This window comes from Drosophila innubila (genome assembly GCF_004354385.1).
Source record: "Drosophila innubila isolate TH190305 chromosome 2L unlocalized genomic scaffold, UK_Dinn_1.0 4_B_2L, whole genome shotgun sequence".
In the NCBI taxonomy this organism is placed as follows: Eukaryota; Metazoa; Arthropoda; class Insecta; order Diptera; family Drosophilidae; genus Drosophila; species Drosophila innubila.
The window spans coordinates 22,963,382-23,024,329 of record NW_022995372.1 but is presented as its reverse complement, the minus strand read 5'-3'; the positions used below and the strand labels follow the sequence as shown (position 1 = coordinate 23,024,329).

Sequence of the window (60,948 nt, the reverse complement as noted above, 5' to 3'; positions counted from 1 at the left end):
GGCACAAATGGATAACATTTAAAATTGCAACATAAACACATTGGCGCTGACTTAAACAACAACATAAGCAGTAAAAACGCTTGTTGTTGCTATTTAATTTGCATTGGATTTTGCTTTTATGACTGCATTGCGTGCACCGTTCACGCTTATTGACCATGAATAACCAACGGAAATGCAATACGAGCCGTGGTCGCGTTTCCTGTTCGCATCATCCCCAAACTCCGTTGATGAATCATGATATTTGATTGCGAGTAACAAATGTGTGTGTGTATGATCTGATGGCTTGCACTTTAATTGCGACGGCGTTTTAATTTATGACTAAACGTAAATTGAATGACGTGTCGTGTATTTGAGGAATACTTTTGAACACATCATTTTGATGTAAGGCTGTTCTATAAACTAAATGATCAATAATACAAGCATACAATTAATTTGAAAAAGAATTTTGGTTTTTAAAAATTTACTTTAGTCTATATTTTCATATACTCATCCTGACGCTTTTCGAAAACTTCAAATTGTCATAGCCTTATTAATTCTAAACCGATTTCCTTGCGGAATGGCAATTTCACCATGCATCAAAATTGAAAATAAAATTTTTTACTATTGCTGTTTCGTTTTGTATATAATAGGGAAAAACAGGCATCTTCGACCCTAAAAAGTGTATATACTCTTGATCAGCCGAGTCGATATAGCCATGTCCGTTTGTCCGGCCGTCCGTATGAACGAAAGGATCTCAGAGACTTTAAGAGATAGAGCAACCAAATTTGGCACTCAGATTTCTGTATACCCCAATCAGATCAAGTTTGTTCCAAATATTAGCCACGCCCCTCCACGTTTCTTGTGGTAACTAGCGTTATCTATTATTATTATCTTTTATCCCAATGAAGCGAAGGAAGATCGAACAAGTAGAACGGCAGCAATGGCGAATAAATGTTTCAAAGCAATACAAGTAATTTCTTTAAAATATTGTATAAATATTGAAATAAGTAACGGGTATCCCATAGTCGGGATCTCGAGCCTAGAGCCTCCCCGATTTTTTTGAGATTGATAAAGACGAAGCACACAGCCGTTGATTAGGACTATAATTGGTGTTAAGGTTGATTCGCATGCTACATAAATAGAAGTCGCATTCTCGGCATTCCCGAAGAGTTAAATCTCTGATTTCAGCGAAACCTAAAGAAATTTCGTAATCCGTCTAATTTTTAAATTTTTTTTAGCTTTGCATCTTTAAGCTGATTATAAGGCGTATCTTAGGGTGTCTAACATCAAAGTTTCCAATGCCTTTGTAATGCTCTTTCGTTCGTGTCATGTGTTCATCGCTAGCATCGGCCCCCATCACGGAGATTCCTCCTTCTAACTGTTAAATACATTTCAACGAACACAATATACTCTTCTACTCATTTTTAAGTAATGGGTATAAAAAGGGATTTAAGAATACTCGATTTTGGTAACTCGATCTATTATTTGCTAAGTGATCGAGAACTCGACAACTATTTTTTTTTGCCATTTCGATATTATGCTCGATTTACAGTTTAGATTAACATTACTATCTATATAGGAATCTGAACTGAGGGAGGAAATGGATTGCAGTCTGAAAATAGGTTGATTACAATAGAACAAAAATAATGCAAGACATTGATATGATTTAAAGGAGTTTCTGCTTTGTTTTGTTTTATTTGTTTTTCATTTTACAAACTAATCTTAAACATGTTAGGGCCGGTTATAAAGATCAATTATAACAAATAATATTTAAAGTTTAAACAGAGACCAATGAATATTTAGGGGAAAAGAATTTATTTAGCTTCTGGTTTCTGTAAAATTATTTTTTGTTTTGTTTCATTTGTTAATTTACAACACGCACAAGTTTAGCTTAGATTTAATGGAGAATATGTTGGGGAGTTGCTGCTGTTTACCCTTCTTTACGAGTACATCTTATTGACTATAAAAATGCCATCGCATTTTGTTTAAATTTGTTATATTTACAAGTAAATTTTTTCTTTTATTTGGCTACTTTCCATTCACATCATTCTGCCAGATAAGTAATCATTATCATTATCTAATATCAATACCAATGCCAAGCTGCATTTGTCCGTGAGGACTATTTGGACGGCTAATGCGCAAATACGAGGGTGATAAGCCCAAATACCAAACTGGCCAAAAGCTGAAGTCAAAGGGGGAAATTAAGTTTCGCGTGCTTTGCAGCTGTTCCACTTGGCCACAATCGAACGCCTTTGTATGCAAATGAGCTGAATGCCTCAGAAACAACAACAACAACAACTTCGAATATGTTGCATGCCACCTTCTCGTTGCATTGCATTTCTCGCATGCCACTCGAAGCTGTCAAGCTGCCTGCGGATCGAGCCTATGGCAGGCTAAGGCTTTGGCGTTATGAGTCATTTTGGCCCAGACCACTTTGGCCTTATTTGTTTGTCTTGGCTCGTATGTATTTTGCGGTTTGTTGCACAACCTCGTGCTGCCGCCTTTATTTTGCTTATACTTCTTTGTCAATTACCATTTTTGGTCTTTGTTTCGGTTCGGTTTTGGTTAAAGTTTCTGGTACAAATTGTTTCGCAGGCTCAAAGTGGGTGTGACTTGTTTTTTGCATTGCCAGCCTTTTGTGACTCAAGCTTATAAAATTAGCATAAGCAACTGATTATTATCTTGGCTTAGGGCTTTAACTGAGATCAGACAAATAATTTATAGCCTTTGCACATGACAAACTGAATGCGTCATAAAAGAAATTGCAACTTAGTAAATTGTACAGAAATTTAGAAAATGCATGTTAAAATATTTTAATTTGAGTTTGAGTGCTTTTGAGAATATAAAGAATAAAAAGTTGAGTTTCAATTAATAACTACTACAAATTTTAAGCACACTGTAACTTTTTTCAAATGGCAAAGCTCGAAGATGAACTGTAAACTTTTTTAAGGATACGAGGCTTAATCATTATTTTTATTTCAAAATTTACAAGTAAATGTGTTTTAAATAAATTATACTTTTTAATTATACAAATTTATAATGTAAAATTCAATCATAAATAATTAAAGTGTTGACTTTTAATGAAAATGTATTTATAATTTAGCTTAGAGAAAAATTTCCTGGCTTTTACTGTAATTAGTTTCTTATTAAGTATATTTTTTTTTTTCAAGGATTTCATAGAACAAAGCCAACACGTCTAAACAAACATGATGAGCAAGATTCAGTTGGGATTGACTTGTGCAGCTTGACATTGATTGAATAACACCCAAACACACATTTAAATACTCCATTTAACTTGTATTTCCATAGTAAATTGATATATTATAATAATGACAACTGTTTAAAGTTCGTTTGCAGCTTGATTCATTGGCTATTTACAGTTTTCTTTTGGAAAATTAATTTTTAGCTTTTCCTTTGCAAATTACAGAGATTGGCTAAAAGTTTGTTTTGCCTTGTCAATTGTTTTATGTGGAATTTGCTAAATGGGCTGGCCTTACATTTTTCTTATAGCTTAACTTACAACTTAATCATATGACTATTTTGGGTGCATACTAAATCCTACAAGGTTTTTATAATATTAAAAGTTATTTTGCAAATATGTAGATCAAAGGGTAAGTGCATTTTATACAATTGAAATGTTAAATTTTGTATGCTCCAAATGCGAATAAATGTCAAGTGATGAACTAGTAATACAATTTAGAATAAATTATACAATTACAGTTAACAAGACCAACATAGATTTGCCTAAACTTATAAGGAAATTATAACAATTAACGAGAAATCAACTTTTTATATGCTGAGTCGATTAACTTGATTAGAACATTAAAAAAATATATATTTTACAGATTATTTGCTTTTGTTTTTAACTAACCGGGTTTTTTTTTACACTAAATGAAAATTAAATTTTCATAATATTTTTTTAATTTCTTTGAAGTTTAACAAGTTTATCGTTTAATTTTATTTTGCGATCTTATTGTTAACACTTATTATTTACAAGATATCATTATTTACTTAAATGCTCAAATTGAGTAGTTTTGCTTCATGTCAATATTTAAATAGTTACATGTTAATAGTATTTATTTATTTTTTAGTAATTTTTTTTAATTTTGAAAGATTTTTGCATTTGCCTGCATATTATACTCATACACATCAATTGAATTTATAATATATTTAATTTTAGCGCAACGTACTCAGTAAGTGTATGTTGATTTTTCTATGAAATTTGGCATAGGATATGTTTGCTTTTACACTTTAATTTTTGAGATATGACAGAGTCCCTTTGTGCAACATTTTGATGCATTACATGGAAAGGTGTTTGATTTAAACTACAACTGAAGACAGTTAACTGCCAGCGCCTTCAGGAGGCCAACGTGAGGATCCAGCGGCGCCGCAAAGAAGGAGCAACAAAGCTGGCAGCAGCGAGATAAGATGCGAGGGTTTCCTGGAAGCAGCAGCACCTGTAAAAATTAAATAAGTTAGCCATGTTATTTTTGAAATGTCTGCCCCCCTTATCCCCTCCCCGATAGTTTTACCAATAGTGCTGGATTTGGCGGCCACCGTTTCACGCGACTCCAAGGCAGGTGCACGCTGCTGACGATCGCTCTCCACGCTCTCCTCGTTGCTCTGCCAGTAGAGAGAGCTAATCTTGGCCACGCACTATAAACAAAGATTATTGACAATTAGCTGACCTTGAAATCTGTTACTTCATACACTCACCTTGAGTTTCATGTCGCCATGCTTGAAGTGATAAGATCGCACACGGAACTCTAATCCCAGGCGTGACATCTCCAGACCATCTCGATTCACCACAACCTTGTCGTACTGCTTGAGATGCTGCTTCTGTGCCGGCTCCCCATTGATCAGCCAACTCAGGTGACAAGCGGGCTTGGACGGTGACGAGGTGCAGTTGACGCGCACAGTGTCTCCGATTTGATATCGCGGCTGTCCACCTGTTATCCTCGGTCCATGAGCGGGAGTAACTGTAAGCAGTAAATAGTTTATTTTATTTGGTTAAATAATTAGATAGTAAAGTAACTGTTTGAATTGGTATCTTAATTATAATTATCAAATAAGGTAATAATGTAAACTAGACCCCACTTAAATCCAAAGATCTGCCCAGCTCGAGCTTAGCACTTCGTCGACTGACAAACACAACTGAAGTCTCTCAGGGAGATGTTAAATTTATACTCTCTGCGCTGTGAATTCTGTACTGATCACAATACCTCGTTTATCCCGCAATGTGATCGTCACATGTGATGTATATTTAAAACAAAGAGCTCGTGTCAAAAATTAAATAATTAGCCAAATTATATATTTTCTTAAATATTACTGTCTACAATTTATTTTGCATTTCAAACAGTGTACTTTGGCGATTTTTCGATTTATGCGGCACTAACTCTATTTTTAAAGCTGGAGACTTGAAATTTTGGATTTACGTTAGTTAAATTAAGATAGAATTTCAATTTTTTTAGTTTGACCATGCCCTCACCTTTTTTGCCCATCATACTGGGAAAATAGTTTTTTTTGGACAATTGCACATTGGCAACATGTGTATTTTTTGGAAAAAGGGCAAAAACCGTCAAAAAATTGTGAATAACATATTCTAGATTTTAGCTCAACTTTTTCTATATCTTTTTTTGTAAAAAAAGTAATACACCACAGAACATGAACACAGCTATTATTATTGAACTAAAATACACATCGACAACATATTACACTATTTGTTAATTTTATTTAAAAATATACATAATAATACACCCTACAACATTAGCAGTTTTGGTAATCCGGAGTAATCTTGCTAATTTTGTAATCTTGTTTTATTTGAAACTTGTGCCCACAATCACACAAAATTCAACACGAAACAAAAGCGTATTAATTTAAAGCAATCTGAACTATATTATGCATACCTTGATCTATATTCTGCATATTAATTATTAGTCTAAAAGACAGTACTTTGAAAATGGCTAATATTTAAACATTCGCTAAGTTTTCAAGCAAAATTACGCCATACACAGTTAAAAACGAACAGCTGACTTAAAAAAGCTGTCCTTAACCAGGGGTTGGTGAACAAAATGTTTGAAAAATATTTTCATGTTAGGTAGACATTTATTTATAGGAAATTGTGAAGAACAAACTCGAGAGTAGCAATGAGAGAAAGTTAATTCTTATCAATTCTGTTTGAACTATTTGCATTCAGTTTATTTAATAAAATCTTATAATTAGTTTATTTTCTATTTTCTCGCATATTTACCCTATTGTGCAGCCAATAAATAAAACAGTACAATTACTTTTCTTTAGGACCTTTGCTTCCATATGTGTGTGTTTGTTCTAAGCGCAGTAATTTCATTTTAATGAGTCAAGGAAATTGAATATTTTGTTGGTTCTGCACTAGCTTTCATTGCCTTTTCATTTGCCTTGGCCAGATGGCAGCTTGGCTTAGTTCCGTTTGTTTTATTATTTTATATGCAGCTTGGCAAACGAGTATTTGGCTTACTTTTGTGCCCATTTCGTAGCCGTAATGAAAGCCATGTGAGGAATATCTGACGCTGCTTGGGGCTGGGGCTGGGACTGGGGCATACTTAAGATTTATGTTGAGATTTGTGCCAGTAAAATACAAAACACGGCACACAGACCTAAAGAGGGAAGCACATTTTATACGCATACGAAATGCTTATTCAAAGTTTATTTTAGCGTGTGTATCTCAGTCACTTCATGAGTGTATGTGTGTGTGTGTGTGTGTGTGTGTGTGTGTGTGTGTGTGTCTGTGGGTGTTAAGGCATCTGGATATGGCTAGGACTAACGCCCACGACCACTTGGCCACACGCTCGCTCATTGCTTAGCGCTTTTGGGCATATACAAAAAAAACAGAACCAAGAACAACAAAAATGAAAAGAAAGGAATCAAGTCAAGTGTGGCGCCCCCTGGCGTCCAGTTAATGCCCTCTGTGAGGCAGCCCCCGACGCAGTCGAGTGTTTGTGTGCATTATAAATATACCATGCCAAAACCAAAGACATACACACAACCACACACACAAACTCCGACTGCAATAAAAACTGGCGTAGGATTTCTTGTTTCATTTTAGCCAGGCTCACATTTTCATAACATTTGCAGCTGCCCCTTTCATATATGTATCTGTGTTTGTTTGTGTATGTGTATGTGCTGCTGTATGCTTTAGCTCTGCCATAAAATAAAATTAATTTTTAATGGTTTTCAAAAAAAATTAATTTTCTTTAGAAGTTGCCTGAGTTTTTGTTGTGGCTTCTCAACTGGCCGCATGACAGGCACAGAAGGAAAAGCAGACCCAGACCCAGACCCAGAGCCAAAGCCAAAGCAGAGATCCCCTTTCAGCTCCCCATATAGGATATATATGTATATATATATATATATATATATATATGTCTGTGACCAGCTCACAGCTCAGCTACAGTTGTGGGTCAAAGCGAGGTTCCAGGTTCGTTGCTTATTTGTAATTTATAAAGTGAAGTTTACTTTACTTTCGTTGCTCACTTTTTCATATCTTTCTAAATTCAGAATTTCAATTTAGTGCAGGCGCCTCTTGTGTGGGCGTGAACACAGCCATATGGATAATATGAAGATTTATAAAATATGACCAGAAGTATATGAAATTTGTATTCAGTGGAGGAGGGTGTAAAATGTTCACTGTACATGCGTGCATATTAAATGGATGGCAATTGCATCTGGCTTGTAAATTGCATTTCTGTTTGACTAAAGTTGAATTAAGGTTACGTTTGTAAAAATGTTGAAACTAAATTTACAGAAATTTGATTTCAATAGTTAAACTAAAAAGTTAAAATTACACGTACATTGTAAAGACATTCATAAATTTGGAAATAAAACAAAAATAAATATGAAAAACCAATTTCTCATCTGTAAAAAAATAACAAAAACAGCAGTTAATTAAGCAATTTATTGCTACAATTAAGATGTATAAAATTCGAGTTCTAATGAATAATAAAAGACCAATAGCTAAAGCTTTAACAATTAAACTAACTTTAACTGCTGAAATAAAATAACTTTACTTTTGACACAGCAATGATGCCGAAAAGAGAAGGCAGAAATTTTCCATTGATCTGCAAACTTTATATATTATTTTTTTTTGAAAATTTTATCACTACTATTTAATAAAAAATTAGACAGAATTTAGAAGGAATCAAATCTTAAGACTCTGGATTTTAGTAATAGAGTAATATTTAAATTGCGAAATTGTTCATTTGGGTAAAATATACCTCACAGAAAATAGCATGGTGAAAGAAAAGTAAAGTTTTATCATTTCATAAAATTTCTACAAATTGTTCTTTCAGACAACATCGGCTTAAATTTATCAGCCAATTGTTGGTAACTTAAATTTCTGGTAGTTAGGATCAAAGACCTTTTTCACACACCTCTAGGCAGCTTCTGATAATTGTTTTCATATTATATGGCTATTTTTTAAGCCAACGCCATACTGTCGCACTTTAGTTTTATTTGTGGCATAAATCTAAAGGCGCCCCGCAGCACACAATGTGTGTGTCACACATGCACAGACACGCACACACAGACACATATGTGAGTGTGTGTGCTGCGAGTGTGTTTACAATTTATTCTGGCAAAAAACTTTGCACGCAACGACAACACCAACAAAATTATTCGAACCTGCGGCTTCCGCTGGCTAAAGATGGACAAGGACTTGGGTGGGAGGCAAGAGAGGCCATGGAGCAGGTCTCCATTGTGACCAGAACAGGGCAGATGCAATAAGTCGAATGAAGCAAGTGCTGGCGAGCATGGAACATGAAACATGGCTCAAGCATTTTCCTATGACTAAGCAGTTTTGGGGATCGCCTTTTGGCTGCTCGTTTGCTACCTTTTGTGCAGCCAAAAGGAAAACGAAAACGAAAACGGAAAAAACAGCCAAATGGGAAAAGCAGTATGAAAATCATGGCGAAAAGGTGAAAAAGCAGCCCAGCTGCCTGCAGGCGGCCAAATGCCAGCGACAAGTACAACAACTGGGACCATTTTAAGTGGTAGAATGAGCTTGAATACCCTACAAAAGGAGAGAAGGAAAGATAGAATGGGGGCGCTGCTTTCAAGCTGCGCATCTAGTCAACACAGCTGGGGGTGCCTTTTAATATGCTGCGGTATGTTTCTTCATTCCCAGTCCCTACCTTATATTATTTCAATTTTTTTTCATTCTATCATTTTTTTCTTTTTTTTTTAACCGCACTTTGCATTTGCTGTAGAGCTGGCGATAAGCTGGGTCAGAAGAAGGTAGAAGGACGAATGGAGAATTGTCACTTGATCTATATGCAAAGCTTGTCTATGTGTGTGTGCGTGTGCTTTTGGATTATGCACATGTTGAGCCTTGAGTCGCATATTCCGACACTAGTTGTTAAGTGTTTCTCGAAAATTTTAATAAACATTTTCAGCCATGAATTATGTGCGAAAATCCGAGCTCTTTTTTATGGCTTTCACCTGAACGGCCATTGAAATAAATATGCTATTTAAAGATGGTAATAAATTAAGCTCAACTCAAACTAGAAAAACAGTTAGCAGTAGCTTTAAGTTTATGCTGCCATCATTAAATTTTATTTAAGAGGCCTTCAAACTATTGTGAAGCATAACTGACCTTTAAGCTGTTACATTTAAAGTTTACAGCTCATTAGCGAACCAGCTCTTCGAAAGGAGTAAAATTCGAGGTGCAATGGAAGAGAGACAACTATAAATATGAGACTGTAAGTGGTACTTGGCCACTCAGAGCTCATAAAAATCACATTTAATTTTTTTTTACATATTATTTCCTTTTTTTTGCCTATATAGAGGAGAGGTCCTGTTAGTCCTTATGCAGGCAATTGCTTTTTATATTGTAAAATCGATAAGCGATCACATTATGTGTGCACGTGGAGCGTGTGCGCGAAAGAAGAAACTCAGCAGGAAGCAGCCAAATGAGTTATATGTATGTTTGTCCTTTAAAGTGCACTTAACCATAAATTCGCCAACACACACACATACATAGCATATATGGTATGCATGTACTTGGGGGACAGAACATATGCAGCTGAATGCCTCCTTCCTCATTCTTTGGCAGCCTTGCGTGCTCATTAATTATAAAACAACGCGTGTTACTTTTATTTCTGGCGCGGCACAGCGCCAGATACAGATACGGCAAGGACACGACACGACTCCCGGGCTATGGAATAACAGTAACTGTAACAGTAACTGGTTACAGTAATGTTTTCTTAACTCAAACATGCCCTCAACGACGACGCAACGCAACGCAGCGCGACGCGACGCGACGCGTATCGCGCATTAAAAATCGTTGCCATATGTAAAAGCAAAGATAACAAACGAGACTGGGGAGGGGCACAAGGGGTAGGCAGGAAGCTTGAGTGGGCAGAATATGGATGGCGGAAATGTACTGAACTGAGCTGAGCAGCAACTGTCGCGATTTTCACTGTTGTCCTTACTTTAAACTGTCGCCAAGGCTCCCAGCCGGCCAACGTGGCGTATGAGTAATGGATGCCACAGCGAACCGAGAGAGAACAGAGAGCAAAAACTGAGGCGCAGTGCGACATATTTTGACCGCAACAGAGAAAACGGCTGCATCAGCGACCAGCATAATGTAAATTCCAATTGGCTGGAAGCCTCAAAAGGAATCTCTACAGGACCTGGTTAACCAAGGGGAGATGCCAAAGAGCTGCCAGCATATTCAGTAAGAAAATTCCAATTAGAGGTAAAAATCGAAGGATTTTTTAAATACATTTTTTTTATCTTAAAGAATTAATTTAAAAAACACAGCATCATTATCGACATGAAAAATCCAATTAGCGAGTGTAAGTGAAAGTGAAAGTGGGGAGGCATAAACAGTACAGATATTTTTAATGAACAAAAAGCATTGAAGATAAGTTTGAGAACGTTTTATTTGAAGCAAAATAAGAAATGAATCACTGATAGAAGTACTCGTATGATTCCAGCTTATTTGGTAAGATAGTTTCACCAAAGAGAAGACGTAAGAGTTTAAATAAATGGAAGGAATTGTGAACCATATTTGAACGTATTTTTAATACATTTCAAGAGCTCAAGGAACTAAACTTAAAATATTCAACTATTGAACTCTTTAAATTGATTATAAATAATCTTTAAAAATTAAAGACTTAATAAGCCGCAGCTAAAAAAATAAATTCTGGTCTTATTCATTCAATTGTGAGCGTGTTGTTAGGTTCTAAGCCCACTGTGCTGCTTTTGGCAATGACTATGGCGCCAGGGCCGTGGGACATTAAAAGTAAACGCACTAAAGCATATTTTATGGCTCACTTGCAGCTGAGCTGAGCATAAGCAAAAAAAAGGGGGAAAAGCGGAAAAGCTGATAATAGGGAAACAGGGGAAACGGGCTTTAAATGACGACAAGAATGATGATGATGCTGCCGAAGCTTATTGATGTTGAGTCTGTTGCCCCTTTTTATACCCCTTACTTAAAAAATAAGTAAAAGGGTATATTGTGTTCGTTGGAGTGTATGGAACAGGGAGAAGGAGGCATATCCGAACCCATATAGTACATATATTCTTGATCAGCATCAACAGCCGAGTCGCAAATCACGAAAAACCGTCTGTTCGTCTGTATAAACAAAACGCTCTCAGAGACTAAAAGAGATAGAGTAACCAAGCACATAGATTTCTATAACACGCAGAACAGGTTTGTCTTAAATGCCACGCCCCCACCGCCCTTGCAAATCGCGAAAAACCACAACACCAACAGTGTTCAAGGTAATACAGTTTTTATGGTAAATAACGTTATCTATTACTATTATCTATAATCTCGCTTAACCGCAGCAAGATCGGACAAGTAGAACGAGAGTAATAGCTAAACAAAGTTATTAATAAAGTTATTGTTTCAATACAATCACCTAAAAGTATGCAGTAGTTTATATTAGGTACTTATTTTTATATATATTTATATATTTTGAATTAAGTAACGGGTATCCTATGGTCGGGATCTCGACTATAACCTTTCCCACTTGTTTTGGTTCGATTTGTAACGCCCACAGCTCTTCGGGGACTGTGGGAATAGAAGCATCCTTTTTTTCTTCGTCTTTATCCTTCGAGCATGTCGCCCAATTGGCAGCCGGGCACATTGTTTAATATGCAAAACCATTTCCGCAGCATACCAATGCGTCTCGGTCGGAGAGGATGTCTGACTCGGAGATGTAGTTGAAGTCGCAACTCTTATGGAACTGTGTCAGAAGTGGCATGAGGAATCGCCAAAGGCTGCCAAATCAGCTTGAAGTGTGCTTAGTGTGGGCGTTGTGTGGCCATTTATCGAGGGCCCAAAGCCAGTTCAACCTAATCATAATAATGATGATAACATTGATGATGATGATGATAATGATGATGATGCTGCTTATGATGAGCTGTTGCCTGGGGAACTGCGGCTTCCAATGGTTGTGGTTGCTGCACATATTGATAACTGTTTGATTTTTTATGAGTTTATAAATTTGTGATTAACTCACAACGGGTGGTGACTTTGGTGGTTCCTGATTGGGTTGCGCTGCGCTGTGGTTTGCGGGAGGAACGAGAGAAATTCAAATAAAATTCTAAGCTCACACTTTACATGTTAAGTTGTTCAAGTGCTGCAAGTGCTCTTCCCACTAGGGGTACAGTGGAAAGACAAACTAGGGATTTTTTGCCACAACTGGCAGTTGGCGTCGCCTGATGACGCTTTTGTCTTAGCCCATTTTTATACTCAACTAAATCGCCCGACATGTAAACATAATTTTACTTCAAATTGCTATGACAGTTGCAGCAGCCACGCCCACACTCACAGCAAACAGCATGAGGCATGCAGCGCTTTTATCTACACACACACACACACACACGCACACATATGTGCAGACAAAGAGTCGCTTCATATGTGAGTGCTCTGTTGCCTTTTGTTATAAGAACGACGTCGACGTCGACTGCAACTGCAGCTGCGACAGCAACAATTCCATTTCAATTGTTTTCTTAGATTATGCAGTTGTATTAAGCAAAAAAGCAACACAGCTAGTACAATAAAAAAGTGTACACGGCTTTGAAGCCAGAGGCTGAGGCCAAGGATTCCGTGAGAGGTAGAGAGAGAGTTGCAAATAAATTTATGCGATAAGTTGCAAGCTTCCTGCCCCATTTGTAGTTTAAAATAAAAAGAGTCGAGTCCCTGACTTTGAGACATCTGTTAAATAATTAAAAATTAACATGATTTTTTTGTATATAGTTTTAATTTTTAACTGCGCCTATATTTAACTGAACGGAATTGGATTCATTTGAATGATTGAAAATATAAAAAGAAAATTATATTTTAAAAACTGTGGACCAGGTAGACGTCTTTTTTGAGTTTCGGTCACGCTCACGTTATTCCGTGAATAAATAAAGTGAACAAATTTGACAAATTTTCTTTCTACAGACAGCATAGTTGCTGACAAACGGACATGGCTATATCTGTTTATGCGAATAACGGGTATAATAATGAAAACATTTGCCTGGAGCTCTATGTTCTCACCTGCTCTTCACTCATTCTCTTGTCAGTTAAAGTTTATCTCTGACACAATCTGTAAAAACGTGTATATGCTTTATGTAATATCGCTTAAATCTTTTGCCATCTTTCGGTTTACTCCTGTCATTTGCCATTTCAACTTATGTCAGCTTTTTGCCGCCTTTTATCAACTTTCTTTTCGTTTTCCTTCTTTTTTACTGCATCCGCCTGGAAAATTATGTTGCACATCTTTTGCATTGCTGGCCGTCACGCCCACAATGGTAACGCCCACATCAGGAGTCCACTTGGCACTGTCATTCAACAACATTGTTGACTGCTCCAAACTATTAGCATTTTAATTAAATTTTTGTTGTTTCTCATGTCGTACACACATTTTTTACCATATCCCTCACTTTTTCTCTTATTTCTGCCCTTACTCTTTGAAGTTTTTGTGAGAGAAAATTCAATAAACAGAAGAGCCTTCGACTTACCCACAACGGTCATTGTCTCTGACTCGGAGACGGTGTTGAAGGCGGGCGCCTCTCCCGACACCTCACAGCGATAGAGTCCAGAGCTTTGGAGTGTTACGCGTTTCAGCATTACCTGCGTATCCGAGGAGTTGCGTAGCTGAAATGAAAATGGAAATGGAAATGGAAATAGAAATGAAAATTGTTTTCTAAATATTTGCAAGTCGGAATTCAAATAAATTACAAAGCCATGACTCGACACTGGCAATTTTCGTTCTCTCCTCATGCCACAATGAGGGCAATTAGACTTACAGATTTTCACATTTTGATTTTCAGATTTGCGGCTTTTTTTTGTGTGAAAAATTAAGATTGATGATGATTTTCATTTTGGCGGGGAGATGGGGGTGAAGACGCCAGCACAGTTCAGTTTATTTATTATTAGTTAAAGCTACATGAGCATGGCCAAAATGTAATTTGGTCAAGAGCAAAACAACAAGTCATAAGGCGTAGAGTGTGTGAGAGATGGAATTGCTAAGAAATACAATATATGTACAGAGACAATCGCAAAACTTTCCAACACATCAAGTGGCGAAATTCGTACGCAACTCTGTAACCGTTGAAAGAACGCAGGAGAATTTCTGCAGTCAAAGAAGGGGAAAATGGAGGAGTGGCTGTTGTAAAAGTCACTCAACATCTTTGCCAGAAACAATTGCAGTCAAGTTCTTTAAGTTGCAGTTTTATTATCACTCACACACACGCACATTCGCATACACGCACACACACATGTACATACACACAGTTGTAAGTGCTGGCAAAAGTTTTCATTTCTTTTCATTTTACTTGACGGGGCTACCCGAAAAACTTGTCGAGCAAATTTTTATGAAAATTCTTTTGCTCCTCCTTCAGTTTTATTTGCTGTCCCTCCTTTACTATCTTTCTCTTTCTCTCTTTCTCTGTTGCTCTGCACAAACAATCACAAAAGTCACGTTCAACATTATTTTTGGTTTGTTGCTTGTTGCCCGCATCCCCCACTGCTTACCCTTCTCTTCCTCCCTCAATGGTTACTGCCATTACCCCGTTACAAAGACTGCGAACTGGCTTTTGTTTGTGACTTTCTAGTGCTTAAGCCGATTCCTTCTACTCGTACAAGAAAAGGGAGAGCAACGCGATGATGTGGGGGGAAGCAAGAGTTAGTAGGGGGTGTTTTACTCTCTATGCCAATTTCTAAGAAAGACGGGAGACGGAAGAGTCGTTCCACCACAATTCAAATTGCAGTCGACTTTTAGAGAACGGTAAGGAGGAGGAGGAGGAGGAGGAGTGTGAAAGGGGGGAGACTTGCTTCGCCTTTGGTCGCTTTTACTACATTCCCTTGTTACGTGCGAGCGCCATTTTGTTTATGATGGCTGCAACAAAATGCAATTCACTCAATTTATTGTGATTCCCAATGCGTTCTGTCAGTTAACGGCTGTCAGCTTAGAAAAGTCATTGAATAGCCAAGAAAGTTGTTTAGTTTTCATTGGAGAAATCAACAAATTTCTATATTTTACCTGTAAACTTAAAGGTGACAATAAAGACTGGTACTATAAGAGGTGCAAGTGCAAAATAATAATTAAATATCAACTATTATATACAATTTTCTTTTGGATTGTGTGTTAATTTTAAATAAGAGTTATTCATAAGAGTAATTTCGTAAACACAAATAACTTCTAGAGTTTTCTTATGTTGCTCAGAAATTAAAATAAAGTTGTATTTTCGAATTTCTCGAAAAGTTTGTTATTTTCAAATTTGGTTGTATAGGGTTGTCTTGTATCACTGAGTAAGAATATAAAAAAATAATGAAAGAAGAATACTGGTATAATTCACTCTCTTTTAACGTTGCTATAAGTGAATGATAAATGCATTAAAATTAAAAATAAACAAATATCTTATATATAGTCCCTGCTAATACATTACCACTTCATCTTCTCAGTATGCTTTATCCATATGAGTAGTTCAAATATTCGCTTGAATCACAACATAAATTAGGTCAAAACAACTGAAATGCATATTCAAATCAAATGTGAAACTTCATTTATAATGTAAGATGTTATCCACAATCAGTTAACTGTCGGAGAAAATAGATTTTCTATGAACAATGCAGATAAACTCCAATACTACTTCTCATCACATTAACATTAGTCTAATAACATCATCTATGTCATGCTACGAAAACAAATCAAATAAGTTGGCATTGATATGCATAATGTATAAGCTTAAATACCCATAAAGAGCTAGCAATTATCTCAAATACAATTGTGCCGAGCAACAGACAATCCAAAATCCATGCCAGTTTAGTGCGTTTCTCGCAGTTTGGATTTGTTTCGATCACGCATATGGCCATAATTATCTTATTTTTCTTAAGAGAGAAAGGGATAGAAAGTAAAAGGCAACTCTTTCATGTCTTAATGCAGACATTTACGCCCACACATTACGCATAGAGAGCAAAACGAAAAAAAGTGAGAGAAGGATACGGAGAACATGAACATAGCACGCACAGGTCATAAAAGTCGCGTTCACATCGCTCATACGCCGTGTTAGTCCTACGTCAATTGCTGGCTTTGCTTTATTTGCTTTCGTCTAGGCAAGAGAGGAGTGGAAAGAGAGGAGAGGCAAGATGCAAGAGGCAAGAGGACAGAGTATTGGCGACGCGCCTGTCAACAAAATGCCCCACAAAGTAGACGCACTTAAGTGCTTTAGCAAATTATTATTATTAGAGTTCGGTTCTAAGCAGCAAAAATCCCAACATTGAGCTGCAGTTATTGAAGGTCCTTTGAGTCGAGGATTGGCAGCTTTAAGTGATTTTGGTTGTGGCAACCTTTCAAACGCAATTGAAATTGAGTGACGTGTACAATGGAAGGCGGAAAGGGAAACAGGACAGACCGCAACGTGACCTAAGCTAACCCTAGTTAGCACACACACACACACGCGAATACACACAGATACAAACATTTTTATGGCTAACAAAAAATTACATCAACATTAAATTAAAGTTAAATGGCAAAACTACGTGGCAGCAATTTCATTTTGCGACGACGTAATCAGCACATGAAAGCTACAACAACAACAAAAGCTACATTGCAACGCCATGTTGTTTAGCTGTTGTTGCTGCTGTGGCAATTACATGCTTTAAAAATAATCATTATGATAAGGTCATAACACTAAATTTAAGCCCAACAACCGCTGACCTCCCTCTCCCGCCTCCGTCCACCTTTTACACTTCCCCATTCCTTTGTAAAGTGCAATAAAATTTTAAATTAAATTTTTCAGACTGTTTAGAGCACCTGTTGCCAATTGTGTGTTGATTCTACCAGGTATCGCCAAGAAAAGTTCTAAGTAAAAAAAAAAACAAAAATATACAAAATAATCTTGATGAACGCAAAAGTTATAGTTTAGGGTTGGACTTGAATATCATAAAAATTAATTGTAAGTCTTGATTTTCATCTAGATAAGTAAAAATACTAAGATACATATTCAATTATTAAATATATTAATAAATTTTTATATTATTTTTTTAATTATTTGCTTACGTCAAAATTGATTTTTAATTACAAATTAAGTTGAATTATAATTTTTGAATTTTTCCTTCTTAGATCCAAAAACAGGGCCATTTTCTTTTTTCGATAAATACCAACAACTATTTAGTATTTCATATTCAATATTTGAATGAAATAATAATCGTTACGATCCCTGGTTTCTACTCACATCGATGTTGACGCCGGGCAGTGGAAATGCCTGTCCAGGTGGCTTATCCCGCGGCACATAGCGATAGATTTCGTGTCCATCCTTATACCATTTCACCGAATACAGCGACTCTCCGTCCAGAGCATAACGACAGCCCAACAGTGCACTCTTCAGTCGCATTATGTGATTGGGTATCTTCACCTCGGTCATTGTCAGTGAGCTGGTAATGTCTGCAATTTGTGAATAGAAACAGAGAAACGTTAACATTATTTTACAGATATGAGCTATTTTTAATGCAGACACATTTAGTTTTAGCTTTTCGGGCAATTTGCATTGTCTAAGCCATTCTCTCTCACTCTCTACCTCTGCGTCATTCTTTTCTTCCACTCACAACTCAGGTAGCTAGCTTATTTAGCTTTTATTTTCTGTTTTTTGTGACTAGCGTTAACTTTAAGTGCTAGTTTGCTTCTTATATTGGATACGTCAGAAAGTGGGCCACATTTCGTATTAGAGAAATTGGATGGGGAAAGTAAAAGAGGGTTGAGTACTCAGAGATATCCTCCGCGATAATCATATGGTTTTAAAAACTTTTGTGGGAGCTTTTTGATGGAATATGAATATGATACTACAACAGCTAGCAAAATTTTACCAAAATATAATGTTCAATATAAAATTGTCAAATCATACAAAAATGCTCTAGAGTGCTATCAAATTGTCATGATGAAAATAATATAGTATGTGTAACGATGCACATTTTTATAAGCTAACTACTCATTCGGTATAGAATAGACTGTCCTGTCATTAAAGGGGCATCGTTGCCCAACCACCCTTATAGCAGGAATAAAACAAAATTGAAGCAAAACAAATTTATCTACATTTCTTCTTTTCTTCTTTTTATTTAGAATTTATGCCTAGCAGTGTGACCAGTTGACCATATTTTGCATGTAAAATAGAAAGTGCAGTCGAGCGGCATCACAAAAAGAGAAACAGAAAAAGGCCGGCTTTACCACCGGCTGTCACATGAATTATGCTTGCAGCGCTGCATGTGCATATTGTACAGTTGTGGAAGCCTGCGGTAGTTCCTGGCCAGTTTGAAGCTCCATTATCACAAATCGGTGGAACCACCAAAAAATGGCCTAGAGGCGAAAAACGGTTGACAGTCCGATAGGGCTACAGGCGACAGTCAATGCGACTGCAGTCTACAATTCAAAACGTCAAAAGACTAGCCAGATATAATCCCTTACCCCTTACAAAAAGAAAGGGAGGAAAAATCCAAAGCAAAGCGCTTAAATCAGAGAAATTCTCATATTTGCTTTGACGACATTTTATGATTGCACGACTGTAGACTAGTTTTGGCCAAAAGCATAGCTTTTAGCCTGTAGCATGTATTGCCTGTGGCTAACAGCAGTTGGCAATTGGCAGTTGGCAGTTGGTAGTTGGCATTGCCATGACATGGACACACCTACTTATTTAATATACTGTTACACTTTTCATTTTTCCAACTCAAAGGTGAAAAAGCGAATGTGAAAACTGAAAAGGCGAACAAAACAAACACACACACACGCAAATGCAGATATACACATACATACATACATACATACGTATGTAGACTGTCGCAGTGGAGCAGCGCACACATTTGTTTCGACTCTTATGGCTGAACGGGGTAACGTTACGTATACGCCGCGTGCGCCACGGCCACCCGTTGAATTTATCACATTCACATGCAAATTGCGCCAAACGACCTTATTATGCAAATTGCCAACTGCAAATGGAGAACGAAATTGATTTTCCTGCATTTCTACTACAATAACAACACGAACAACAATGACGACAACGAGGACGACAACGAAGAAGACGACGACAATAACAACAACAACAACAACAACAATAACAAAGCGAAGGAGTTGCGACTTGAACGCGCCCACATGTGAATGCTGTTGGCCTTCCTTGTCACTCCCCTCTCTCCTCGCTCCGACGATGCTTCACATGCTTCATGCCCCATACCTCATACCTCATGCCTCATGCTGTGTGTTGTCTCTGGCAGCGTTCAACAGTTTTGCAACCGCAAAGCGAACGTACACCTTGCTCCTGTGGGCGCGAACGAAGGCGACAAATGGCGAATATATTGAGCTGTCACACGCCCAACTTCAGGCCCCAAACCAGGGCTTACACACACACCCACACACACACACAAATATACATGCCTTTAATATTGAACAATGTGCATACAAATCGACTGAACAGAGGCCAAAACTCATCAGATAGGAAAAGAGCGAGTGAGAGAAGCAGGAAGAGACAAAGAAAGAGAGAACGACTCTCGGAATCTGAATCAGAATCGCAGTTGCTACCTGTATATATAAACAGAGAGACAGAGAGGGAGACAGAGAGAGAGACAGAGATAGAGAATGCTTTCAACACAACAGCACAAACCAGACAATTGCCACACACAAAAAAGGTGGCAACCACAAAATGAGTTAGTTGTTTGCCAGTTCAGTTGCAAATGTGTGCGCGTCTTTTTCCAGCCACTGTAAGCATTCGTAAGCGAGTCTGTCGTGCATTTGCTTTTGGCCAAAATTTATGGCAGACATCAGTAGAACCAAAAAAAAGCAGTAGGATAAACACAAAAGACATCGTACATTATAAATTCATTTCCGCTTATGTATTTTGCGAGTTTTTCGTTAGCTTTGCTTCGTTTGATTTCATGATCTGCCTTTTGTACAGCTGACAGAAGTTGCACAACAACAACGACAACAACGATGAAAGCGATGAAAACGGGTTAAAATAGGCAATAAAATGTGCTAATAAGCACGAGATTTGTGTCACTTCGAAAGTAGGCTCAACAAAACCAACAATTGCCAAAGCTTATTTGCATTTTTAATATATCACATTTTAGAATAAATTCCGTATGTTGATTTATTTATTTAAGATTTTTATTAACATGTCCTGTTCTTATTCACACTTATTTTTTTATTGTTCATTTAATATTTACACATATTTTTAAAGAACTTAAATTTAAAGTCAATATATAATGTTGATTGATAATGTTGATTCGTCTCCCTACAAAATTCAATTTTATATTTCGTACTTTACTTTATTTAAAAAATATATTTTTTAAGTTACATAAAAGTATTAATAGATTTAATATGAATTTACTGAGCTTGTTATTTCTTGTGAAATACTTTTATTGTTACTGTTTAGTGTTTAATGTAATAGGTTTGAAAATAATTTGTATTTTAAAATGGTTAAATTTTAGATCATATAGACTTTGTTGATATCTTTATTGTCCTCAACATAATAATTTAGACTTAATGTTTGAATGATTCATTTATGGTTTTGAATTTATATATTTTCATAAAATAAAGAACAACATTTGCTAGCATTCAAAGATAAAAGCTTTGCTTTATCTTCCTTTCCAGGTATCAATATCTTTCTTTAAGCCATTTTCTTTGGGTCCTATCCAGCTGCTACTCAAGTCAACAGTCGAATGGTCACAACGCCCACTGCCTCCTTTAAACTTCCTATTACCCTCTCGTTTAGCTAAATGCGCCTTAATTGCAGTTACTGACATTTGACTTTATAAATTGGCTGGGCTGTCAACCGCTTCTTTGCCTTTTTTCCTTGACTTCTTTTGCTTTCTTTCTCTTTGAGTGCAATGCGGGCTGCGTAAATGGCGTGTGTCCTTCTGCTGTTGCCGCTGTCTCTGCCACCTCCTGCTGGCTCAAGAGCGGCTAAAAAAACGCGTCAAGTCAACGTCAGGAACAACAACAACTGACTGCACATTAAAAATTAAAAAAGCCAACGACAACGTTGGCTCCACTCGCAGGCAAAACGAAAAAGCAAAGGCAAAAGCCAAAGGCAGGGAAAGGGAGTGGGAGAGGGAAGGGAAGGGAAGGAGGCAAAGCCAAAGCTAACGAAAAAGTTGAAGCATCAGAAGTTTGCGAGCAACAACAACTACAACAAAAGCAACAAAAAGAAGCAAAGTAATTTCATGCATCGTTTAATTTTCATTCGGGTTTAATTTGTGCAACTCCCCCGCCTCCCGCCTCCCGCCTCCCGACGCCTATTTGACAACCGAGCAACACCAGCTTTCCATATCATATAATGCCTGTTCTTATTGTTGTTACAATGTTGTAATACCCCATTTAGACCTAATACACAACAGCCACTTCCAGCGGCAACTCACAATTGAAACGGCAAATAAAATAAATGCCAACAGACGCCGTCTAAACAAAACTCACAGCACAAATTGACATCAACAATTTTGAGAAAAATAAAATTTAATGAAGCACAGCCGAAAAATGCTCATCCCTTTGACTTTTGTGTCAAGTAACCCTCTCGGCACGTTTCCATTTGCCAGCGTCAGCATCAGCATCAGCTAAATTTGAAGAGAAATTTAAGAAGCATACATAAAAGCTAAGCTATAGTGAATTAAATTGGAAATTTCTTTATATGATTGTACAGATACCTTAAAATTTTAATTTGTACTAAAACGGCTTTCTTACTATTTTAAAAGTCGAATAAGGGGCTGTGTCAATTTCTTATATATTTTTTTTTTTTAGATTAAATTAAGTGACATAACAATGATTTCTTCTAAAAAAATAATTTACAGAGCTAAAAAATTAACTGTGTTTTTCCATAGTTAAAATAATTCTGTCATTAATTGCACTAACTCTTTGCATTTCTGAAACTGTTGAAATCTATACTAATATTATTGTCAATTTAACTATAATATATTGCTTATCAGTTTACATTTATGTGCATTTCACTTAAGGACTCTACTACCAAAGAGTGGAAACACTGCATTATCGTTTTCACTTTGACTGGCATTTTATACTTGCTGTTCTCACACGTCTTCAGCTGCTTTTCCTTTAATTCTTTTGAAATTTAATGAAGTCAATTTATGTGCACCTTTCCCCCTTTTACCTTTCCACACTTTGCCATGTAATTGAAATTTTTATAGTTGTCGCCGTCTCGGGGCGAAACTTTTATCAGCGCTTGGCGCACTCTTAAAAACAATTTTTAACGTCTCCTTCTTATAGAGGGTGTCTAGCTAGCGGGCACACCCCGTTGAATGCCTTCACTCGGGCAACAAATTAATCCCTTTATTTGCATAATTGAAAAACATCAAGTGACGCTGGCAGACAAATATCAAAATGGCAACTTCTAGCCAGGTAAAATGGCCGCTGGCAATCCCCGTCACCTCCTCACTCTTAACAATAAAGTGGAGAGGATAGGGGAAGGGGGTGGCGCCAACTGTCGCCACATTTTAATGTCGCGCTGCCTCCAGGGAGCTATTTAACATTTTTCCAACACTTTGATAATCGCACTTTGCGGCCAGATTAATTATTTACGAGTCTGCGCTACCTGTGCGACGTCACGACGTTTAACCCGCAGACGCCACTCACAAACAGACAGAGAGAGACTCACACTCACAGAGGGAGAAAGAGAGAGAGAGAGGGAGAGAGAGAAAAGCCTGAAAGTTGTTGTTAAATCTTAGTAATGCCCAAAGCCGAGTCGGGCCACGGCGCTCAAGTATATTTGTCGCCGGTCTTAAGAGATTGCGGCGCACAATTTCCGAGTCTTCTTCTCCTTCTCCACCCATAGCCACAGCCCTCCCCCACGACATTTACCACTCCCAAACCCAGTCCCGTTTTCAGTCCCAGGTTCAACCTTCAACCTCAAACCCAATTCCAGCCCAATTCCGACAGGGAAGCGACGACATCAAAGCGCGCAGAGTCAGAAGCCAAAAGGCAAAGTAACAAATGCCATTGCGACACGGCTCGCTGACTGTTGAGCTTGATGGGGAGGTGGGGTATTGCCAGGGCCAGAACACAGAGCACAAAGAGCACAGGCCCAGGAGTTAACTTGGCTACCTTGTCGTTTAAATGGGTGACAGTTATCAAACGTAATATTTCAATTGTGGCACTTCAAGTGCCGCTAAATTGAAAAAAAAAACAAACGGTCTTATCAACTATGAAGCTACGTACAATCTTTAAGCCGTGGGAAAAACTGAAAAATGCAGTTGAAGACTAAGAGTCTAGAAAAGCCACGTTGCAATTAAAGGCAACCAAAGGATTTTTTCACTCGCCGTCGACACATGCAGGTAACTTATAAAGCAAATCCAGTTAGTGGGCGAAATTAATACGCTTAATGCACTTTATGGCTCAAAAAGACGGCTCAAAGGGAGTCCACTGTGGCTGTGAAACGCTTTTGACTTGGTCGCAATCCTTTCTTTTCTTTTCCTTTATCTTTTTCTTTTCTTTTTAATTTTTACCAAGCCGTTAACAATTTTAGCAAAGAGTGCGCGGATTTTACTTGAAAGAGGAAAATTAAGACTAAGATGGACTTAGACGTATTTCTCATTTGACAGTGAAGCGTCATGTTAAAATTCAGTTGAGTAAGTTGAAGGCAGTAAAAGAGATGCTTATATATTAAACATATTAAATTATGTTCAGTTTGAAATGGGAAATGTGGATATTAGCCATGGCTGATGCTAGCCAAAGAGATTGATTAAAGTTATGCGGATGACTTTGTTAATGTTTTAAAAGGATTTTTATTTGATTTCTAAATTAAAAATTTGAATAATTAATTTGTGAAAATACAAAAATTTGATAAGCTAAAAAAATTAGTTTTGAATAACCTAATTTTTCATTTTTTATTCTTAAGCTGACTGAAATACTCAGAATTTAATAATCAGAGTTGAAAGTATGAAATATTGGAAACATTTTTAGTCCTAAAATGTTAAATTAATATAAATTGGAATATACAAATGTTAAATAAATATAAATAAATAATAAATAAATAAATAATAAATAAATAATAAATAAATAAAAATAAATAAATGAATAAATAATAAATAATAAATGAATAAATGAATATATGAATAAATGAATAAATGAATAAATGAATAAATGAATAAATGAATAAATGAATAAATGAATAAATGAATAAATGAATAAATGAATAAATAAATAAATAAATAAATAAATAAATAAAATAAATAAATAAATAAATAAAATAAATAAATAAATAAATAAATAAATTAATTAATTAATAAATAAATAAATGAATAAATAAATAAATAAATAAATAATTAAATAAATAAATAAATAAATAAAAAAATAAAAATATCTTTTTATATATTATGTTTATATTTATTAATAAATTATTTTACAACATGCACCTGATTCTTACTCTGTCTGCTTTCCTCTCTAAAAATAAATCTAGAGTCCGGTTTTCGAATGTCTTCGTAAATTTGATCGAAGAGATATTTTTGAACTTGACATAAATGTCTATACAAATAATATATAATTATCTGATATATGTTAATTATCAAACCCTTAACCAGCCGTTGTAAAACCGGCCCTAAATCTTTTTAAAATTTCAATAAAGACCATGTTGCAACGCTGGACTCTCGAACTTTCAATTAAAAATTCATGTATTGAAATTAAGCATCTTGTTATAGATATTCTTAGCCTGACAGCACTTTATGTGCTGGTTGCATTCACAAAAGCAAATCCTTGTAGGAGTATTTCTATTTTGAAAGAACTCTCACAGCCCATAGCCAAGCTACCTAATTGAGGTGTAGCCTATTTAAAATATAAATAGATATGTGTTAGTGTGGTTAAGCATATTTGTGTGCCAAAATTTACCAGTTAAAATAAAGGCCAAAGTGAGCCGCCTGACATCCTCTTTTTTGGCTGCTGCTGCTAACGAAAAGTGCTACCGGCATAATTTGCAGCTCTTCCTTCTATTCAAGTTTTTGAAGCCCCCGGGGCAAAAGGAGGGAGGAAATGGGCCGAAAAAAAGGGGCGGTCTATACACATTACCATGCTCATGCCCATGTCCATGGTCGGGCTATGTTCATGTCCATGTCCGAGAATACACAGCGAGTATGTATATTACGTATACGTATTCGTATAACGTATACGTATTATACTTGAACATTTCTTTAGCCTAGTGTGCTGTATAAATAATTCAGTGGGCCAAGTCTGCCCGGGGCGCTTTAATGAGGCCAAAACGAATGAAGATTGGCAGTCCGGCCATCCAAAGTTTAAACAATTTATGTAACTTTCATAAGTTGAAAAATTTGAAATTTATGAAAATTTAACAGACAAAGACACAGACAAATGGAAAGCGAGAAGAAAAGAACAGAAGAAGGATGGACATAGTCACTGATTCTGAGCTTTTGCCTTTCGTCTTTCGCGTGTAGTTAAGTTGGAAGTCGTTAGCGCTGCCTCTGAGGTTGAAAAGGTAAATACACACAGGCATGCAAATTTTGGGGGCTCAAAAGGGCTGGGCCAAGACAAGAGGCGGGGGTGTAATTCTGTCTGGCGGATGGAACGGAAGAGAACGAGAAGCCCGCAATGCTGCAGAAAATCAATTTCATATAAAAATTTAAGCAAATTGTATGCGAACCTTTTGCTGGAGTAAAAGTTATTGCCAATATGTCTGGGACTCAGTGTGAATGATTTTGTAAGGTTGTGTGTGTGTGTGTGTGTGTATGTGTGACGGGGTGTGTAAGGCTAAAAATGTATGCAAACTAGATGTGTGTATAACATTTACTCCTTGAATATGTATGTCGGTGTATTTGTGTGGACTTAATGATTATGCAAATTGTTACATAAATCGATTGGCAATCGCCAGCAACGGCGCAAATTGTTGTTAGTTCAACACCGGCGACAGTTTCGACCAGGAGCTGAATAACTGAAGCTGCGACAACTCTGCCATTATAACTCATGCCTCCAAGTCATGCCCCTAATGGCTGGCAAGCTCGTCAACGCACTATGAAAATGTCATTATCATTGAAAAAGTTTTGCTTATATCAAGCATCAAGTGTAAAAAAAATTTGCATATTTCACAAGACACAAGCGACAGGAGGCAGACGGACAGAAAGACTCAGAGCTCAAAACTCAAAACTAAGGACTATCGACAAAGGAACAAGATATAACGCCGTCTGCTGGCGCTGAAGTTGAAGTTGAAAAATGAAAGGGACACAAGCAAACACAAATTGAATTGCCAACTGAACGCTGAGTGCGTCCACTCATAACAGTCCCGCTTATCATTAAATTCAAATATCAATCAATTTATCATAAACCGAAGCCAAGCCAAAGGGACAACAACAAAAAGAAAAGCCAAAAGAGGATAACTAGTCGGGAGAAGTCACTATCTAAGTGTCTGTATGTGTGTGACAAGCTGATTCGGTCAACAGTTGCAGTTGCAGCTAATGATAATGCTAATAGTAATGCTAATGCAATTGACAGTTGAGCTGGCTAACGAGCTGATTAGCCTAATGCCAAATACCAGACAGACAGAACACAAAAGGTGAAAAAGATAGAGCTGAGCTAAGATAAAGAGAGAGAAATTAAATATAAATGCACTTTAAACATCAACTATGCATCTTGTCTAATAAATACAAAAGAATTATTTGAGTTTTTCCAAGGATAATAATGACACTGGGCTTATTAGACAAAAAGATGAAATAGACACTGACAAAAATAGAGGACTTTAATGTGGGGAATATTTTTAGCGGTTTTACTGGAAGCAAACCCTGAATATGTCCCTCAAAATATTCAAGTAGACTTTTTAACGTTTTCAATATAAAATAATGAATTTTAATAAATATTTATTTTTGTGTTATCTTTGACTTTTTTTTTAAATGTTGCAAGAAATCCTAAAATTAAAGAAGGTGGTAAGATACTCAAATATTATTAATAACATACGGAAATCAACACTCACTACACTACACTACATCTTAATGTTAAGGCACAGATTGAAATAAGAACATTACACAAACTACAAGATAATTCGTGTTATTTTTAAGAATTTCTTCTTAAAGATGCAATTCAAATGAAATTTTAATGTTGGTAAATGTATATCAATATATATTGAAAAGTTAACGCTGAAGTTTCATTTAAATTCAACCATAGATATAAGCATTTAAATAGCAAGACATAAGCATTTATTTATGTTTATCATCCATTTGGCGCATAATTAAAATATAAAGAAGCATAAAATCAACAAATATGCGAAAAGCATAAAAACAATAACAAAAGTAATCAAAAAACTGGCTCACTTTACGCTTGCTATTGTCTTTCCCCCTTACCCCCCTTTTGCGGACATTGTAGGAGCTTTGGTAGCTTGGGGAGACTTTTGGGGGAAAGGAACAGTTCAGCAGCTGTTTTTATAGCTCATAAATTCTTAAGATGCTGTTTGCGAATTGGCAAAAGGCACTGGCACTGGCCAGAGTCAAGACATCAGAATTCATTGCCTTTTGCCAACTTCTATATATATGTATGTATGTATAGATATATATGTATATTTATCCTTTCGCTGCTTTTAGATGGGTTGGGGTTTTGGCATGAAGTCAGCATCGAATCAATACAAAATTGATGAATACAAATGATCATAAAAAACAATAAAAAGCAATGCCAAAAAGCATCTGGAGCTTGGCAAAGAGAAAACAATGCGCCAAAAATGGGGCCGCAGCCACTTGGTTAGAATGGAGCCCGAGTCCTGATTTGGTTATAAAAATCCCAACCACGTATTTTGTGTTGTTTTCTCTCACACTCTTTCTTCCTATGTGTGTGTGTGTGTTTTGTCTGTTAGAAATGCGATTTAGAATTGAGAATCTTAAAGCCTAGACAAAACCAGTTTAGAGTTGAATATTTTTCCAGGCAAATGCATTTTATTTATTATTCATAAGGTTCTATACATATATGTGCGTATGTACATTATATACAAACACTCGAATATGGGCGATGGCATCAGTCACTCATTTGAAATTAATTTCGCGGAATAAAGCAGCGGTAAACAAGACTTGAGCTACATCTCCAACCATCACTAAATTGAAGCTTGTCGCATGTCTGCTCTTGACATCTATAGCAGGTTTTCTTTGATAAGTCTCAGAAAGAGAGAAAAAGAGTGAGAGACAGAGAGAGAGAGAGAGAGAGAGAGAGAGAGAGGGAAACAGAGCAAGACAAGACTTTGCTTGATTTGAAGCGTATCGTCGTTTATCGGCACAATCTAAACACACATATACACAAGCACATAAATGAAATGAAGTTTAAGTAAATATGCATAGACAAATAGACACACATATATACTCACATACACAGATTCAACCACACATCGAATGCCTTTGACGGGAAATTGATTTCAATCAATCAAATGTTGTGATTACTTTAGTGGAGTGCCACATCTTGGCACCGTTCCGACTGTTGCTCTACGGGTGCAAGTATCTTCGACACTCTGAGATCTTCATGTGGTTGTGCTTTTCTTGTGGCTGTTTGCAAACCATTAGCCATAATTTACTTAAAGGCTTAAGTGAAATTTAAGACCCAATGGCACTTAACAGCCCGATTTGCCAAGTTTTCTGTTTGAAATACGATTACTAACTAAGCATTGACCTTTCTAAGTTAACCAATGTCAACTTTCGAGCACTAATGAAAGCATATTATGAAATTTTGTGAATGTTTTTGCACTGTTTTCAAGTAGATGATAAAAGCTTGATGGCATTTGATTAACATTGAGTGTATTTTAACTTGTGGCTAGTTGAGAAACTTCAAGCTCTTTATATGTTACCTTTTCATTGGTTTAATAAACTTTTTTTATTAGTGATAATAAGTCAAGCTTTTATCTCCATCTGAGATTTCTTTAAATGCAGCTGTAACTTTCATATCCTATCATCCTTTACCTATAACAATTTTCGCACAAGATTGTAGACACTGTAGACACACTTTGGGAAAGACTTAATTTATTGGGGTTGAAGCTTTATATGCTTTTTGCCAATCGTCTCATCGCTCTCAATTATCGTTTTGGTTGATGGTTAAAATGATTAAGTTTTCATCCTTTTTAGTAAAAAAAATAAGTACATTCTCATTTGGTAGATTCGCACTTAAATGATAATTTCTTTTTTTAATTAAATAATCAGTGTAAACATTTTGATTTTCACTTCCGACATTACGCTTCTGTCGTCTGAGTGGAAAAAGGAAAAGTCAAAGGAAATTCGCAGTTAATAAAATTTACTTAACTTATTAACTGATGCGTGCAAATATCATTCATAATTAATTTTTTGCACGCAGAGGCACGGAAAAGTCAATTTGTACGATTCGCTGGGGCATCAGTGTGAAAGTCAGGATGGAATCAACAGACAGTCACATTTTCAATCGTATGAAATATTAAATATTTAATTAAGCTGCGCGCGCATATTAAAATTGCATTAAAAATGCCACGTAAATTTTGTTTTTCCTTGCAATTCAGTCATGTTCTCCCTTGTCGAATTAATCCATAAAATTAAAATAAATACGAAAATATATAAAATATTTCAGCTGTGTGCAATGGCAAGCGTTGCCACAAAAAATTTAATATGAATACTGCCATAAGAGGGTGAATATATGTATATCTGAATAGCTTGCAATGGGGTCGCATATACAAGTATTCTCGTAATGGCGTAGCAAAGCCGAAAAGTAGTTGTCATTGGATGAGCTGAGCTGGGCAGCTCTTTTGACAGGCGGCCAACGTGGCGTATGAGTGCTGCATTGGCCTCGTAAAGCGATGCTCTTCCTCCGCCAAGGGGTTTGCATATTACAAGCGGAACTGTCAAAGCGATTGACAACTACCGAGTTTCTCTCTGCATCATTTGCTCCCCTCCCTCTTCCTCTCAAATTCCATCTCTCTCAGTCTGTCTCTTTCTGACAAATACGCATAATAAAATGCAAAAATTCAATTAAAATTTTACAAAGCGCCTGTCTCTGGGTACATGAGGTCAAGGGGGGAGCAGGACTTACAAACAAAACCAGAAATCATGCCACCCCATACACCCACACACACAGACACACACACACAGTTACAGGCACATAAAAATGGCAAAGGCAGCGCATAAAACTCGCGACAAATGCGCATAGTCCAAATGCTCGGCCTGAAATTGTCGACTGTCATAATGAAAGCAGCTGCATAGTCAACGAACACACACACATACATATATATTACATGCACACACACTTACAAAGTCACAGTTTACTCATACATATGAAGCTGCAATTGGCAGTATTGTGGTGCCACCAACTGCAGACAAGTGCTGCGCATTTGGCAGTGCCATAAGGCATACCCTGTAATTAAATGGGGTATGCTATAATTTGAGATACATTTTATAAGCAGCTGTAAAATATTTATTTTATTTGCTAAGTATGTTACACAATTCTGATGATTTGCATAATAAAATTATATTTTAATTAAAATATTAATATTACATTTTTCAATCGAAATTGATAATTATAAGATATTAATAAATTAATAATATAATCAACAATTTAAAAACCTAGGCATGTCATTATTGTTGATCAATATATGTTGTATTAAATGACTTATATATTAATCAGATATCTATTTCTAAAATATCTTCAATAAATTTTTAAAATTAAAATATTTTTCTGCATTTTATCTAATGATAAAAATTTGTACACTTATCTTTCTCATCTACTCTAAATTTAGCCATAGTTGTTTATTTTTTGTTAGAGTATCTATTGGTCAACTTCATTCATTAATATAAGTAATGGAATTTGGTTGCCATTTTATTATAATAATTTCAGTGTTTTTTGCTTTTTGCATAATTTGCGCCGCAATTTTAGTGCTGAGCTTTGCTTTTTGTCAGATCACAACCAATAAAAAAGGAAAGAAAATGTGTAAGAGATGGGGAAACTGGGCGAAAAAGGGAATATAACACTTTAAATGATGGCCATAATTTAGCTAAAAATTTGTTTTGTTATTGTAGCCAATGCTGTTGGGCAGCTGCTAATGCTGCTTTATTGTTATGGATACTTCTGGTTGTCCGCATTCTGCGCCACATTATTCGCACATATGATGCAAACACTCGAATGAGTGTGAGTATGAGTATTACTGTGAGTGTGAGTACCCGTACGAGTGCTAGTCATATGCATATGCAAATGCTGATGTTAACAGCATGTTTGGAATGCTAATGCTCAGCATGTTGTCATAAATCCTAGCCACAAATCGCCCATCTGCAGTGACCTTTCAACTGGCGGCAATAAAACTGCCTCTCTGGCTACTTTACAACTTTAAGAGGCAGCCGCAGCGAGAGTTGGCGCGATAAGCAGTCTCTTCCTCCCTTTCCCCCACTTCCCCCTTCTCATCTCTATTCGAGAGCAGTTGGCTTAACCCATCCGCCTTGTCGTATATCACCATCAACGCCGGCACCGGACAGCGGCCCATTGATTACCACTTACCAAATAAATTACTCGACAGGCGGACAACGGAGAGTAGCCAACGTGGACGAGTAGGAGGAGAGTGGGGAGAGTGAGGAGAGTGAGGAGAGTGAGGAGAAGGGACAGCAACTGTCCGTTGCAACAAACTTTCTCTACCAACTTTCACTGGCCCAGTCGCAGTTACAGCTCTGCTTTCAGTTCAAGACATCAGCGACAGCCGGAGGCGCAATTTTTCTGCTCTATTTGCGCTCGTCTATTGCCAAATTCACTGCAAGCACCTAAAACTAACGTCGAGATGCCATTTGCCAGCACTTTCCAGTAGCGTTTGAGTGCGTCTCGAGAACGACAGTGTTCGGCACGGCATTCCTTTTTCCTCCTGCCTTCAGCCTTCTCTCACAATTTGCCCACAACCGCCATTCATGCCATTATCACCCCACGCTGGTCACGTGACAAACCCAAATCGTGCCTGAACAGTTCCCGACAACTCACTGATTTCGTCTAACAAAATTGAGAACATGGTGATCAATTGTCAAAATGAACACAGATTCTATTGCCGGGAATTTTACTTAATTTCCACATAAAATATTTTTCGAGCTCCTTATTCGCATTCTGATCTATAATAATTTTAAACTTATCTTATAAATAAGTTATAAACTACTTTGTGGCAATAGAACGCATTACAAATTATTATATTATTTTATTTTCTTCATCTGATAAGTTGTTAGCTGTAAATTTCTACCTATATTAATAATTATTAATTAATTATAAAAACATATTTTAAAATATTTTCAAATTACTTTCGTGTATTAAACAATCTGTTGAATTGTTCAATTGTTTCAAGTTATTTTCCTAGATAAACTAGAAACTTATCTTTAAAATTCTACCAGAATAGCAAAACTTAACAAGTATAGCAATACATGGCTTGAAATGCAGCCGTTAAAATCTCTATAAATTTGTGTAATATGTATTAAAGTCTTTCTTGAATTTTTCTTCGCTCTATCACGCTGCCATCTCACATAGAACAGTTCTCAGTTGCCGTTAGCCCGAAAAGTATGCTTCATTTTCATTGACTTGTGTGTTAACATATTTTCGAGCGGCTGTCGCTTTTTTCTTGAATTTAAGGAATGTGTTCGAGGAAATGACAAAAGTGAAAAAATTTCAAGCAGTTTGCGCATCTCTTTGTATTTTCCCACCCACTCAAACACACACACTTTGGTAAATCGATTGAATTGTCTTTTACGCTTTTGTGAGCTGCTTACATGGGCTTAAACTAAGCGTTTACTTTGCTTCCCTCATTTTTCCCTATTTTGGCCAGCAAAACTATTTGTTTAGTTGCGATTGGTTATGTCGAAACGATTGCTTAACAGAATATTAAAAATATTCAAGTGTTTGGTTGTAGCTTGGCACAAGTGTAAATTTCAGAATCATTTTAACGCATTTCTCGTTTACATATTTGGAAAAGGAAAAAAGGAAATCAAATCAATTTGCAGCCAGCTGATGGCATGACCTGAAAAGCCTTTTAACCATAACATTTGGCCTTTCTGGACCATTTCTGGTGGCGACTGGCTGATTATTTTATGCCTGCCACTTGCTGCTGCCACCGCCTGGTGTCATGTTGTTGTCGTTGTTTTTCTTGTTGTTGGCGGGTCCCTTGTATTTTTGATAAATTTACCATATCGTTAGCGACCTTTGGACTGATTCTCAGTGCGCTTTAAGGTCTGCTTGCTGTTCATTTTCAGCTCCTTTTATACATGTTTGTTTTTTTTTTTTTTTTTGGGCTTACAAATTGTTGTAATACAATATTTTTGCCATTAGGCAGCCAAATGGGCAAATGCAGCCAGTTACTTTGTTTGTGTTGTGTTGCCAATGGGGTGAAGTTTAGGTTAAGGTGTTGTTCTCTTTCTTTTTTCTTTTTTGTGTTGTTTACACTTTGAACCTTTTTATACAAGGGCAAGGGCTGTCAAAAAGGGTCGACTAAGCTCTCACTCTAGTTGGAAATGTGTTCGCTATAAGCTACAGGGTATAGGCTAGTCGTGCAACTCATTAATCACACGTTTGTTATGGAGTATTTGCACATGCTAGTTGCATATCCCTTGAGTAAAGGGGATAAAGGAAGCCCTCTCCTTATCTCCCTCACTCTCTCTCTCTCTCTCTCTCTCTCTCTCTTCTCACATCATTTCGCAATGATATCCCAAAAAGTCGAAATGGCTTCACTTTTTGACTGCTTTTCGGCCTGTTGAAATATTCGTGCTTAATGGTATGGAAAGTCTGCATGATTAATAGGCGTCAGTCACTCGTTTGTTTGCTCGTCAGACATTAATGCTTTCCCCTTTCTCTCTTCCCCTTTGTGCATTCGACAACGTCTCCGACTTTATTGCTTTCCCTTTCGCTTTCCTGTTTTTTGGCTGCGCTCTAATGATTTCAATACAAATCGAAAAAGTCTACACACACACACACACCTACACACATCCACACACACTCGCCCACACCTACGCGTACACCTACAGTTTGTTTCAGTTTGTTTCAATTTGCTTAGCATGCTTATGGGCGTTGTCCGGTCGGACAGACTGACTGACAGTCTTACACCGATCTCCTCTCCTGACCCTCATTAACTGTTTGACTTGGCGCGTTTCGTTTTCATTTATATAAATATGTTTATATTTTTTATAGCTTTTAGCTACAGCTATCATTTTTAATTGAAATGTTACAATTTTGGGAACGACGCATATCAATTTACCCGAAGGAAATTAAATGTCTGCCAGCGGAAAATATCATTTCTATTTTCTTTCCTTTTTGAAAATCTGAATCACAAAGCACACAAACTGATATGCTGCCTAATGGCACAAATTGCGGTCAATATAGCTCTAATGATAGAGTAAATGTGTCTCTCGAGTATTCCAGCGGTTTCCCCCAAAGTTTTCAATAATAATTGTATGTTTGATGAAAGGGAAAACTCTTATAAATTATAGCTCACGCTTGTTCTAAATCCTTATTCATAAATTATGTAGATTGTTTTAGTTAAAATTTGATTTTGTCTTGTTTTAACAAAACTTAAAGAGAATATTAATATGAATAGTTTATCATATATATTTTTGACAGACATAGTTATAGGCCTTGTTCATTTTTCTATATCCTTATAAGAAAATTGGCCTGGTAGCTTAATAGCTTGATAAAATACACAAGAAGCTGATTCGGAGGACAGACAAGTACCTTTTATAAAAAAAATCTTTTACTTTAAGTAATCTCAGAATGACTTTGCTAGATATTAAAATAGTAATTTTATTTTGCTTGACTTTATTTTGCTATCAAGTTTAATTAATTTGAATTGAAAATTGGACAAAAATGTTGACTTTTAATGGTTAAAGGTTAGGCCAACATCAAACTTTCATAAATTTGTCAAAACTTGACCGATTCACAAGTGGAATGTCATTTTGATCACGGTTTGACCTCTAAATGTTGAGCTCAAATATATGCAAAGGGTCGCCTTGAAAATTCAAATTTTCAAATGTCAAGTTTTAGCTTTTGGTGGTCACATAGCCTCATTTAAAACATTTAGCTTGACAAAGTAACTAGATTCGTTTCCCATGTCAAGAAAAGTAATGAAAACAAATGTGTTTACAGCCACAGATAACAGTTTTAAAATATTACAAAATTCTTATGTCATATTTAGTTTAAAATATGATTTAAACATCTAAAATTATTAAATAAAGTTTTGTTGATTCCGTACTTACCAGAACTAATATTATTATATTAGAGTTAACCTCCTTCAATACATTTATTGGCATACAATAAAAAGTATCCCATTTATTCTCATATTTGACAGATCTCTTTTACAACTCTGAAATCAAATGCTATCACTTAAAGCCAAATTAGATATAGATTGATAGATTCGATTAAGTGAGCATTTGGGCAAGTAAATTTATGAGTATTTAAGCTACCTGCTGCCAACATCAATGTCAATTGCAAAGCAACAACAATAATAACAACAAGAACAATAAGATGAAAAACATATGCAATAAAAAACGGGAACAATGACAAAAGCCAAGTTAACATCATTTGGTAAATGCAAAAGATAAACTTCAACAATAGCTTAGTTGGCTCAAATGTTTTTTATGTGTCACACAGATCCGGGAGTGTGTGTGTGTGTGTGTGTGTGTGTGTGTGTGTGTGTGTATGTGAGCACATATCTCGCAATCAGACAGCTATCATCATCTATTGTAGCACTGTGTGTGTGTCTGTGTGAGTGTGTGGATGGATAATCAAAACAAAAACACTTGCGTTGTGCTATTGAAGCGACACAGTTTTATTTAAACAAAAGCCCACTTGAGCTTTTGCTCAGTTCGCAACAAAATTTAATGCGATAGTGAGTGTGCCGTATACCCTGTACTATTCATTAGTATTAAATTGGATAGGATAAACAATCGACAGCTGCTGTGGAAGTGAATATTTAAATGATATTAAATCTTTTTCTACATTTTAGTAAGTTGACATACCCGTTTGCATAATTTTGCTGGGTATGTAATACACATGTATAGTCATTCGAAGAGCTTAACATAATCTTCTACATTTTTAGTCGTATTACATGCATTTACGACAGACCTTATACTGAATTCATTAGCATTGTTAGAAACAGCTTATTGTTAGTTACAGGGTATTCTAATTATTTAGTCTTATGTTGAATTGTATGCTCATAGTATAACTTACGATTTACTAGAACCGTTCTTAGCAGGGTGTAGCCACGTCGTGCTGTTCGACTCATCTAAGCATTTATTGTGCATATTAAAGACTTGAGCTGCCTGCTGTGCAGTTTTTGGCCTGAAATTAGTTAAATGTGCCTGCCACATAGATGAGCAGCTGTTGGCCAAGTTAAGAGAGTAAGTCAAGGGCAAGGGTCTGATTAATGGCGCTGTCTAATGAGAATGGGCCACAATTTTATGAGTTGGCTTTTTGCATTTAGCTGAATTTCATATTTAAGACAGTCAATCTGCGAGTGTGGGCAAGTAGCAAGAGAGGGTAGCTCGGAGGAAGGGCGGGGGAGGGCATGTCAGAAGCAATCAGGCTGCAGGCGAAATGCGTGGCAATATCAAAGAGCGTATTTACATGCAAAGCAGGAATCATGCCCCATCCTTTGCTGCTGCTGCTTGCCACTAACTTGACTTGCCACAGACGGGCGCCACATTCAACAAACAGCAACAACAACAACAAGAAAAAAGAGAGCAAAAAATTGAAAACCATTAGGATTAATGTTTAGTTGAAAGATTTGCGCGTTAAGCCATTTTAACATGGCCGCAATGCCGTCGAGACTGCCGCTGTTTTTGGTCCACAGTCGAGCTGTCGTAGCTCGTCCTTCGTCCTTTGTCCTTTGTCCTGGCAGCAATTGCTAATGTAGTTTATGTGTAACGGGCTGTGGGAAAAGAGGCAGTGAGGGGGCTTCTTAACGTTAACTGACGGCCTGCCTTGGCTTAAGGGCGAGAGACGCACAAACGGCATGTAAAATGTGACATTTTAATGTATGCAAATGAGACGTTGAATTAAGCTCACATACCCACGTATACAGCCTCTAAACCAACACACACATAGTCACACACACACATTTATATATATATATATTTAAACATCGGTTGGTTTCATATCCGTTTCCGTTCGCGTTCCGCAACTTGTGATATGATTTAAAAATAATGAAAGCCAACGCTCTTCAATGGCTTTAATGTTTTTTTCCTTATCCCCTCCCTTCCTCTTCTCATCCTTTACACCATCCCGCAAACGTGACTGTCGTTTTTTCTTCTCTTTCCTTTTCTGTGTGGGTGTGTGTGTGTGCGGAAATGTCAACTTAACTTTTTTTAGCTTGCGACACATCAACAACAGCAAAGTTAAGCTGGAAAATGTCTGTTTTGTCGAACCCCTCGAGAAACTCCCTCTAGTCCCTTTCTCTTCCCTGTCTTACCTCTCTCCATCTCTCTCTCTCTCTTCCTTGGACTGTATCTCTGTCTCTGTCCGGCAGCAGGCAATTTATTAATTTCTATGCAGCGTGCGTATCGTAATTTGTTGCGCTGTTTGCTTTTTTTTAGCCAGAAAATTACTTAAGTATCAGTTGCCGGTTCGATTGTTTGAACTTTGCTTTCAATTTGTTGATTGTTTTTTATCGCTTCTCTGGCAGCTAGGGCAGCTCGACAGAAAGGAGAGGCATAAGAGGGAATTGTAGCAGCACTTTTTAGTTGTTTTTTTTTTCGTTTTTTGTAGAGCGCGTGTTTCGAGTGGAGAAACTGAAGGATGCTCTTGTCTGAACTCTGTTCTGACAGTTGAAACTAACTAAAATCAAAATAATTTCCGCTTCTAGCTGAAATGATTTATTTTGTACATTTAAAAACGTATTTCCTAAGAACTAAGCCAATTGTATTTTTTATGTATTTTATTTATAAATAATTCAATAGAATTATGTTATAAGTAGCAAGGCTTTCATTTGAAAAAAAAAAATAATGATTACAAATTTCACGAAATCTACTTCTACGCCAAAAATGAGATATAAAAAAAGATGGCCTAAATTACCTAAAGTACTTTGAAGTATCGTTAAGCTTTCATTAAGCGTATTTGTTTAAGAGTCAATTCAGCATTTGCAAGGTATCTCCTTTTCCAAATTTATAAATATTTTTATTATTATTTTGGATAAATCTTTCCCTAAGCGCCATTTCAACCTTTTTTATTTATTTATAAATTATATTTTGTAAAGATACTGCTAAGAAATTGAGCAATTTGAATAAGAGAGTTGATTCTATATAATTTTATTATTTGATTGACATTATTTATTTATATAATAAATAAGCTTGAAATTCTTTTAAGCGTTAACAATAAAATTGTATAAGCCGATGATTTGATTATCTTAATTCATTTCGCAGCTTTCAATTTATCTTCACAGCCTTTAAGAGTGCTTATATAACATTAATATAGTTTATTATCAAATGCGAAAATTAAGTGTTTACACAAAGCAAATTAAATTATTTATAAGCCTTTTGAAAACCCCACTAGCTGTTTGTTGCAATAAATTCTCAATTAAGTGGTTGCAAGTTTAAAGAACATTGAAGAATCACAAATACAGAAAACGTTCACAAAGCATTTACAAATTTCTAAATATAGGGCTGTTGTTAACAATGCTTAATTTTAAAGCAAGAGGACAACAAATAATTTGTATGCTGTGATTTAGTCTCTCATTCTATATTTCTTAGAAAACCAATTAAAGTTTCTTAGGATATTCGGATATTATTATTTTTCTACTTGAAATACAAGATGTAATTTCGTAACTTAAGGCATAGTTTTCAATGTGTCTGAGTCAGACTTTTCTATCAGATCATCTTTATCTGCAGCCCGCTGGGAATTGGAATTATTTATGTATTTATAGTTGTAGAGCAGCATTTACACATACTGAAATTACCACAAATACGCCCACACACACACATTTTACATAAATGAGCAAGCATTTCCATCTTAATTTTCACAAATATTTGCAAACTTTTTGGGGCACTTAATCGTCATTTTCGGGGCACATTTGAGGGTGGTAAGCAGCGGGTTAAAGTGCTTGGGATATGAAGAATTAATTGAGAGACATTTAAAATAATTATAAAAGGAAAGTTTGGACCACTCACCGATTAGCACTAATATCACATGTAGAATATACCAAAACTGCAGATGTGTATTTGTTGTTGCTGTTGCTGTAGATGTAGTTGTTGTCCTTTTGGCCGGGCTAACAGTTTGGGCTGCCTGTTGCTGCCTCTGACGATGGTGGCAGTGGTGTTGCTGCTGTTGTTGCTGTTCCTGTTGCTGTTGCTGGTGGTGTCGGTGGTGCGTCGCCAGATGCTGCTGACTGTGGCTCTGATTGTGATTGTGAGTGCCTCTGTCTTCCTTTGTATGTTTATGAGTGTGAGTGTGTGTGTGTGTGTGTGTGTGTGAGTGGGACTGTGTGTGTATGGCTCCAGCGCACACATTCTGGCAGTTAAACACTTTCACTTTTGCCAAGACCAACTTCAGTATTTGTATCAGTATTTAATATGCGCCCACTGTCCACGAGACTCTCACACACACGGCTGCTGTCTTAATTAATTTCTGTATGTGTATGTGTGCGAAAGAGAAATTTACTTATTTAATTTAGACATTAAGTTGCTGTTGCCCCTTTTTGCTTTTGTTGTTGTTGCTGCTTTCACTGAGCTGACAATTAATCACTTTTAATCGCACCGCGCGAAATGCAACAAAAATGAGAAAAAGAAAAGAGTGTAAAAGAGGTGGAGGAAAAAGGAAAACTATTAAACGGTCCCAAAACGCCGACACGAGCCAAGTTAAAGACATAAATTTTGCAGCATTTTGGGCAAAGATTAATTACACAGCAGCCCTGGTTCTGCGACTATTGAGGCGCATGCAACATAAATTCAAAATGCCGCCCATCTTCCCCTTCTTCCCCTTTTTCTTCCACTTCCTCAGCAGTTCTTCGTTGCTGTTGTGCCTAGCATTTGATTTACGGCTAACTGGAAACGCTTACAACAAGGCAATTGAGGCTGTTGCCAGTGTCGTTGTCGTTGTCGTTGTTGTTGCTGTCGTTGTCATTGTCGCAGTCAATGGCTCCGTTAGAATAATAATGCCACACGCTCCGCTGACCCACATGTGCCACAATGCAGCAATATCATCATAGCCCAAGTGCCCATCAAACTTGATTAGCGGCAAATGTCCGACTGTCAGTCTCTTTCTCACTCTCTGTCTGTATCTGTCCTCTCTCTCTCTCTCTCTCTCTCTCTCTCTCTCTCTCTGCATGACACACGCTATTCGAGCCAGCGGCAACTGCTGAACTTGGGCCAAAATCAACAGCCAATTCCAATTAATAAAAGCTAGCAAATATGCATAAATCGCAGCGGAATAGTTTTAGCTGAATTAAATTTAGACAATTTTGCGTATAAAAAAATTTAATTAATAAGATTTACATTCAAACTAAATTTTAAATAATTCCTCTAGAAACTATTTTATTTAAAAAAACACAGCAGCAGCCAGTTTAAATTTAACTAAAATGAGCAAGTAGTATTCAATACAATATCAAAAATACGTTATTGTAAAATGTATTTCTCTAAAAAATCAAATGCACAATAAATTAATACCAAGGATAAGTTCAAGTTGTCAACTGAAAAGTTTCAAGATAGTCAGGTGTGTTCCAGAAATCTCTAGAGATTTTGAATAAAAAGTTTTTTGAAAACAACCGTTCGAAATGTTGGTGTTCCTTAAATGTCAGAGATTTAATAATTTTAAACAATTTTTGTTGTTTCTTAAATCAATTTTAAAGATATTTTAGTTCAATTAAATAAATATTTAATTTTGTCAAATCTCTCAAAATTCTTGTAGACATTTGAAAGCACTGTTTTCTTTTTTTCGGGAACACCAACAATTAATTTTGGGTTGCTTTAGCGCTGTTAAAAATTTGTAAACACACCTGGTATATTCCATTTACCATAAAGACAAACCCATTTTCATTATTTATGCAATTATGTGGAGAGTTTTAACATTTTATTTTTTGAAATAGCATTTTTTAATTTATATAATAATTTTTTAAAATAATCATCTGCGAAAATGTAGGCCTATTCATTTTATATAAGCAAACTGTTAAAACTGTAGACATAAAATAATGGCTTCTTCTTAAATTTAAATAGTTACCCAAACGTTTTTATTAGGATAGGTCAGTGCTCCTACCATCTAGTTAGCATTAAATATTTATGTTAGTCAATTGCCATTGTTGAATGTTTACAACAAACAACAATTGAACTACATAAACATAAATAAATGTAAATCTTGACAAATTTTTTACGCGTATTTTGCACACAAAAAAGCAATTTAAGCGATTTTTTTGTTGTCAATTTGTTTGCACAACAATGGCAAAGGGAACAACAACAATGACAAAACGACAGCTAACAAGTCGAGCAGAGATAATAAAGCAAAATCAAGAACAACAAGAGTAGTGGACAGAAATAATAACAAACAATAACAACAACAAAGGGCTGCAGACAAGTGATGTTATTACAAAAACACTAACAACAATAACAGCGACAAAAAACGCGGCCTCATTGTTTCGAGTGCTCGCCTAAAATTATGCAGCACAATATTTATTTACAGGCATCGGAGACTGAAACCACAACTGTAATAATGGGAAAGGGAACGGGATTGGTGAGTGGGAATCAAAGGAGGCAGGCGGCAACTTAATTAGGTTAAATTAGACAGAAAAAAAGAGAACAAAACGAAATTAAGAAGACAAAACAAATATGAAAAAAAATTCGCGGCAATTATGAGACGGAGACATAACAATAATTAAAATTATAATAAGCCCAAATGAACTAAATAAAAACAATAATATACAAGAATGTAAAATGTGAATATAAAATGAAATTAAGCCCCTCGCATTGTTTTTTGCTTTCACTTTCTTTCAGGTTCTATTTTAATTAACCGCAACCGCAGCGACAGTTTCTAACTCAACAGCAAGAGCAGCAACAACAGTTGGAACAACAACAGCAATAATACAAAATGCTTGACAAATGTTTGAAGCACGCAAAGCGCTTAAATTTTTATGCTAAAACAAATATTTTATTTTTACATTGTGTTTTTTTTTAACAATTTATTCAAGCACAAACAACTTGCACGAGGATTTTGTTGTTTTTTTTTTCCTTTTATTTTTGCTCTCTTTTTTCTTTTCTTTCTTTTGTTATGGTACGTACAAAACTAACACGAAATAACTTTTAGTGCCCGCACACAACACTTGTTCAGCCATAAGTATGTGTGGGTGTGTGTATGTGTGTGTATGGGACTGACAGTCGTTGGTTTTTTGGTTTCGGTTTCGATTCTGGTTCAAATATCAACCGTTTTAAAATAGAACCGTGCGCGACACAAAAACGACGTGCGTTCGTTTCAAAGTGCAAATCATAACTAAAAAAAATTTAGCCTTCTTGTACGAGCTGTTGCGCGCCCTCTAGTGGCTATAACTGGAACCAAGCTTGCAATAGCTGCCAAAGCGCAGGCTTGAGAATGCGCTGCAGCGAAGAGTGTGAAACGTTTCGGCTGCTGAGAATAAGTTTTCACACGGACGCTCGTTCTTTTGCTCTCATGCTCCCAATTTGCCACCCACTTGCATGCATTTCGTGTTCCGCGTTCCGTTCTGTTAGTTAACAGAGCTCAGCAAAGCTCCTTGCTGATGTTAAAATAGCGGGATTTTATATGGCGGTCAATTTGCTTGGCGTTTGTTCAACCTTAAATTGTATTTGCTCAAACCAAATTGCAGTAAGCCGTCTAGTTAGTGTTAATTATATTTATTAAATATATAAATTTTATTTTATTTAATTTGACATGCTTAATGTTAGTATAGTAAAACTAAAAAATTTTGCATTAGTCACAGAAATAATTAATTTATTAGAAAAATAACTAGATTCGAACCCTGCTATGTTAAAAAATCTGTAACTTACCTGTTATGTTTATTCTTGAAATGACACTGAAAATGCATTAATTAGCATGTAGCGTGCTCATAATAATAATAACAAACGTTTAAAAAAAAATATATATATATATATATATATATTAGAGTGGTCAATTTATTTACGATGAATTCTAAGGAGAATTGCCCAAGAAACCATAAGTCTAAAATCAATATCGAGCTTTTTACAGAGAAGTTATTCATGTTTTTTATGTGGGTAAAAAATAGATCCCAGATAGAGGTCGAATTATAATGAAATTAGAGATACGAATTTGTTGGCGGTCTCAACTAGTTTTTTCTAATTGAATTTTAAGCATTAGCACTTTTGTCAAGTTTTTTAGAAGATTCAATTAAAAAGTTCATTTTGCATTAATTTTAAAATTCAATTGAAAAGAGACCGCCAGTTTATTCTCATCTTAAAATTCATCATAAATCGCCCTCTATTTAGGTTTTTAATTCTTTTTTGTTTTTGGTGAGTCAGAGGTAAATAAGTTGATTTTAGACCCATGGATTCTTGGGCAATTCATTTTAGAGTTAATCGTAGATTACGATTTTAATAAATAACCCACTCTATTATATATATTTGTTTAACAGTTCTTAAGAAGTTTTTTAATTTAATTTTTAACATGAGAGTTCCAAATTTCTTGTCACTTTAAATGTTAATTAGCTAAGTACTTGTGTACATTTAAGTGTATGTGGTATATATATTTTAAAAGTAGAACGTGTAGATATAGTCAACTGTAAAATTTCTAAGCAATTGTCAATCGCTTTTACCGTCATATCAATCACACGCACTGTTTAGTAGTTGCTAGAATGAAAAAACTTTTATGTTTGGATTTTGTTGATTTTTGAGTTTACTTATAGAGCGCACAATTAATTTCTGGCTGGAAAACAGACTGCCATGAAAAATTCACACTCGCATATGAAAATTTAATGAAATTTGTTTTTTACTGCCACTGGTAAAGCCACTTGAAAATAAATATGCAAAATTATCACAATATTTAATGAACCAACAAACCGAAAAGCCAACTGTAACTGTACCAACAACAACAAAAATGACGACAACTACAACTACAGCCCGCATTAAATATAATGCATGATATATGACTTTATCTATTGGATGCACGCGGCGGCGACTCTGTCGACTCTGGAAAACCGAATAGGGAAAAGTGCCACGCCACGCCAAATGACAATGTGAAAAGTTCAAAACTGGTTAAAAGTACCGTAATTAAATTTTCTATAGCTTGCAATTAATAAGTATTTAAATAGTATGTCGGACAAAATAAAATGAGTAAAATTAAATAAAATTAAATAAATAAAATAAATTGAATATGTTAATATATTGAGCGTTAATTAAGAGTCCGGCATTTGAAAGTGCTTAACTGTGCAATTTATAAATTGCATTTGTGGAATTTATTATCGTTCATTTGAAGCATGCAACATGCAGCACTTGAGGGTCTGCCAAAGTGACGCCTTGAGTCAAAGGACATGCACACACACTCTACCTACTCCAACTCCAACTCAGACTCATACATATGCAAATTGTGTTGGAAAAATAGAAAAAAAGATCGAAAAAACGATGACCATTGCTGCTGTATCCATAGCATCCTGACAGAAGGAGCAACAACAACTGTGAGTCAATGGCATTTAACTTCATTCTGCTGCCACTGCAGCTGAGGAAGTCCCTTGAATGCTTGGCTAATAGTCCTGACCACTGGCAGAAGTCTGTGTGCTCACATAATGGTAAGAATGGGAAGGGATTGAATGCCTGCAAGTGAGGTTGTCACGTTAAAAAAGAACTTAAAAATTTTGTTACCTAAAATATTTCTTTACATCAAATGAATCCAACATCATTTAGGGATTTATTTAAAGAAGATGAATAAATATAAAAGAAATAGGTAAAAGTTAATAATAACTATAATATTTAAAGAGGTTAAGTTCCGAGTATATAATTTTTTTTACCAAACCATGCATAGCTTTGTCAGAGATTGCTCGATTTGCTTGCTTAGGTATCATCTTATCATTATTTGGTGACTCTGACTCGGAGTTAGTGATAACCGAAAAATTGTTTTATCAACCTCATAAGCCATTGATTGTTTTAATAAGTACGTAGTAATGATATAAACCATTTTGAAGGCACTTTGCTCATTTCTTAAAAAGATCATAACAAGTTCTCTGCTTTAGTCAAATTTAGAATTTCGATCCAGTTTGGAATTTCAATCAGGTAAGAGAGTATTAAAAGTAAATGCCAAAAGGATCATAGCATAAAGGAACTTTGACTTGTCCCAACTTTGCAAATGTCATAAAAATGCGCCTCGGTCCATGTGGATGTCAAAAAGGGTGTGAAAGGCGGTAGATGTCGGGGCGTGGCAAATGCTCTCAAAGTGGCACATAAATTAATAGAAGCTGTTGCAAACTTTTTTTCTGCCAAATACTTAAAACAAATAAAATAAAATAAATGTTTCGTGAGAAGAAAAGAAAGTTGTGTACCACAACTCTGCTCTCCCCTGACCCACCCTCCGCTGTCTGCAGCCGCAACGGCATGATTTTTATTGATTTATAGCATTAATATTTTTGCTTTAATGCGTCAAATAAATTAAATTGTCTTACGCACCTTTTAGACAATGCGCAAAGGGCAAAAACTTTGAGAACTGTAAATATGTGATGGGAAAACGGGAGGGAAAAAGGAGTGGGGTCAAAGGGCAGTTAGTGCTAAGGAATGTGGGAGCAACAGCAACAAATGCATAACTTCGATTTTAACAGCAAATAAATATTCATAAAAAAATATTTTTGCACTCTGAAAAGCACTTTGAGGTTCTTTAGCCGTGAAAGGAAAGGCCCGGAGGTAAGGGGAAGGGCTGGGGTAGGAACGCTTCCAAGATACTGAATTATAAATATTCATTTATGCTAAGCGCCGACGCGTGAGCATTTGCAGGTGTCTGTGTGGTCCTTGCCCTTAGCCAACTTGTTGTTGCCACAGTGCGCGGCATCTACTGTTGCTTCTGTCGCTGCTTCTTCTTCTTCTTGTTGCCTTGCCATGCCATTGGCTGCTGTCGCAATCGCTGATACTGCGTGTTGTGCGTTTTGCAGTCACCACAGGGCGTATGATTGATTTAATTACCACTCATGCCAGTTGTCAGGCAATTCAGCCTCAAAGGCTCGCTGCCATTGAATTTACAGAGAATTAATTTTTTTTTCATTTCAGACCCACGTGACCTTTGCCCTTTCCTGCTGAGTGATCTTTATTATTGGGAATTATTGCAGCACATATTTCTCTTGAATATAAAAACATTTTGCATTTATATTACCCAGGGGATACCAACAATAATATTAAAATATATTTAAAGTTATATATAAGGCTTGACAATATGTTATTAACTAGCAATTTGTTATTAGCTTTGAGGTAGCAAGATGATTTTACGTAACGTAATTACAAATGCTAAATATTTGACTTTGTTTTTTTTGTTACATGTTGTTTAATTCTCTCATTGTGCATGTGCGAAAATTTTCAAATTGTTTATCGCTTTGTTTAATTGCTCAGTTACTCGTAATTGTGACAAGGTCCGGGAATTCTGGTTATAAAACGCAAGCTCGCAAATCTTATCGCACGGGTGAATGGCTCACAATTTATGCGCCAGTTGTTGTAGCAGCTACTGTTGCGATTGTTACAGTTATTGTACTGGCTGGTGCTGCTGATGTTGTGGTTGTTGTTGGTGGTGGTGGAGGTAGTGGTGGTGAAGCTCAGCTAAGCGCTAAAGCCCGCATACACATAATTTCCGTTTTCCTTTGTAGCGCCCACAGCAGCGGCAAACAAACAAGCGGCAGTCGTACTTCATGTAATCAACATTTTAATTGCGGAAACGGAACTCAAACACACACACACACACACACACACCCGCACACATGGGTGTGTGTAGAGAAAAGGAGAGCGGGACATTAGACATATCTGTTACACATTACGCATACGCAACGTATGGTCGTTGCTTTTAAGGTTGATTTCTATTTTTTGTTTTTTTTTCCTGCTGCTTTCAATGCAGGTGCTGCATCAATAGATTCGCTTAATGTAGAGAGAGAGAGAGAGAGAGAGAGAGCAAAGGAAGCTGGTTGTGGCAAGACTCGTAAAATGAGGCACACAGAGTCTGCATTAGTGAAAACATTTCTCACGTGAACGAGAGCGACGACAGCACGTCAGGAATTCATTACATCAAATATAAAGAAAGTTTTAGGCAATTTGCCAACAATCCGCTCAGCAGGGTCGATGTGCTCGACTTTTAGTGGCCCAGTCCTAGTATAATGTATTAAAAGCAAATATAAAAAAAAAACACAAAGAATAGTTAAGTAAAAGAAATAAATAAAGCATCCCTTCCCTCCTTCAAATTTTAGTAATTTTTGCAGGAAAATAAAGAGTCAACAATTGAAAATATGGTAAATTATAAAACTGTTTCATTTAAACAAAATTCTAGGGATACGATACTCTGTCACTTACACACATTATCACAAACTTATAAGCCTTTATTCCCTCTTGAAATCTGGGCTGAAAATGGAAAGATGTAGAACGAAAACAGTATAAAACGAGTAAAATTCCCTATGCGCTGCAGCTGTAACGAGCTCAACTGCATGCAGGTAGCCCGAAAACTACTTAGCAGATGGGGCCAGGCCCGAACTTAAACGAATTTGCGAATATGCAGCACCAGCAGGAGGAGCAGAAAGAGGATTCACAGCTTTGCCAGGTGAGACGAAGCCAACAAAAAGTACACAGCCATAGTCAGCTTTATACTCGTATATAGATAGATTTCCTCTCCTGTTAGCGGAAGAAGAACGAAACACTTGAGCGACAATGGCAGCCCCAAAACCCGTTTGAGAGTATGTTTTTACTTTTTTTTTTTTAGCTTTTGTAGCTGCCGCAGCAGACATGATAAATTCTCTTTAGTATGCGGCATACATGAGTGATGATATTAACCAACAACAGGATAGGCAAAGGAGAAGGAGAGGGGAATATGCGCTCGAAGACGACACTGGAGAATGCACCGGGTAGAGGTATCCAAGCTGGGACTGCAGCCCGAGCAGGTGCTAGCAACCGAACAGGGACAAAGAAGTCAGACAACCAGGCAGTTGGCTAAAAAAGTTGAGTGTGCTTGACTTAGAGATACCTAGCAGTCTAATCTTTACAACATCTCGTTTAAATCAAATAGATAGAAATTGGGGTTGTGTACAAAAAAATACAAGTTAAATAAGATATGAAATCTTTTCAAATGCCTACTTAGAGCAAAACGCATTAACACTAAGCTATAAAACTCCTACACCAATTGGATAACGGTTATAAAAATAAAAGAGTCATTGTGGGATACGGGGACATGTTGCGGTAATTGACTGCATCCTCACTCTAGAAGAGACTCGATTCACATGAATTGAGAAGTTCTTGTCGACGGCAATGCGATAATCTTATATAGATGCAATTGGTAGAAGTCGTAGTTCTCAATGAGTTGAAACTAAAAACCTGTTGAAAGAAAAATCTTAATAAGTTTTTTGTTAGTTGTTGAATTACTATACAATTTTCACGTGATCGATTCATTACACTTTTAGATTTGTTGTTAGCACATTTGTTTTTTTTTTTCCTTCTTTTTGTTTTAATTTATATTATTGAATAGCTGAAACATGAGTGACAATGAAGATATTTTCGACGCTTCTGCTTATGATCCTGAACAAGAAAACTATGGATCGGTGCCACAGCTTAAAGACGTTACCGGTTTAATAAAGAACCAGACGAAAAAGCGTCTAAAGACTTATCACAAAAACGTGGGGAAGAGACAGCAGAGTTAACGGTTTCGTTGGATTCAGATACTTTGGATACTAAAGATAATAACCTAAGGGATATATCGATTTCATCGGGAAACTCAATGAAAAAAATTGGTCCAAAGAAAGCAGACGTACAATCCTTAAAGAGTTCAATCAGTAAAGTCAGCAAAGCCAGTAAGGCAAGTAAAGGAAGTAAATATTCCGCATTGTCAAGAAAAAAGGAAAAAGTAAAAAAAATGCGCCCAAAAAGTGACTCCGTCTCGCGACAAAGCTTGAGGATGAGCTTGTCGAAGATAAATAAGAGATACAGCGATGCCAGTATCTATTCAAGAACTTCGAGCATTAATCGATCGAGCAGCTTAATGAGATCATCACGTGTTTCCCGCCTATCTGTAACATTATCTCAGGAATCAAAGATAGACGACTTAGCTATGGGATTGCGAAAAGCCAAGAAATCCTTAGGTACTAAAAGACATGTAGAAAAAATGATAAAAGTGGATGACATATTTCACTCGGATGATATATCAGAGACTTCACAAGTAGGCGAAATGGAGGATGAGGGGGAAGCGCAAATAAATGTACGCTACAAGATGTTGGAGCTCCTTAGGCAATTACCAGATATTAATGATTTATCCGCAACAAGTTTGCTTTCGCCCACAAAACAAAAGAGAATAAAAATAGAAAATGCAGATGAGAATGAAGATCTGGGAATATTTGTTGCCCCCATGAGTCAATTTGATGAAGTTCCTGAGACACAGACAGTCGAACTTCAAGGTATGGAGGAAGAAGATCATTCGTCTTCTGCAGAAACAAGTTCTTGCAGCAGATCTATTACACTTGGAAGTGATGATACACTCTTAAATTTGCCAAGTTATCCTTCACTTGAAGTCGAACTCTTCACATTGCAACCGCTCGATGAAAGAATTCAATCATTTTCCAAGGATATAGTTGAAAAAATGACGGAAGTTGAGATTCGAAACAGTCTGGTGGATTTCTTAGGTACCGAGGATCGGGAACAGCGAAAATTAGTTAACGCTATTTGCGTACAATTTGTTGATGATGTGATCGGCCGTGTTGTTAGTAAATGTGAAGAGGAGTCTGTGAGATTGTTGCGATTACTTGATAAAGAGAAATTGTGGAACACTTTGAGATCGTTATTGGATCAACTGAATGATGAGTCTTTAATTCGCAATAAGCTCGAAAGAATGACAACCGAACATTTTATGCGAAAAAAAAGATTCGTTTTTATCAAAACACCAAAGAATTTCGATGATATCAACTATCAGCGATATAAGAGTGCCTTAATTGATTATGACAGGCAACTCGAGATCGAGGAAAAGACAAATAATATGATTCAAGGACGTATGGCAGATTTGCGTAAAGAGTTTCAGGATCAACAGATTTACAGAGAAGAGAAACTAAAAGAGTTTGAGCAAACTGTAAGACAGACTTTACTCCAAAATGATAGTTTCTGTCATCTGGAAAATATGGTAGATAATGCTCTAACAAATATGTCTGCGATTCATAATGAAGTCTCCGATATGCGACTAGAATTGATTTATGCTCAACATCGATATGCCGATATGATCAATGTAAGTGCCTATTTTGAGAAAGTTACTGTAATGTGAGTACAACATTTTCTCAACATATAGAAATCGGAGGCGTTGGAGGAACTGGGTTTCGGTCTAAAAATGCGAGAATATCTCACACGGCAGGAAGATGCTGAATTGCTTTCCTTAAAAATTGAAGGTTTGTTACTTAAATGAATGTCTTTTACGATAATGTCATGGTATTTATAGAACGCAATGATGAACTCAATCGTCTTCACATGAAAATCAATTATGATGTCCATGCTTTGGCCCATCTAAAGTGCAAGGAGGAAATGTGTCGCAGGACACACAATCGCATGAAGGTCAAGCTGCTCAGCTGCATGGAATGGAAGACCCACTTTCGACAGCAGATCTATCAGGCAAAGCTTAAGCATAATGCTATCATTAGGGAGATATACAAAATGAAAACCGATGGCAGTCTACTTCATTATCCTCCCCTCCTCTTGGACTTTGACAAAACAGTAGACGAAGTGCGATCAAAGCAGAAATCAGTTGAAAAACTTCGAAATAACTATAAAAACCTGATCAATCGTATAAAAGTGGCCGAGGAGATGTTAATGCCGAGAAAAAAAGGTTCCATATCGCCGAAGGCATCAAGAGACTTATCAATCATCGATGCAGAAGTTATAGTCACTCCTTTAACACTTTCATAAATAATAAGAAAGATTTGTTGCTTTAAACAAGTTTGATTTTATTATTTACTAGTTTCTTATCTTTATCAATTTAAATAAGTTCTCTTCGATTAAATTATATGCTTTCTTGTTCCATTCTACTTTTTCGCCGCAGTTAAGAGTCATCCCTGAGTTCCGAAACCTTGTCAGTGGGGCTCTTATCTATTTCTACTAAAACTTCATAGCTGTTTTCATAACTGCGTACTTTACATTTTATGGCAACTATATTCTGTATTAACGTGTCCTAAGCTAACCTGTCCCAATCACTTTACTTCTATTCTAACCAACTCTTATTCATCTCTTTTAAATTTCATCAAGTCTCTTAAATTTCTATTCCCACTTACTCCTCATTTCTATGGCTATTCCTCTCACTATGTGTGATAATCCTTACCTATTCTATCTAATTGCTATTCATTTTCGTATCATGGCTTTATATTATTTCTAAGCAAAGAAGACTTCATGTCCACATGGAGAACTGCAATTTCCTGCCCATTCTTAGCCCAATATCATAATAAGTGCCACTCTACTAAATACATAATAACAACGATAGCAAAAGCTGTCATGGCCATTGCTAACAGACTTTCTTCTTCTGCACTATAACCCTGACTCTTTCCCTATATTTATTTCTCTCTCTGTTTCTCTCTAGCCTTGCATTTTGTGGCATGTTCTCCGGTAACCACACAGCGGGAAATGCTCTGCCTGCTCGCATATAGAAAAGTCATGTTTTGCATCTTTTGGCAGCTGCCATATATCTTAGTAAGGGGCCAAAACAAGAACAACAAACAATGGATACATAGTCAACTGCACGCACACATATACGCACACACACATTGAGCACACACACCAGAACACACACATGCCTGCACAGGTGGAAGCACACTGTCAGTGTATTAGTTTGTGGCCAGCATTAACGACAGCTACACAAACAGTGGCAGAAGAGAGAAAGGGAGAGAAAGAGATGGAGGCTGGCTAGCCACCTTAGTGGCAGCTACATGCAGATGAGTAGCAACCAAGGACTGAAGCTGGACGTGGACTTCTTCTTGGTATGCACAATTCATGTTGCACTTAAACAACAACAGCAACAGCAACTACAACATAATCGAGAAAAACAACAAAAACAACAACAAAAGCAGCAGAAACAAGAAGCGGCCAAAACTAATAGCAAAGAAGCTATGCCGACAAAGCACAGTGGTGCCAAACACATTTCCTAGCAGATAGAAAAATTTTAAGCCAGCGCAATATTTATAAATTTTGATAATTAACAAATTAGTCGATTTTTTTGTGATTAATAAAATTAAAATAAAAAGTGATTTCAAAAATTTCGAAGCAATCATTCGCCAGAGAAAACGAACGGTTTCTATTCAGTAATTGTAAATATAAAATAATACAACAAGTGTGGTGCAACTCCCCTAATCTAATATTTATTTTTAATCACTATATAATGACACGTCCGACTCTTAATGTGATTTTGTTTGATATTCAAATATATAATATGACTTACTTAAAAAACATATAGCATAGAAATGGTCCATAAAAAAGTCATATCATATTATTTAAAAGCTATTAAGTGACTAACTTGGAGTTTTATTAGCACCATGGTGAAACGGTGGCATGTAACCCCGACCGTACCACAGCCACAGCAGGTAGGGTTAGGGTTAATGGCAAAGGTGCTGATGCTGCCTGCACCTTAACCCCTTTTTTGCCGTCTCTCTTCTCACCTCATTTCTTTTTCACTTTTTTTATCAACATTTGAGCATTCAGGTGTGTTTGGCACGCATGTTGCAAGCGCTTATCGCCTTCGTCGCAACGCTTGAAAGAGGCAACGAAAGTGGTTTAAAAAGGTGAAAAGGAAGAGCATGAGGAAGAGGAGAAACTCCTCTCAGTTGGTTGGATATGAGAGCTTTGGTTGTACTTTAGTTTGGCTGCTAAGACGAAATGCCTTTAGCTGCGAGTAAATTCGATTTTGCACTTGAGCCTCTTGCAGCAGCTAATGCAGCCAACGACCTGCCACATCAGCCAAGCGGCCAGACATTCACGCCCAAAGGCAGCTCTCACTCAGCCCCCCTTTTTCCTTTTTTCACTCCCTAGTTCCTCTCTCTGTGTGCTCTGTGCTATGTGAAATGTGTTAGCTTGGCCAAGTGGAAGAGGTCGCTGCAAAAAAATGCCTTAGCTAAAACTAAAACTAAGGGCTAAAGGTAATGTGCTCTGTGTACCACAACCGAGGGTAGTTTAATACATTTCTTAACATATAAAAATTATGTAAATTTAGCAGTCAACATATTATCAGATAAATTATTTTATAAATTAGGGTTTATATAAATACTACTAAATACTATTATGAAAATGGTATTAAAGAAAAATACTCTGAAAGATTTGTAAATTTTAATTTTAATTTTGATACAATAAACTTAAGGCAAATGTAAATTAATAAATAAGTGATTAAATAAAAATTGAACTAAATTGAGGGGTCTTTATATTCAGTCTCCGAGTACTTCAGAAGATTTGCTTTAATTAAAAAAAATATTTCTATAAATATATATTGTTTTAGTGTTATCTAAATAATATTAACCAGATTAGGTAAATTATCCAGGAGCCTACATATAAAGTTTAAAGTCTCTAGCTCTTATAATATTTAACAGACGGAGTGAAGAACAGACAGACGGATTTGCTATGCCTCCTTCTGCCTTTTTTGCCGTTTCTAATGGGCACAGGGTTTAAAAATGAGGAGTCTTGAAGTATTTAGTGCTTCTTTCTTAATCAAATTTCACACCTGCAAACTGTTTGATGGACTCTCGGCCAGCTAGCGGGCTTACGAGTTCGGGGCAACATTCGCAAGGTAGCAAAAGCAATTTGAGGTACTCAGGACGACAAACAATTTGCATATGCAATGCCCGTTCGCATCTTCAATTCACAATTTGGATGCCGACTAAATACGTATCTATGCGATCTATCTATAAACTAATTTCCGTGGCTAAAGCAAAAGCATATCCGACTCGTTGTTATTCCTGTTTGTCGTTGTTGTTGTTGCTGCTGCTGTCAATGTCGTTCAAGTTGTTGTTGTTGTTGTTGTTGTCTCGTCGCGCTCAATTAACACAGTGTCATTTTGTCGCATTTCCTTTTCACTCCATTTTGATGATGACGTTGCATAAGTGTTTCCGCCATTTTGCATACATCATAGCACACGCACACACACAGACTCGCATACACAGAGATTTACATGCAATTTGATTAAGCACAGCACAATTTTGGATACTTTAAATATTTATAAATAAGTGCAACTATTTGACTGCGTGTCGTCAACAGGCGCCCCCTTCCCTTTAAGCCAACCAGCCAACCAGCCAACCAGCCAACTAGTCATCCAACCAACAAAACCAACCAAGCAGCCAACCAACTAGGACGTCATCCGTTCCCGTTAGCGTCGCTGCACGCCACTTAAAGCGATTCGCAGTTTCCTACATACACATTATTATATGTGTATGTGCGAGGTCTATGTGTGTGTGTGTGTGTGTGTATGTTCACATTTTGAGTAATAAACTCATTTCATATGCTGACTGCTTTTTCATTTCAAACTTTTTGCCAGTGTTTGACTGTGTTGTGTTTCTTGTTAGCCAAGCCAAACCCAAACCTAGCAACGGGTCAGAGAAAATGGCTCAAATGATATACGAGTACGAGTTCAGCTCCCTGTTTTATGTTGTATTGTGTTGTATAGTGTAGTTTCTAGTTAACTCTTTTTTCCATAGTGTTGTTTTTTTTTCTCTTTTGTTCTCTAGCCGTCGGGCTGGCCTTATGTGGGTCTAATTTTGTCATAACAGAGCAACAACAAGAGCTGCAAGAAACAAATTATTAAATATGTATGCATACGATTAAGCTATTGTGTGAAATGCAATGGAGAATGGATAAAAGTATGGGGAGCAATCGTGAAAGTGAAACCGGCTGTCGAACATTGACATAACGATAACGAATTTGCATCACCATGTCGGCAACATCCCCAACAAAACACGTTGAGTGACATCTTAATAAAGTGCTCACTCGTTCAATTAAATGCCCATATTGTCTTTATAAAAATGCACAGATAGAGACCAACAACAAATCAACAAGACAATCGAAGAATAAATCAGTCAGACAGTTAGTTTGGTGTCATTGGCTGTATGCAAAATGATTTCACCTCTTTCTCTGCCATTATTGTTGCTTGTCTCATTTCTTCCATCAGCTGACAATTGATAGCTGAGAACTCCTGAAAAACACTCAAATGATAAATATAATTCTCGTTACAAATTTGTCAAAGATAAATATTTTAACAGTCTATGTTGACTTTTTTTTAAATGATGATTTAATTTCGTCTTTTGGCTTACAAAAAGAAAGTTTTCATTTATATTAATGCAATTATTAAGTTATATGGTTTTTAATTCTATTATTACATTTAGTTTGCTAGGTCAATTTAAATTTTAGATTTCAGTGAGCACATTTAGAAAATAATTTCAAAAATCAAGTTTCTTCTTTGTAGAGAAATTAAGACAATAGTGAGTTTAAATTAAATAAAAAATATGTGCGTATTTACAATTGAATTCTTTGACCAATTATTCCCGGATATTCTCCAGCAATCCGGTGTAAGCTATTGTTTAATGTAGTTAAATAATTTATTGCGTATTTTTGTAAAGTGAAGAGCATAAGTTTTGTTTGGCAGATAAATTTATCATTCACTCACCTGATGGCTACCTATAAAATATTATTTAATTTATTGCATTTTATTGAATTATTTTGAGTTGGCTACCGAGTATTTTGCCGAGTTTGTGATGCTTGCGATGTTTGTGATGCTTATCCTTTGCGACAGCGTAAAATTCAATTATCGCTAATTGAATTCCGCTTTGTTGTGTGTAGCAAATTGAATCATTTAAGGTAAATCTGCTTTATTATTTGTGCCGCTCGTTCGTTTCTTTTTTTTTCATTACTTTTTACTGATTTTTATATATATTTTATTGTTGTGGAATTACTGGGAAACTTTGGCAGACGTCAGAGCAAAGCTGCACTTCAACTGAGTAAAGTGCAAAAGTTGGCTTAACAAAACTTTGTCATGGCTGCAGCCAAATAATAAAAATGAGCAGCAGTCGCATAAAGTGCAGCAAATGCAAAAACTTCTGCCACTCAATGGACAACAGCAGCATCAGCTTCAGCCACAACAACAGCAACAAAAATAACAACAATAGCAAGAACTAACAACTGTCATTGCTACTTGAGCTCAAGTTGAGTATTGGAGTCCCAACAGTCAGCAACTTGAAGCAATAAACAATAAAACACTAAATCAAGCGTCTTGTCTATAGTTGGAATGTGAGTGTGTGTGTTTGTGTGTTTGTGTATATACCACACAAAGAGTCAACTATGAAAATTGGCACATCAAGCGTTTTAAGCTTAACTCGTTTATCTTGGACGGGGTAAACGATACGCCTGCATTATCCAAGCGACAAGCAATTGAATCGCATTACAAGCCAAATAAATTTCACGGCAAGCATTCAGTTCGCCAGTCGAGCAGCTGCTTCAGCTTCCCCAATAGCTTCAGTTTAATATATAGCTAATAAATTTTCCTATACTTGTACAAACAATGAGACATTTTAAGGGGTTCCACGTTTTGTTTCCCTGGCATTTTCGCCGAACATCATCGACCCCTCTTTGAGGGAGCTGTGTTAGTTTGAGTCCAATTTGAAATCAATTGGATTTAAGAGAGAAAAACACAATTTAAAATAGTTCTTGGAGAAATGACAGCTCAATAGAAATTGTACTACTTTTGTATTAAATTACCTCAGAAAAAATAATCATGGTTCCTAAAATCTAAATTATATATTTTTTAGAATTTTTAAGGTACAAATTTAAAAATAAAAATATTTTTTAAAATTGCTTCGATAACAAAAAAATTTTAATGAAAGAGAAAATATCTTGATTTGTATACCGCTTAGTTTAAGACCTTTTTTGTCAAGCTATCGTTGTTGAAATACATTTAAATTAAAGCCGTTCTGGTTTATTCGGCTTAGAAGAAAGAATAAATTATACAAAATTAACTAGTTCTTTTCGCCATCATTTATAATTGTGATTTTATTTTTGTGTCGGTAAATATAATTATAACATTCAATTACAAATAGTGAACAATGTATATTACCGTGTTTAATGAAATAAAATTAAACATAAATTAAAAATTTCGATATTTTAACATTTATAACGGCACTTAAAATTCATTCAAAAGATGGCGAAATTAATGAAAAAGCGATTGGTTAACACAAGCGATTTACTTTAAACTGTTGATGGAGAGAGAGAGGTAAAGCAGGAAAGCTGAAGAAAAAAAGCAAGCCAGGAATTATATGCGCAGAAGATTGAGTTTCATGAGGATGGTTGCCTGAAGGGGGGATGGCGATAAAGGAGGGGGTAGCTTAGGCGGATGGCAAGTGCCAACTTTGTTGGTTGCCTACTTTGTGGCGCATATTCTAATCACTCGAGTCACGCAAATGTCAATGTTGCTGTCAAAGTGTCAATGAAATGTTCAATGAAAATAAAACGCGCAAGAAATAAGAGCTGGGCAAAACAAGAATAATAAGGTGGTGAGGAGAGTGAGGAGGGAATAGGTATTGGGAAGTAGGGGCTATGACTTGCTGTAGGTGTGTATGTGTGGCAAGAGTAAACAGCTGAAACAAACTTGTGGCAGAGCCAAAGACTTGCGGAAAGCAACAACTTTGCACAAGTTTCCTTTGCCACATTTGCCGCTGGCGTCGTTTGTTATTGAAAATGCGGCTTATATGAAAATTCCGTGGCTAAATATTTTCCATTTTCTCTTTTCTTTTTCATTCTTTTCCGTTCTTTGCCATTTGCCATTTTCTTTTTATGCCAGTTACTTAAAAAATTAGTATAAGGGTATATTGTGTTCGTTGGAATGTATGAAACAAGAAGAAGGAGGCATCTCCGACCCTATAAAGTATATATATTCTTGATCAGCATTAACAGCCGAGTCGATTTATCTCAGATCTCAGAGACTATAAGAAGTAGAGCAACCAAATTTGGCACGCAGATTCCAATGGCGTTGGAGCAGGTCAAGACTGTTTTACATTTATGACACGCCTCCTTCCGCCCCGGTAAATCGCGAAAACCACCACATCCACCTTATCTGTTAATATTATATATTATCTCACTTTATAGCAGCAAGGTTAGACAAGTAAAACGGTAGTAATAGCTAACCAAAGTCATTAACAATTTAAGCAGTACAAGCACCCAAAAGTATGCAGTAGTTTTTATTATCTAAAAAGTTTTTTTTATATATATTGAAATAAGTAACGGGTATTCTATGGTCGGTATCTCGACTAAAGCCTTTCCGACTAGTTTATTCCTGTATTTGTTTTATTAATAAGGCGAAAAACGCGCCAACCAAGTGCTCCTTCGTTGTGCAATAAACTGTGTGCCGATCTATCTAAGTGTCAGTTTCTTTGTTCAGCTTTTGTTCTTTCATACCCTCTCTCCTTCTCTCTCTTTCTATCCTTAAATATATCCCTCTCTATCTATCCCTGTATTTGTGTGTGTGCGTGCGGAAGTTGTCTAGCGTGTGCCAGTTTATTTTTATTTTCACTCAGTTTTTTGCTTCGCTTGACTCTCAATTAAATTTTATAGGCGTCGCCGGAGTCTTTGTGCTCAATACCAAGTCCTTCTCCATCTATGAACAACAAAAATTAATAGAGCACAAAACTGCAAGCTCACCATACTACCAAGCATTTGACTTTCCTCACAATGACTTCAATTTAAGAAACGATTACCGATGTGGAATTTCAATTCAATGTCTGCGCTGTTTTAACCATTTTCGTCTTCCAAAGTTAACTAGTGTTTATTTTCAAATATATGGAATTCATCTCTTTTCCTGTCGCAACTTATGCTAGGGCGCTATGTTGTAATTTATAAATTTTGTTTCAAGTTAACGTCAAGAAAATTTTGATTCTGATTTTTTAATATTTGCAATTATCACTGCGGACGGCAGTTCGCGTTAGTGACGAAAGCAGCACGAAGGGTGCGAAAGGCGACTAACTATATATACAGCTAAGTTGAAAATTTGCTACGACTGTCCGATCAGATCGAGTTATATACCGATCGAAAGTTTTATCCTAATTTAAAAATTGCTACTAAAACTTTTTCTAATTAACCTGGGCCATGAGATATAGTGTAAGTGAGGGGAAAATTTGTATGATCTCAGCTTGTGGAGCCATTGGGGCTTTTGTAAAATTATTTATTTTTTTTAATAAAATATAAATTAATATAAAAAAAAAGAAAATTACATTCGGCACTAAAAAAAATACTTTTATGTACAAAAGCTCACCTTTTTTGCTCACAGTGCACAATGCCAATTTTCGCTTTTTTTTATTAATTTATATTTCTATTTAAAATTTTAGATTAAACTGTATTTTTTGTCTGTCACAAAATTGATATCAGAAATTTTAATAGAAAATTGCTTTCGTCACTAGACTTTTACCCTTTGTAGATAGTTTTTTTGTGATAGAAAATATTGATTATCAACTTAATTTGTATTTGTTACATACATTAAAATTAACTTACAGGTAATTTAAGCTACGTTAGACTGTGTATAAAAAAGTCTGAAACGCTCATAGAAACAATTTGTTTCATAGTATTAATGTCTATACAAATAATTAATTTGCCTAGAAGTCTACTTTATAATTGTATCTTCTTCTGGTTCAGAGTATCATTTAGTATAGCTTCACACTAGCTTATGTTAATTGCTATAAAGACACAAAATGACAACGATTTGCACCTTGTTCCGCTCTCTCTCTATCTCTCTTTGCATTATCCAACTTCAGCTTATTGAAACTCTATGCATGTCTGGCGCACACTCATACACACAGAAACACACACATTTATGGGAACTAACGATGGAAATGTGCCACAATTTATACAGGTAACGTTGCTGCCAAAATTTGATGCCTGATCAATAATACTGGCTGAACTGCTAGAAACAGTTGCCCCCGCAGCAGGAAGATGGAAGAGGGGTGAAAGAGGTTTGCAAAGGTTAAACCAAATTTGCATGCAGCTGAGCTGAGACAGGTAAAATGATCACGAAATTAAAGCAATACAACGTGCAGTCATAGATATTGTTATAGATATAGATACATATAGAAATCGACGCTGCATTGGGCAGAAGGTAAATGCTTCATTGGTCCCACGAGTGTGTGTATTATGTGTGTACTCGTTGTGTGTGTGTCTGGTTGATTGACTGCAGAATTCGGCAAATTTTGGGAAAATATGTTCGAGCACACGTAGGAAATTACAAACCGATGTAAATACATCAATTCCAAATGAAGAGCATGTGCATTCAATAGTATCAATTGTGTGGGCGTGGCATGCAACTGGCATTAGGGAGGTGCTGAACGCATGACAACCCTGCAACCAAATCAAATAGTTCAATAGACCCATACAAACAGTTTAATATGCGCGGACAGTGAAGACTCGACTCTGACAATTAATCTCCC

At 36.3% G+C, this 60,948-nt stretch overlaps 2 protein-coding genes across 2 annotated transcripts; one reads left to right on the top strand and one right to left on the bottom strand.

The window, feature by feature from the left end:
* Window positions 1–4,128: 4,128 nt before the first annotated feature.
* Window positions 4,129–36,645, bottom strand: LOC117781233. The gene is made up of 6 exons (XM_034617986.1): window positions 36,591–36,645; window positions 17,686–17,894; window positions 13,969–14,104; window positions 4,696–4,958; window positions 4,512–4,635; window positions 4,129–4,436 (listed from the first exon to the last, which is right to left on the bottom strand). The coding sequence occupies exons 1-6, from the start codon at window positions 36,643–36,645 to the stop codon at window positions 4,321–4,323; spliced, it is 903 nt and encodes a 300-aa protein (XP_034473877.1). The 3' UTR covers window positions 4,129–4,320.
* A 5,783-nt stretch (window positions 36,646–42,428) lies between these two features.
* Window positions 42,429–51,457, top strand: LOC117781231 (CAP-Gly domain-containing linker protein 1). Its single transcript, XM_034617985.1, has 6 exons — window positions 42,429–42,441; window positions 42,529–42,611; window positions 44,973–45,111; window positions 49,126–50,756; window positions 50,817–50,913; window positions 50,964–51,457. The coding sequence occupies exons 1-6, from the start codon at window positions 42,429–42,431 to the stop codon at window positions 51,425–51,427; spliced, it is 2,427 nt and encodes an 808-aa protein (XP_034473876.1). The 3' UTR covers window positions 51,428–51,457.
* The last annotated feature ends 9,491 nt before the right edge of the window (window positions 51,458–60,948 follow it).

What these genes read in the sequence shown, in the direction of transcription:
- LOC117781233 (XM_034617986.1), bottom strand. Translation starts at nt 36,645, where the DNA reads ATGAGTCGAACAGCACGACGTGGCTACACCCTGCTAAGAACGGTTCTA. An exon ending in ATGGCGACATGAAACTCAAG is followed by an intron (nt 4,636 to 4,695) that starts GTGAGTGTATGA and finishes CTTTGTTTATAG; the next exon opens with TGCGTGGCCAAGATTAGCTC. An exon ending in CGCCAAATCCAGCACTATTG is followed by an intron (nt 4,437 to 4,511) that starts GTAAAACTATCG and finishes TAATTTTTACAG; the next exon opens with GTGCTGCTGCTTCCAGGAAA.
- LOC117781231 (XM_034617985.1), top strand. An exon ending in GATATGCCGATATGATCAAT is followed by an intron (nt 50,757 to 50,816) that starts GTAAGTGCCTAT and finishes CTCAACATATAG; the next exon opens with AAATCGGAGGCGTTGGAGGA. An exon ending in GCTTTCCTTAAAAATTGAAG is followed by an intron (nt 50,914 to 50,963) that starts GTTTGTTACTTA and finishes TGGTATTTATAG; the next exon opens with AACGCAATGATGAACTCAAT.